The following is a 72,089-nucleotide window of genomic DNA, read 5'->3' on the forward strand; positions in this document are numbered from 1 at the left end:
ATGAAATTGTATTTTTTAACCTGTTCGCTGGATTGGACTGAGATATTTGTGATTGAGTTTGTGACTGAACTGGTAGATAAGAGGAAGGGAGGAAGGAAGGAAGGAAGGGAGGGAGGGAGGGAGGGAGGGAGGGAGGGAGGGAGACTATATTTTGCATGTTGATTCTTCTGCAGCAGTGCTTATTCCTTTGGTCACTTGGTCACTTCATCTCAAAGAACGTTTTCTTCTTTATTTACACAAAAAAAGTCTTAAAATAATTTTTGGACCCCCCCAAAAATCTCTTTCTGAAGTCTAAAGTTACATTAGCCATTTTTTACTCTGCTCATATGGACTATCATAGGGATAGAGTATCTATTTCACATTTTATTTTAATTTATATTATTTAAATTTATATTTGACATTTCCTCAAGAATCTTAGCCCCAGTACAGATTTCAATTAGGAGTAAAAGGGATGATCTATTAAGTCATGGCACAGAGAGATACCAATGAATTGAGTGTGCCAAAATTTCCATTTACCATTCAAAACTTCACATGAAGAAATATAGATTTTAAAATACATCTTTTAAAAGCAATGACATACATTTAAATTGTGTACCCAACCCCTATACTTCAGGGTAGTTGTGTTAACAAAAATATACGCAACTATTCTTCAAATGTGACCTTTGTTGAATTCATGGACATGTCCGTGTCATTTTCTTGCTAACAATATTGGCATGATTTACTATTGCCTTCTTGTGGAAGACTTTTCCAACTTTCCATTCTATTCCATAACCTTGGAATTTCCAGTAGTTCTCCCATCCAAGTACTAACCAGGTTCTGCCTGGCTGAGCTTCCAAGCCCAGAGGAGGTCAGCCAGATATTGCCAGATTTTGAAATGCGTATTAGAGATAGTTAAAAATTTTAAAAACAGTTAAGGTTGGAAAAATTGCGCTCAAAACTATATATCACAGAAAATTGCTTACAAACCTCTATATATCTGGGAAAGTTGAAAGGGATGATACACATAGATTTTTAAGTAATTTTAAATGTCAATCCTATTGACAGAATGGAGTAATATACAAAAGTCTACAACATTGACACTGATTGAGTTTAAACTGACCTGTGCATCTTAATCCCTACCTCTGTTTGTCTTCAGAACAAATCCTTGAAGTTATTCCTGGATTATCCAGACCATCAGGGCTGATGCTTTAGTAATTTTCAACTTGTCAGTATGACCCCAAACTATATCCCTTGTGACCACAATTTGCCTCAGGTCCTCAGGCTGACTTCTTGAAAAAACAGAAAACCATGCCAGACATGGGGAGCTTTCCTTTACCTTCTGCTGTGAAGTCATATGCAAATAATTAACTTTTCTGAACAGTTCCAAATAACATTTAATTCTTAGCCTGCTGTTTCTGAGAAGATGATGTGTCTGTGTGTGGTGGGCAGGGTAGTCTGGTTGTTGGAAGAGAAAGTGCCAGCACTGAGTAACTTTTTGTAGAGTTCTTTTTGAAGACTCCCTTGGCTTCCTAGCAGAGTGATCTGAATAGCATTAGATAGTCAGTCCATGCTTGAGAACAATTCATAGACAGTTGCCCTTGGAACCAAGTAAATCTACCAGGGCTGCTTTGTCTCAATCCTGCTAGATCTGCTTTTTATCCATTTCAGTAAATGGAAGACTGCTTATCAAACAGGAACATGACCATTGTGGTGATGGTCATTGGTTAACTAGCAGTGGTGATTATTCATAGGGCTAGCACTACAGGCAAAACTCATGACATTAAGGTCATCAATGAGTGCAGGGGATAAGGGATTCTGGTGCAGGGGATAAGGGGTTCAACACTAAAGTATTTTTCTTCAAATGGCCAATAAGCAGCATCTTATGTGCTAGATATGTTAAGTGCAAACTGCTGTGGCATTACCTATTTAGCCCACTTGTCAAGTATAGGCCAGAATATATTGAAGTGTGACTGCTTTGGTCTAGAGCAGTGTTTCTCAGCCTTGGCAGCTTTAAGGGATACGGACTTCAACTCCCAGAGCTTCCCAGTCAGCCAAGCTTAAAGTTGCCAAGGTTGAGAAACACTGCTCTAGAGATTCTTGGACCAGCAAGTAGAGGGAAAATATCTAGCAAATGTCAGCAGGCCATTATGCAAAGAGGGTTGTAAGTCAATCTAGGAGGCCAAAACCGGGATTAAAGGGTCAAAAATAAAATAAAATTTAAAAAAAGAACAAAGGAGGTAATGGTATCAGGTCAAGTATGGAAAACCTGGTCCAGGAGATCAGGGATTGCAGTTACAAAGTGGTCAGAATAGCTAGCCTGATACTAGACTTTGTTCCTTCAGTTCCACCCTAATGAAAATTGAGGGTTTGCATGCTGTTTTCTAAAGCCTCATCCAATACCAGTTGCATGCCATCAAACAAGAACTGGCACCAAAAAAAAAAAAAAAAGACTTACAAGAAAGACCTTACTTTGGAGCAGAAGTATTGCTTCTAAAAATGTCTTCCCTGTGGTGACCTTCTCTTCAATGATGGACTTCAACTCATTGATGTCCTTGGCAGCTCAACAATGTCTCAATCTCTTGGTTGAAATCAGACACCAACTCCCCGATGCTGGCATGAACAGACTAGCGCTACTTTTCCAGCCAGACCTAGTTGATCAAGTTCCCTGGGGCTGTGCAGCATTCTTTGAGGAGGATTCCGCTGGGGGCTCATGAAAATGACTGACAGGAAAGAAATTTTTTGCCCATGTGTTGCTCCATCAGATCCAGGAAACTGGATATAGTAGATTATTGTTCAAATCCTGTCACAGCCCTTCTTAGATTTTCAACAGTATCTATTTTCTATGCAAATGGATTTCAGGTGTTATAACAGAAGTTGTCCATCAAAATGCTTTCCGCTATCAAATCCTGCAATCTCGGTATTTGTCTTCCACTTGATGATGGCCACCAAATGCTCACCTCTCCTTCTTTTTCAGTGTCTCACATGTTATTTTCAATAGGATTCTTTTAAAAAAACAAGTGAATGATAAGGATCTTGCTGATCTGTTGCAAATCAACACACCTGTCACATTTGGGAGAGCTGATAGGGGTATAATTGCTTATTTTGACAACTCAGCCATGACAGCTGCAGTGATATTATCAAGAAATTGCTGGCAACATATTGCTGAAGCACAAAAATAGGTATTTTAAGATTAAGCAAGGACTATGACAAAGTCAGTGGTAAAAAGCCAATGGAGTGTATAATGGTTACAAACCTGGAGTAGACTCAGATGGAATATAAATAAATCAAATTACTAAATAAAATATAAGCCTAGGCTGTGGTTAAAGAGAGCTATAAATAAATCAAAGAAATAAATTAAACAAGTGTATCATTGTGAATAAATCTTTATATGAAATAATCACCTCTGGATTACTTGATGGAGAGCAGTTTCTCTCTCTGTCTAACACACACACACACACACACACACACACACCCAATCCACTCTAACTCAAGAACTAATATATTTTCTTCATGCTCCAGAAAACTGTATCTTAAGAACTGAAATGAATATTTATTGAAGCACTAGTTGAATCAGAATCAACCAAGCAATCCAAATCAAAAAGGCATGGGGGTGAGATCTGGGCAGAGATCTTGGATGAGAGGGAAGGAATGCATCCTTTTCCTTCATCTAATGCAAACTTCCTACTTCTCAGGGGGTCCAAGGAGTTGGCAGAACAGAAAAAATGGCCATGGAATGGACCACCTGCTGTTGTTTCATGGGTTTAGCTAGGCTGTGTTGCCTGCTGGGTACCTTTGTTTCTAAGATTGTGATTTGATTCATCTTTCCCCTTTCCTGCATATTGTGTGGGGAACTAAACACTGTCTTCTGTGTTATTATATTTGAATGACATGTTAACATTATATACATAGATACATACATACTACTATATTTGAATGACATGTTAACATTTAACTCAGTTCAGTCTATGGTGTGAACATAACCATTGAGTGGTTACCATTTTAGCTTAGTTTGCTTCTTGTTTTACTGTGAAATACATAATTATACTTGAAATTTGAAATCCACATGAATTTTAAATGCTAATAATTTGCAACACAAATAGGTCTTGATTAGTGTTCAAATTATTATGGCTCTGTAATATTTTTGTACTGGGAATTATGCATTATGATGCATGAATACATTTTATTGCATTAGCTATCACAGGCCATAATCACTTCATAAAAACTATTTGTACTGCGTTTTTCCAAAAATGAATAAAAGGATTTTTAGGTAGCTTTTATTCTTGTGCGAATAATGAAATTTGTTACATTTTAAATAAAGTGAGAACATTTTTTTTAAAATCTTCACAATACAAGTTTTGTATTAACCTATTACTTAAAAGCTAGATAACTAATCAATTAATTATTATTTTGTAAATTCTGTTTTATTGAGTTGCTATTTTATATTAGTATGATTAAGCAAATCGGTCTGAATGGGAACTCCTTTTAATTTCCTTTCATTGTTGGAAGCACATATCCAATGACATTGACTCATCAGAACGTCATTACTTACGGATAAGGGGACAGTAAGGTATAGATAGAGAGTTAAGGATTAACTCTGCGTCCCCTCTTTGTCTGTCACTCTGCCTGCTCTTTATCTGTCAGATTGCTGTCTGAGGTCACTTCCTTCTGCCTTACTTCCCAGGCAGATACACAAAGAGAACATGCTCTTGGGCTCTCCTGTTATGATGTAGTTACCTGACTCCTAGGCTTTGCCTATTGCTATAATGTATTTCCTGAAAATTAATCTTCTTTCTTTTCAGTTATAAAGCCTGCTTCACTAATCAGTGCTGAAGTCAGATTTCTGCTATCTTGAATCCTCATAGGCACACCCGCAATGGTTCAAGCCCCAATACCCTCTTCCTCTTCATGCATTCTAGATGTCTAGATGCCTTCTGGGAAGGTCTCAGTCCTCTAAACAAATTTGGGGAACGCAAGAAAAGTCCATTCTGCCGGTACATGCAATTCCAGCAGCAGAATGGCATAACCTACTGTAACTAAAATAAGTAAAGGTAATAAAATTAATTGTAAGATATCAAGTGTTTTGTAATTTATTCAGCACTGTGAGCAATGTTGAGAATATGTATAGCACATTAGTTAGACTGTATCTAATAAGATACATCTTATTAGACTGTATCTAAAAAGATTATCGGCACTTTGAGGGGCGACTTCATTTTTTGGGGGGGTTTACTGAAGTCCTTTCAAAGGTATGGGCATGGTGGCTCAGTGGTTAAGACGCCAGGTTTGTCGACCAGCAGGTTGCAAGTTTGGCAGTTCAAGACCTGAGCACCGTGTGACGGAGTGAGCTCCCGCACTCGCCCCAGCTCTTGCCAACCTAGCAATTTGAAAGCATGCAAATGCGAGTAGATAAATAGGTACCACTTTGGCAGGAAGGTACAGCATTCTGTGACTGTCACACTGGCCACATGACCACAGAAGTGTCTTCGGACAATGCTGGCTCTTCGACCATGGAATGGAGATTAGCACCGCCCCCTAGTGTTGGACACGACTAAATGGGAACATTTACCTTTACCTTACTTTTCAAAGGTACTTGTGAAGCAATGTGATCCCTTCTTCAGCATGACTGCGTTTGCTTCACTGTGCTCCAAGGCCTCCTCTCTGCAGCTTTGTCTGGCTCTTCCAATATTTGGAAGAAACATATGTTCATGGACAGTGCATGCATAGTATCCCCTTCCAATGATTTTTCCAGTACAGCTATTGAAGTCTTTTCTGTCTATTGCAAGTACCAGTCGATGCTGTGAGAAATTGTCTTGGCGGCTCAGTGAGGTGCATCCTATGATCTTTGTGTGTGAAGTGCCTTACTGAAAGGAATCAAAGATGCCTAGTGATTATTTCATTCAATACTGGCTGCAGTTTTAGCTAGCTTTCCTAATAAGTAACCCTTGCTGGACTGAGATTGGAATTCATTCATCATGGACTGCAGTGGCCATAAATTGAGTGTGTGCATAGTTCAAAGATAAGGTCTGTGTTAATGCACTCAGACTTCTCAATCATTGCATTTAAACTTCCAGGTCCACATCATGATTTAATCCTTGAAAATCATGCAGTAGATTTTAGGGCTATGCAAAACTTCAGTGGGATGATTTGATTCAAAGTTGATCCAAATGTGATTGGATCTGTGGAATGAATGAACAAGGTCTTTTACTTACCATATCAAAGTAGCTGTGTTACATCATTTGGGTTGCTTCTCTGGGCTTACAGTATTCTGCCCAAAAGCCACTTGTCTCAAAACAAAAGGAAAAAAGAAAAAGGCAGCTTGTTGAGACATACTGTACACTTTGCAAAATGGGCCATGTTGCCCCTGATGCTTCACTTCATGTGGCACAGTGAATGCTTCCATTTTGCCTAGGCCTAATAGGTTTGAAAAACATGGGTGGTATCCAAAGAGTAGATGAAAGGCTGTCAGATTCAGTAGAACCTTCTGCCAGTCATTTTTGTGATTACATCCTGATGCACACCATCAGTTCATGGATATTGATTGGGTATTACCTTATGAGAGTCTAAAGCACCATTAAACTGTGGGTCTTTTATAGCACAATATTTAAAAGGTATATTCTGCTGAGCTCAATGGAGATTAATCCCAGATAGGTGAGTATAGGATGACAGCCTTGGAGTCTTAATGTCACCTAATATTTCCTTATGCTTGTAATATTAGATATGTCTTCCACTGAGCAGTCCATAATGAATTCACCAGATTAGATAGTATAAAGCGAGGGAGAGTCTGTGAGTGAGTGGATTAATAAGAAGTTGTTCAGACAGGGGAAATTTTTCTGTATCTATGAAGAGGGAAAACTTGTGAAGACAGAAAGACAGTAGAGTTGGCAGTACAAGCCACACCCTACGGCTAACTGATATTCTTGACAGCAATTCACTTTTTGTGGGAACCCATTTTAAGGTCTGTGACGACAGCAGCTGGATAGCTACAAATAAGATTTGATAAAAGGCAGGAGTAAGCATCCTGAAGCCTTGTTCCCCCCATTATGCAGTAGTCATTACAAAGGAGATGCCTTTTTGCCACCCCCAAAGTGACCTGATTCACATATAGTCCCAGATTTATTTGTTTGTAGGATTGTTTAAAAGAGGATGGCTTCCACAACAGAGGGGATAGAATTGGCTGTTTGCCCCAGAACATCATCCTATTATATTCTCTCAACATTGAAGGAGACAGAAGGGGGAAAAAAAGGGAAAAGAAAGAACTTCCCTACCTGGTTTTTAGAGGTGAAACTCTGTGAGAAAAAGACCTTGATCCATGAATTGTGATAGCAGGCAGAAGGTTAGCCTGATTATATAAAGTTTGGGTTTCTAACCAAGTTTCCAAGTACCATGGGACTGTCGACATCTGCCAGCTAAGCATTCAAGATGTCATAATCACTTGGTCAAACAAACATCAAATGCTTCAGAGTATAAGGAATTGGATAGAGTCTGTAGTTTTCTTGCCAGTTAGCAGAAATTATTCTATATGGATCCAGTGTGGCCCAAAATATTCTGGACACTGGTGAATGCACACAGATATTCATATATGCCCCAAAATTCACACTTTGGGAATGATGTAGGATTATTTGCCTTTTTTCTTAGTATTAGTACTAGAAACAGGATAAGTTATATCTATGTGGTGGCTGCCATTCATTCAGCTGGGCAATTCCTTTCTGGAAAAGAAAGGATCTCAGATTTTTTTTCTCAGACAACACTCAGTTCCATCAAAAAGCAAAAACAGGCTTCCTGCTGTGCCATTCATTACAGAAAGTATTAGGCTTTAGCATATATTTGGCAATGAAAGACAAATGACTTCAGGTCACACGTACTGTAGGCTGATGGCCGTGTCAGGCCTCCTGCTCTTTTTCTTCCTGCTGTGTGCTATGATTGAACCAGGAATGTCTCCACGGACCCTGCTGGAAAATAGCAAAAATCACCAGCCAGAGAGAATGGGAGAGGGGAAGAGGTAGGTAGGTAGGTAGGTAGGTAGGTAGGTTAGATAGATTAGATAGATAGATTAGATAGATTAGATACATAGATAGGTAGGTAGGTAGATTAGGTAGATAGATTAGATAGATAGATAGATAGATAGATAGATAGATAGGTAGATAGGTAGATAGGTAGATAGGTAGATAGGTAGATTAGATAGGTAGGTAGATAGATAGGTTAGGGAGGTAGGTAGATTAGATAGATAGATAGATAGATAGATAGATAGATAGATAGATAGATATGTAGATAGGTAATTAGATAGATTAGGTAGATAGATAGATAGATAGATAGATAGATAGATAGATAGATAGATAGATAGATAGATAGATAGATAGATAGATAGATAGATAGATATTCACACAGACACACACACTCAAAAATTCTTCAGAATTCCCTACTTTTATCAAATCTGATTTGTAGAAATTCAGCTGTGGTGATCACAGTTCTTAAAATGGGCTTCCACGATAGGTAGATAGATAGACAGAAGTATATCTGGGTCCGTGTGTGTTCATTCATTCATTCTTTGTGAGCCATCCAAATTTAATAAGCAAGAACATTTTCACTGTACTATCTGTATACATGTCCACACAGCCTGGCCTCAACCTTAGAGAAAGAGTGAGGCAAATGTGGCAGGCAGCAGATATGGGGCAGGTTGCAAATGCAGCCGTTGTCCTTGAGTTGTTCCTCCAGAGCCCCTGGATGTTCTCCACTGCTAGAAAACTATGCTCAGTCTGTCATATGGCCTTCTCTGACCTTCTAATCTGACTGACACCCTTTCCACTAATATTGAAATAACTGCCAGCCTTGTCAGCTTCTCTGTGAGGGGTGAAGTGGAAGGGACCAGAGTTTCACCTGGGTAACAAACTAGCTTAGTTTCACTGTGTTCTTATGGCTTGAAGTGATAAGCCTTTTCACACCTGTTACAGGTACTTTACAACAGAACCTTATTTACGGTTTAGAGACGGATTAAAATGACAGCTTGGGAAATTGTTCAAGTTGTAGTGTATCCTGAGTAGATTCAGATGTATTCAAGTTACTTGGTTTATTTTTGTCTAGTAATAGTTGCCAGCCTTTCACAGTAGATCAGATCAGGAAACAATTCCACATGAAGATTAGAGCTATACTTTATTGAGATAGGCCATAATAACAGAATCTTGCATGCCTGATTGTTCTTTACCTCCCCTCTCTCTTATATCTCAATGAATTGAATAGAAGCCTGCCTGAGTCTCTTCCAAATACTATCTTGTTTCCCAGGACTTAAGGAGTGTTTCAGCCCTCTTTGCTTATATAATGATTCCTGTCTATTTTGCTCAAGGTCATCTCCCTGATTCTGTAAAAGTAGTAGCTTTTATTGATTAGTCAAAAGACCATATCATACTCAAAACACATCAAAGACAATAAAACAAAACAAGTACAATTCTTTCATCTCCTTAGAATATGTTATTCTTGTGATCAGGCCCCTAGATTGTTGTCAACTAGCATGGCCTGTGCCAGTCCTCAGCCAGGACATCTGTGGGATGTGTGACAAAATGGCAAGATGGCAAATGGAATGTCCTGATGCAAACCACACTCTTTTTGAAAGTGCAATGCATGTACAAAATGACATTCTGCCCTCAGCTGTTATGGTTTATCAGGTTCAGGCCCATACCTAGTGGATAGATGAGGGCAATCACTACTCAGTCACACTATATAATCTTAAAGATTACAACTTTAAGCAATGGTGGCCTCAAGGCACTTGCTACAACTACTTTGCTGAAGTTAAGGCTTGGGGCAGATAAGTCTTTCTCAACTGGGGTTCTGCAAGACCCTTGTGTTCCATAAGAGGTTGCTAGCAGTTCCACAAGCGATTGTGATTTTTTAAAAAAAACAACAACAGTTCTTTGACTTTTGTACAACTTGCAGTGGTGGGAATTTCTACATGCTGTGATCACACTAACATACCATGACTGTAGATATAATTTTTATGCAGGGGTTCCTTGAGAATTGAATTTTTTTTTCAGGGGTTCCTTCAGGGAAAAAAGGTTGTGAAAGGCTGGTCTAGATGAAAGGCTATCTAGGAACCTCCAGTCCTACAATGAATAGAGTGAGAAGCAAAGACTACAAGCTGAGGCATTTTAGAGGTGGCTGGATCATATTTACTCACATTATATACCTTTTTATTCCAAAATTCTGGAGAAGAGAAGATATTATGAGTCTCTGAAGGTTTTACAGAATAGATTAGCCTCCCATGGCCCATTGCTGCTCTGAGTACATTTGGTAGATAAGCAAGATAGAAATGTTTACAGTAAATAACATTAAATAATGTGGAGATAGGCAAGCTAGTGCTTATTTCAAACTCCAACTCTCATCAGTTCTTATTAGCATGCCAATGAGGAATAATAGTTTGAAACATCTGGTTGGGCACCAAGGATGCTGTATCTCTGGCCTATGGGGCTGGGTTAGTGCTGGAATAACAAGGCAAAGCAAACAGCAAAAAAGCCAGATAAAATATATAATAATAATGATAATGATAATAATGGCAAGATGTAGCCTGGTCATAAGTGTAATCCTTATGATTACACTTAATTTAAGGCTTAAATTAAGCCTTAATTTACCAAACAGAAAATAGAAGCAGTGATAAAAAAGTACATTGCAGAAGTTATCCAAAGAACCATATATAAATCTGAAGATTTGTCAAGCTGTCTGAACACCATCAATGTTTGTGGAACCAAAAAGCTGTATTCAGTCCAATGCCAGCAGAAATATAGTAATGTAAGTCTACAGAAACTTGTATGAAACTATAAGCACATATGAGGCTTATTTATAGCAAAGACTGAGGCTGTACCAGGCCACCCACATCAATTCTAAACCTTCACCACGAGAAAATAAGAGCTTATGGGACAAGTCATCTGCACCGCTTGCCATCCACACATTGCATATAGCACAGGACCAAGAGCTTCACCACTTTCTTCGACAGATGTGGCAGACACCAACAGTCAGGCTTCTGACTCACAATGGACATCCACATTCAAGGCTGTTCTGGGCCTTGAATCATTTGCGCTTTGACATTTCTGCTGTCCTAGTACTATCCGAATGGCTGCTAACCTTATTTACTAACCTTGCAGCATGTGATGGAAAGATAAGAGAGGCACATAAATTAGAAAGTAGTCCTTAGAAAGTAGCTACATCAGGGAGCTCAAAGAGCTATTGGTGCAGGCGTTTCTTCTGGAGCATGCATTGGAACATTGATCTGCCTGCCCCCAGGAGATAAATGACTTTTCATCCTACCTTCCCTATATGCAGCTCCAATAATTCTATTGACTGAATACCATAAAACTACAGTGCAAGCATTTTTAAAATAATAAATAAATAAAATAGAATAGAATAGAATAAAAAAGTAAAATAAATAAAATAAAGGGTCACTAAATCATCCAAGCAACTTCTTCATGCCAAGACATTCTGCTGTGCAGATTTAGAGCCAGCCTGCACTTCAGGCCCATATAAACATCCTAGGAAAATCTCTTTGCTGAAGTGATAGTGGTATAGCTTACAGGAAGCTATGGCACTTTTGATTCAGTTCATCTGGGATCTGTTCCTGCCTGACCCACTCAGTCTCACAGATAAAGTTTCCATTTGTTATTATGCCTGCCTTTCTTTCCCCTGAAGGAAATGTTCCTAAGTGCATTTGGAGAGCCTGGTCACTGGTGAGGAATGCAAGTGAAATCTGTTTTTAAAATCATTCATTCATTCATTCATTCATTCATTCACATATGCAAGCATACATATACCCAATTTAGAGCGCCAGGCTATCATTGCTTTGACTTAGATGAATCATAAGATGCTGTGAATCACACACTTTGAATGACAGCATCCCAGTGTGATTACACAACATTTAGATACTATAGCAGCACTTAAAATATATACTAATTAAGCAACTACCTTACCTTAGGATAAAGGTGTGATATGTATTAAACCATTTAATTCTTGTGTTTCGTGATAGTCAAACATTAACTTGTGGCCTCTAGATGTTTCTAAACTACAGCCCCCTACAATCTGAGCCAGGGTGTAGCTGGCTGAGCTCATGCTATAGTTCAGCAGCTTCTGGAGAGCTGCAGGCTGCCTACGGCTGAAAGTGTGTTCGGATGAAACTCAGAGTTGAATTGCCAACTAATACAAGCATGCTGTTAGGTGACACTGAGTCAAGCTTGACGTCTGGTGATTTCATTGATCAGTCCTTGCGGTTTGTCCTAATTAAGTCACGTTCCTATTCAGAACTCTGGATTCTACAAACCTGGAACCTAATTTTGAAGATCGTCTTGGAATTCCTTTGGCTTTGTTAGAAATCCTTCTAATTTCATCTTTTTTCAGGTGACTTTTGGAGATACCTTGACTGAACTGCATTCTCCAAAGCCATAAGCAACCAATTACCTTAATTTGCCCTTTCCGTGGAAGAATATGGATAAGAAAGTTGCAACTAAAACCAGTGGACTTCAGTTGCATTATTGTTTGACATGACCATGGGATGATTTTACTTAGATCATAGCTAGACTTTCATCCAAAGAATACCTACATGGCATTTAGCATCTAGTCTTGAAGGGAAAAGTAATCATTATTAAAAAGTTAGTATTATATTTTATCTTGGTTGTCTCCTAATTTGGTGATGACTGAACAGATCCACTCACATGTTAATATACTTCACAGGAAATTGAGAACATAGCAAGAAATCTTACTATGCCAAAGAAGTAAATTGAAATAGAAATAGAGATTAGTAGCCAAATATGTATGTTTTCTCATTCTCCATATAATCTTACCCAGCTTATTTTTCTAACCTAAATCTCAGTGTATGTAAATCTACTGTTTACAGTTTTGCTATAAAAATCCAGTTCAGAAGCATCTTGATGAGCCCATGGCTTCCTGTCTACCTTGACATGTAGGGGCTATTTAGAGGTAATGAACAAAATAAATCTTGCATGATTGTTAGATGAGGGTCAATGTTTCCTCCCCCACGTTGCTGTATATGCTGCAAAGAGCTAAAGCTGTTTGTTAATTGATTAATTCCAGAGACTTAGCACATGATTCTAAGGGGCTTTTTCAGAGGTTTCCTGACTTTTGGCCTGGTTTACACACACGTGGCTCACATATATGAACTAGCCATCTGTAATATACAGTACCACCACTCAGAGAACTCTCATAGTGTCTTACTTTACCTCAAAACCCATTTCAATAAAGTCACTTCACACATGTCCGTGCAAAGAAGCCTAGCATTTCGACTCCAGGCTGTACAGTCTAATGTGCCATGTCATTTTTTCCTGCTTTGAACACTAATTCCCTTACTCCTAGTTAGATGCCGAATAATGAAACCAAATCATCACCACCATCACCGTCATCATTGTCATTGTTGTCATCATCGTCATCATCAATGTACATGTGCTTTCAAATTAAAAATGAAAAGAGAAGGTTCCCCCTGCCCCCCCAAATCCAGAACAGCTTTGTTTGTTTGCTCATTTGCTTGCTAGTGTGATATCCTGTCTTTCCTCCAGGGAGCTCATTTTGACATGCATTTTCCATTTTAGTTTCCCAAAATCACAGCGAGGTAAATAAAGCTCCAGGATTCTCTCTCGGTCTCTTTCTCCAGAAGTGAAAATATGCAATGTTTCTGCAAATGTGCGTGCAGATCTCCTTAGCTTGAGACAGTGACTTCTGCAGCCTTCCTGGATGGTCCTAGAATGGGGAAGGCTGGTGCAGGGTGAAAACATATAAGCTGTTCAACGTTGTGTTTTATAAAATTGTGTGCCTTCCTCACCCCACAAGATATGAAACTGCCTGAAATGATTAGCAGTGAATTTCTACCCCAAAGGATTTTGATGGAATGCCTGTTGTCTGTTTGGTTAAACAACCCCAACTTCACACAAAGATGTAATTTTAATTTCGTTCAAATGAAGTCCAATGTCCACAAGGAGTACAGGGGTTCAGGGACCCGGCTTCCTCTTACATCACTCCCACCCTGATGTAATAATTGGCTACGCTGGCCTAAGTGAAAACAGGGTCAGCTTGTCTTTTCTTCCTTTTCTCCTTTTTTTTTTTCTCTCCTTAGGGCTTGCATCAAGAAGTAGTTCAAACTAAAAAGTTCATGTCCTGTTTGTAATTTGCTTGTGAGTCAGTGACAATTAACACCAAGATCTGGCAAGTAAATCAACCCATTACACCTTAGGGCAAGAGTTTTCTTTTTGTAGTTTTGCTCAAGTACACTCAGTAAAAATATTTTTTAAAAATAGTGGAATCTTCACTCAGCAGCAATCTTCATTTTAAGGGTGGAAAGGATACGCATAAGCACATCCCAGGTGAATATATCTTAAGGCTGTGAATGCTTCAAAAATGATTTGGAAGAAGTGAGCCAGATCTTGTACAAAAACAGTATCTCTCTACTGTTTTAAGGAATCCACTCATTAAAGCTTTAAAGCAACCCCGCAGAGCAGCAGACCTTCCTTTTCTGAGGGTTGTGTAGTAGCCTGAAAAAAGGCAGGCTTCTATCAAAGAGTAGCAGAAAGGTGCTGGAGTAAAGCCTTTTTTGGACTCATTTTTAAGGCATCTCCCTCCATATATTACCTCTACCATTGATAAAAAAAAGGGGGGGGAACCCTCTGTTCTGAGTTTTAAAAACAGGAGGAATTTGCAAAATATCTTGATATGAGATATTCAGAACATAATTCCAAATTTTAGATTTCTCTACGTTTTGCTTCATCCACACAAAAAGGATGCAAGTTTGTATACAAGCTTCTCAACTTTATTTTTGCAAGTATCTCTCTCCATTTCTCGGTCTATTCCCTGATATGCACATTTTTGGGGGTTTTTTGGGTGGTGGAGGTAAGTGTATTCATTTGTGTTTGGATCCACAGCAATCTGAAGGGGATGCATGTTGAACAGTATCTGCATTCTCTTTCTTGCTTTGTGAAATGCAAATTTTGTATGCCATTTTGAAAATGTGAATTGAATAACTCCCCCCTTTCACCAAACAAATACTTAATCTATTCAACAATTTTGAGCAGCGTATAATATCTACTTTGAACAGAAAGAACTAAGAAATGTATTTGATACACACGATCAGTTTCAGGATATGAGTGAAAAATATCACTGGAATTCAGAGTGGTAGTTTTAACATGTATAAAATGGACATCTGCTCAGTAAGAAAAAGAAATTATGAAATCATGTTTTTTGGGGGGGTTTGTTTTGTTTTGGTATGGATTTACTACAAACACACCTTCCATACCTAGGTGAACCAGAGTGCATGGATACATTGAAATGTATGCACTTTGCATAAGTTTATGATATGGTTCACCAGAAATTACACAGAGATATGTGTATATTGAAGGAAAATGTGCACAAAGCCTAGGAATGAATATACAGTCAGAGCAACAAGAACCTGAGTAAAAGCCAAATGAACTAGGAATAACAGGAACTAGGAAAAAATAAGAAATGTAGCTGCATGATGTTCCTGCTTGGATTTCTATTTTGAAAACTGTTTTGTATGAATTCTATTTTGTATGACAAACTTGGTTTTGAATCAGAAAAGCAATAATCAGTGTTTGTAAACAAAATATAGTCTGTGGAAAGAACTTTGACTTACTCCTACAATTATCCACCCAACCCACAAACTAGATTTGTCTTTCCGGTGCTCATTACTGGGACATCTAGAAAATATATATATATATATATATATATATATATATATATATATATATATATATATATATATATATATCGCTGAGATGGGCAGCTATAGAAATCAATCAATCAATCAAATAAATAAATAAATATCCTTCTGATCACTCCCACATCCCATCTTATCTTAAATTTATTCCTTTCTACAGAGTCCCTAAACAGGGAAGGTGACTGGAGGGAGACGTAGGCCATTTGGATGACCAAGCAACAATTGTGGGCCCATTATTCTCAATGGTCCTATTTCTGCAATGTTCCCATTCAGACAGGAAGTCTCAGGCTGAAGATTGCAGAGCTACTGAGGAACTCATACCTGACAAGTATGATAGCTCATTTGAGGTCCTCCTCAGGAAAAGCATGGTAGTGAAAAGATTAGTCATAGATGGAGAGATGAGAAAAGGTAGTTATGTTAGAGAAGCAGAGAATGAGGTGTACAGCATGAGTGAAACTAAGTCTGGATTACCTCCCTGACTGATAATGTGAAAGTCAGCCAACTTGAACTTCAGTTCTAGTCTACTTCCTCATAGTGGAGACAGTTGGAAGTTCTCTACAAATGGGTGTGAGATCCAAGGCTCCATCTGCCATGTAAAGCCATGGGTACTCCTGCATAGCAGCCTCCTGGAATTGACACATCAGCCAGAATTTTACTGGGATGCCCAGACAATTACCAGATGTGATATTATGCAACATCAATTCATAATTTTTGGCTCTTAAAACAGGAAGTCTCAAAGGAGTTCTCCCTAGAAATACCAGTACAATGATAGTAAAATAAGTAACAATTTGCTACCCTTCCCTGACATTTAAAAAAAATTGCCTAATGGCAGAATTCTTGTCTCAGAATCAGGATTGCATGTGTAGCAAGACTACTGTATGTGGCTTGCCTTCTCCTCCAGGGCCATTTATTGGTTTGGCAAGTCTGGATGCTTCCTGTCTGAGGGAAGATTGCAGAGGATTTTTTGGCCAGAGACTTTGTCATTTCAAGACTAATGCTTTTAACAAGACTTTTCCCATAGTCTTCTTAAGACTGTTCATTGAACGCATTAGAAAAATGATCAGAAATAATGATCGCACCATGAGAAAGCAATAATCTACTTGGGTTATTATTTTATGACCACCCAAAGAAGAACAGAAAATTTAATTTATTTCTTCTGTTTGTAGTTGATTCTTAAATATCGGTCCACTGAATTCTAGAGAACAAAAGAAAAGACTTTGAAGTGTTCAGCAGTGGATTTTATACTGCTATGTGTTAATATGTTTTCTACTACAGATTAAGGTTACTATGGTAACTAATCATTTTGGCCAGGTGAAGAGGTTGAATTTAATTGTCCTCTTTTCGGATGTTAATTTTTGCACCTGGGCAGAAGAACTTGCCTGGACTTGTTTTAGTTTTCAGTTTCCCTTCTGTGTAGGCATGTAGAGAGTTAAGCAGCTCTCACTGAGAGCCTGTAAGAATGCAGATGCTTTTAAATATGTTTGCTTTCTGTAAATAAAATTATTTTTATAGAAATGCCTGGTGTGTGACTTTTCTGATCTCTCCTGGGCCAAATGCTTTCTTAGCAATCTGCTAACAGGTTATGGGCCCAGTAAACAGCCCAGTAAAACCCAAGAGAGAATAGAGAGATCAGCTCCACACCTCATGCACAATTTAAAGGCAGGTAGCAAAGACCTGTGAAGATTTTCTTTGGAGCCACCTGGAGATTTTCCAGCAACTGCAAAGAAGCCAGCTGAGGTGTTGTCATGAGTAAGGATGGCGAGCAGGGGGCTCCCATCCAGACTGTCAAGCGCATGCGTAGCACTGAGGAATTGGTCAGCCATTCAAAGAGACACAGATCGGGACCGCCTTAACCTTTGGGGTTTATATGTCTGGGTTTTCCCACGCTTCTTCAGTTTGTTAGGATTCCTGTTATGTACTAGCAATAAACATTAGAGACCAGTTCCTTGTCTCAGCGTGTTTCTTGGCTGTTAGGACAGGTGACTTGCAAAAGAAGGAAGAAGCCATGGCTACCTCCCAGCCCTCAGCGATGCTTCTGGAGCGCCTATCAGAGACCAACTATTTGAATTGGGCCCTGAAGTTGGAGATGTATCTTTGCAGAGAGAATCTTTGGCTGCCAATTGGTGAGCACCCCACCGAAAATCCCAGTGCTGAATGGCTGAGACAGGATGAGCGGGCTAGAGCCACCTCCCTCATTATCCTGGGAGTTGAGGACAATCAGCTAGTCCACGTGCGAGGTATGCAGTCTGCAAAGCAACTTTGGGACACTTTGAGAGACTTGTATGTAAAGGCAACAGCAGGGAGTAAAGTTACCCTGACAAAAAAGCTGTACAAAGCCTACCTTGCAGAAGGAGATAGCCTTCCTGAGCACCTGCATCATATTCAGCAGCTGTTTGTTGAGTTGCAGGAGAGAGGAATGGAATTTACAGCTCTCACAAAATCATATATCCTCCTGTCCTCACTGAACGAAATGTGGGACACGCTGATTTGTACCCTGGAGGCTATGCCTGAAGCAGACCTCACACCATCGTATGTTACACAGCGCTTACTCACTGAATGGGAGAAGAGAGAGGAAAGATCCCCCCCCCCATCTCTTCTGGAAAGCTGCAATACCAGAAAATGAGGGAAAAGAAGGGAAAGGAACCTGAGGCCACAGCACTAGCCAGCCAGCAATGCTTCACTTGTGGTTCAGCTGGACATTTGCAAAGAGACTGTGCCTTGAGACCCAAGAGTAGAAAGACAGAGAAGAAGAACACAAGGGCAATGCAGAAAAAGGCTCTTCAGACAACCCAAATTGCACAGGTTGCTGAGAAGGGTAATTCTGATGTATGGGTGTTAGATTCTGGGGCCAATTGTCATTTATGTAATTGTAAAAGCTCTTTTGTGTCACTGTCTAAAACTGAAAGACAAAGTGTATCTTTGGCTGATGGGTCTGTGACCAAAATTATGGGACAAGGTGACTTGTATTTATCCTGCTTAGGAGAAACTGTAAAAGGTGTGTTGTATGTGCCAAATTTACAATCAAACCTTTTATCTGTGGCACAATTGGCTGCAACAGGGTATATCATAACATTTAAGAAAAATGGTTGTGAGATACGAAAAAATGGGAAATTGTGTGCTACTGGTATGTTAAAAGACTCCTTGTACATTGTGCAAAATGCAAGGAAGCCAAGCTGCAAGGCTGCAGTTGGCAACACACCATATCATGACCAATGTGTACACCTGATGCACAGGAGATTTGGTCATGCTAATTTCAAGTATATAGCACAAATGCCACAGCTGTGTGCTGACCTAAAGATAAAACCCTGTGACAAATACTTAGATTGTGTAGTTTGCAAAGAATTTTGTTGTTTATTCGTTTAGTCGCTTCCGACTCTTCATGACTTCATGGACCAGCCCACGCCAGAGCCTCCTGTCAGTCGTCAACACCCCCAGCTCCCCCAGGGACGAGTCCGTCACCACTAGAATATCATCCATCCACCTTGCCCTTGGTTGGCCCCTCTTCCTTTTGCCCTCCACTCTCCCTAGCATCAGCATCTTCTCCAGGCTGTCCTGTCTTCTCATTATGTGGCCAAAGTAGTTCAGTTTTGCCTTTAATATCATTCCCTCAAGGGAGCAGTCTGGCTTTATTTCCTGGAGGATGGACTGGTTGGATCTTCTTGCAGTCCAAGGCACTCTCAGAATTTTCCTCCAACACCACAGTTCAAAAGCATCGATCTTTCTTCGCTCAGCCTTCCTTATGGTCCAGCTCTCGCAGCCATATGTTACTACGGGGAACACCATTGCTTTAACTATGCGGACCTTTGTTGTCAGTGTGATGTTTCTGCTCTTAACTATTTGATCGAGATTGGTCATTGCTCTTCTCCCAAGGATTAAGCGTCTTCTGATTTCCTGACTGCAGTCAGCATCTGCAGTAATCTTCGCACCTAGAAATACAAAGTCTTTCACTGCTTCTACATTTTCTCCCTCTATTTGCCAGTTATCAATCAAGCTGGTTGCCATAATCTTGGTTTTTTGAGGTTTAGCTGCAAGCCAGCTTTTGCACTTTCTTCTTTCACCTTCATCATAAGACTCCTCAGTTCCTCTTCGCTTTCAGCCATCAAAATGGTATCATCTGCATATCTGAGATTGTTAATCTTTCTTCCAGCGATTTTAACTCCAGCCTTGGATTCCTCAAGGCCAGCTTGTCGCATGATGTGTTCTGCATACAAGTTGAATAGGTAGGGTGAGAGTATACAGCCCTGCCGTACTCCTTTCCCAATCTTAAACCAGTCCGTTGTTCCATGGTCTGTTCTTACTGTTGCTACTTGGTCATTATACAGATTCTTCAGGAGGCAGACAAGATGACTTGGTATCCCCATACCACTAAGAACTTGCCACAATTTGTTACGGTCCACACAGTCAAAGGCTTTAGAATAGTCAATAAAACAGAAATAGATGTTTTTCTGAAACTCCCTGGCTTTTTCCATTACCCAGCGGATATTGGCAATTTGGTCCCTAGTTCCTCTGCCTTTTCTAAACCCAGCTTGTACATCTGGCAATTCTCGCTCCATGAATTGCTGAAGTCTACCTTGCAGGATCTTGAGCATTACCTTACTGGCATGTGAAATGAATGCCACTGTTCAATAGTTTGAACATTCTTTAGTGTTTCCCTTTTTTGGTATGGGGATATAAATTGATTTTTTCCAATCAGATGGCCATTCTTGTGTTTTCCAAATTTGCTGGCATATAGCATGCGTTACCTTGATAGCATCATCTTGCAAGATTTTGAACAGTTCAGCTGGGATGCCATCATCTCCTGCTGCCTTGTTATTAGCAATGCTTCTTAAGGCCCATTCAACCTCATTCTTCACGATGTCTGGCTCTAGCTCCCTGACCACACCGTCAAAGCTATCCCCGATATTGTTATCCTTCCTATACAGGTCTTCTGTATATTCTTGCCACCTTTTCTTGATCTCTTCTTCTTCTGTTAGGTCCTTGCCATCTTTGTTTTTGATCATACCCATTTTTGCCTGGAATCTACCTCCGATGTTTCTAATTTTCTGGAAGAGGTCTCTTGTCCTTCCTATTCTATTGTCTTCTTCCACTTCTGCTCATTGCTTGTTTAAAAATAATTCCTTATCTCTTCTGGCTAACCTCTGGAATTTTGCATTTAATTGGGCATATCTCCCCCTATCACTGTTGCCTTTTGCTTTCCTTCTTTCTTGGGCTACTTCTAGTGTCTCAGCAGACAGCCGTTTTGCCTTCTTGATTTTCTCTTTCTTTGGGATGTATTTTGTTGCCGCCTCCTGAACAATGTTGCGAACTTCTGTCCAGAGTTCTTCCGGGACCCTATCTACTAAATCTAGTCCCTTAAATCTATTCTTCACCTCCGCTGCATATTCCCTAAGAATATTAGTGAGCTCATATCTAGCTGATCTGTGGGTCTTCCCTAATCTCTTGAGTCTGATCCTAAATTGTGCAATAAGAAGTTCGTGATCTGAACTACAGTCAGCTCCAGGTCTTGTTTTTACCGACTGTATAGATGTCCACCATCTTTGGCTGCAAAGGATGTAGTCAATCTGATTTCGGTGTTGTCCATCTGGTGAAGTCCATGTATAAAGCCGTCTCTTAGGTTGTTGGAAGAGAGTGTTTGTTATGCAGAGTGAATTGTCTTGGCAAAATTCTATCAGCCTATGTCCTGCTTCGTTTTGTTCTCCCAGGCCATGCTTACCTGTAATTCCAGGTGTCATTTGACTGCCCACCTTAGCATTCCAGTCTCCCGTGATGAAAATAACATCTCTTTTAGGCATGTTGTCCAGTAGGTGCTGCAGATCCTCATAGAACTGCTCTACTTCAGCTTCTTCAGCATCTGTGGTTGGGGCGTATATTTGGATCACTGTGATGTTAGATGGCTTGCCCTGAATTCGAATTGAGATCATTCTATCGTTTTTTGGATTGTATCCAAGCACTGCTTTAGCCACTTTACAATTAATTATGAAGGCTACTCCATTTCTTCTGTGGTCCTCTTGTCCACAGTAGTAGATCTGGTGGTCATTTGATGTGAAGTGGCCCATTCCAGTCCATTTCAGTTCACTGACGCCCAAAATGTCTATCTTGAATCTTGACATCTCACCAATAACCACATCCAATTTGCCCTGGCTCATAGATCTTACATTCCAGGTTCCAATGGTGTGTTGAACCTTAGAACATCGGATTCGCCATTCACCACCAGCACCGTCAGCCGCTAGCCGTCCTTTTGGCTTTCAGCTAGCTGCGTCATCACGTCTGGGGCTAGTTGAACTCATCCTCTGTTCCTCCCCAGTAGCATTTTGACCATCTTCCGACCTGGGGGTCTCATCTTCCGATGGTATACCGACATATCTCTGGTTGTACTGATCCATTTAGTTTTCACGGCAAGAATACTGGGGTGGGTTGCCATTACCTTCCCCAGGGATCGCATTTAGTCTGACCTCTCTGTCATGACCTTCCTGTCTTGGGTGGCCCTTCACGGTTTAGCTCATGGCATCATTGAGGTGCTCAAGCTCCAGCACCACGACAAGGTAATGATCCTTTGCTGAAGTTGCAAAGAATGCAAAACACTAAAAGCTCCTGTGAGTAAGCACAGTGACAGAGTTACAACTAGACCTTTGGAAATTGTACACTCTGACATTATTGGTCCTTTTGCTCCAAGTCTTGGACAAGCAAGGTATGCAATGACCATCATTGATGATTTCTCAAGATACACATTTATCTACATGTTAAAACATAAAGATGAGGCATTTGAGAAATTTAAAGGTTTTGTGACATGGGCAAATGGAAAATTCCCTAGGCCTGTATCTGCACTCCAATGTGATAGAGGAGGAGACTACCTTTCTCACAAATTCAAAAGGTTCCTAGTGGAAAAGGGGATAGAACAATTTCTTTCTAACCCTTATACCCCTCAGCAAAATGGTGTTGCTGAAAGAAAGGGCAGAACCTTGGAAAATGCAATGGAATGCATGCCTAAAGATTCCCATTTATCTTTTAAGTATTGGGGAGAGGCAATATCGACTGCCTGTTATGTACAAAACAGATTGTATAACTCTGTGATTCAGGACACTCCATTCCATTTGTTTTATGGTGTGAAACCAAAGGTAAACCATCTGAGAGTGTTTGGTAGCACTGCTTGGGTTCATATTCCAAAACAACAGAGGAGGAAAGGAGGCCCCACAACAAAGAAAGCCATCTTTGTTGGCTATGAACAAAGCCAAAGGAGGTACAGGTTCATAATGGGAGAGAAATTGATAATTAGCAAAAGTGCTTCTTTTGCTGAACAAAACTGGGGGAGATTAAATTCTAGCTCTCCAGTTGAACTGACCACCACAAGAGAACCGCAAGGACTTGCTGATGGTGATCTTTTGCCTGATGGGGACATTAAATCAGAAAAGCAAACTGAAGATCTGTCTGATGAGACAGATGGTTCTCAGGAAAGTGATAGGAGTCAAAATTTAAGCCCTGTATTACCTCGCAGATCTCAGAGAAGTAATAAAGGCGTTCCTCCATCACGTTTTCAGGCTGAAACAGTAAAGGCTTTTCACATATTCACAGAACCTGAGTCTTTAGAACAAGTGAACCACCTGAGATTGCACAAAATTGCCATTCTGCCATGCAACAGGAGTTAGCATCCTTGAAAGAAAATAAAACATGGAAACTGGTAAATCTACCTCTTAATGAACGCTGTCTAGGTTGTAGGTGGGTTTTCAAACTGAAAAGGGATGCTGATGGCAAAATCCAAAAATATAAAGCAAGGTTAGTTGCAAAAGGGTTCACTCAGAGGAAAGATTTAGACTTTGACAAGACTTTTGCACCAGTTACTAAAGGTGAATCAATTAGATTACTGTTAAAAACTGCTGCACTCAAAGGAATGTCAGTTCACCACTATGACATTCAAACTCCATTTCTCTTTGGTGATTTAGACCACAAATTATACATGCAGCAACCCCCTGGCTATGAAAAAGGGGAGAATCTGGTCTGTGAACTGCAGAAGTCAATCTATGGGTTAAAACAAGCTGCTAGATCCTGGAACCAAAAGTTAGATGAAAAACTGCAGAATTTTGATTTTGAAAAAGGAAAAGCAGATCCATGTGTATATATGAAGAAAGACAAACAAGGCTGTATGTATCTGTGCATTTATGTTGATGATTTGCTGCTGTTCACACCAACAGAAAAACAAAGGCTTGATTTTGAAGCCTGCATGAAGAGCCATTTCACATTAAAAAGCCTTGGAACTGTAACAAATAACCTAGGTTTGGAAATACACAGGAAGAAGGATGGTAGCTTTCTATTAAACCAAAGGAGATAATGTTAAAATATTGTGAATGGAAAAACATATAGAGAGTTGTCAAAGAAAATTGGTTTGCATCTTATTCTGTAGTATAAAAAGGGGAGTGTTAATATGTTTTCTACTACAGATTAAAGTTACTATGGTAACTAATCATTTTGGCCGGGTGAAGAGGTTGAATTTAATTGTCCTCTTTTCGGATGTTAATTTTTGCACCTGGGGAGAAGAACTTGCCTGGACTTGTTTTAGTTTCAGTTCCCCTTCTGTGTCGGCATGTAGAGAGTCAATGTCCTGACTCCCAGGAAACACTCTGAGACAGGGAACTGGTCTCTAATGTTTTATTGCTAATACATAACAGTAATCCTAACACACTGAACAAACGTGGGAAAACCCAGCCATATAAACCCCGCAGGTTAAGGCGGTCCCAATCTGTGCCTCTTGGAATGGCTGACCAATTCCTCAGTGCTACGCATGCGCTTGACAGTCTGGAAGGGAGCCCCCTGCTCGCCATCCTTACTCATGACAGTCAAGCTGCTCTCACTGAGAGCCTGTATGAATGCAGAAGCTTTTAAATATGTTTTGCTTTCTGTAAATAAAATTATTTTTATAGAAATGCCTGGTGTGTGACTTTTCTGATCTCTCCTGGGCCAAAGGCTTTCTTAGCAATCTGCTAACACTATGGGCCAGTTCATTCTTTTCTTTTACACTTCATTTCAAAAATGCTTTGGCACATTTTCAGTGTCATATGGAACACAGATGAGAATACCATTTTCTTACTGTTCTTTGTGTGACCAACTTGGTTTTTCAATACAACCATCAAGATGTGTTACCTACCCTTGCACTGATTCTTCCAGACACACTTTGGAAGTGAATGCTTATGGCTTTCAAGAAGCACAGATGGGCTTTCATAAAGGTTATATTTGGATTATATATGGTTTGAAATCGGTCTAAGACCTATTCTGAATCTGGTAACAATAGTTTCCTGGTTTGGATAAAATGAAACATTGGATATTCCATTTATTAAATTTACAGTTCATCCAGAATTGCGCTTTAGTTGGTTAACTTGGAATTTATTGTGATTATTGTTCCATGCCACAAAGAAAAAAAGCAAGGGAGCTGTAAATGTAAGCTTTTCAAATTCTTTATTATCGTACGTTCTTAGCAAGAACAAGTGTAGGACAGGCTTGCCCCCTCCCTTAAGGTCCATAGTCTGAGGACCTCCTGAATTTACAGTTCCTGCTGGAACAGCTGGTAGATCTTGGGGCTAGGGAGAATCTTTGCCCAGACCTGGCTGGTGTATCATTTGTGAGCTAACCTGGATTGGGAAGCCCTGATTACAGTGACTTATGTCTTTGCCATCTTGTGGTTACAGTGCTGTTACATAGGACCGTTCTTGAAGCTGATCTGGTTCAGAGCCCAGTGGTTTGTCTACTAACTGGAGGTAGCAGATTCAGCTGTGTCACAACTTTGCTGCAGTTGCTGCCCTGGTTCTTAACTAGCTTCTGGGTCTAATTCAAAGTGCCAATTATTACGTTTAAAGCCCACCATGGATTGGCTCCTGGATACCTAGAGGGCCATATCTCCCAATAAGATTCAGTCTGGCCTTCACATTCCTGCAAGAGGGCTTACGAAAGGTTCCCACCCTACCAGGAGTTAAGAAGTGGATCCAATGACAGTCCTTCTCTGTAGCTGCTCCTATACTATAGAACAAGTTACTCCCCAAAACAAAGAACTTCTAAAACTCTTTGCCTTTCATAAATCACTTAAAACCTGGCTATTCAACTAAGCATTTGGGCCCTGAATGTGTGCGGGCTGCCTGTTAGATAATTTGATATAGTGTGCTCCTGCTTTTATAGCTTATATTTTCCCTTGGGTTCTATTGAAATGGGTATGTAAGTAGGTAGGAATGTGTATGTTTGTGGGATATGTGTGTGTATTCATAATATATAAATTATAATAAATAGATCATTTAATAACCACCATTCCTGTCATGCAACCTCTTCCCATTAGATAAATGGACAGATATCTGCAAACATGTAAAGCTTCCAGTTTAGTCTACACTTTAATGGGATACTTTTGGTCGCTTTTTTTTTTTGTCCAAAATGGGAGTGGGGGTGGGGAGGGAACATTTTCAAATTTATTTTTAAAAAGTTGTCTGAGTTTTTGATGCTGAAAAAAAATCAACAGAGAAAATAGATCTTTTAATATATATTGAAGACAACACAATAATCATTGTATGATGTGCCCTTGACTTTCTCTGATGAGAAATTATAAGGGGCAGGACTAGGGGGCCTAGATAAGATGAGAGAGCAGTCAAGGTTTAGGATACTTTTGCAGTATTTATTTTATTTACACATAGCATAGACAAAGCGCACCGAAAGGAAACAGTTGCTCTTATCAAATGTGCCTTTTTCCCTCAGAATCCAGCGAGCCTTGTTTTAGATTATTCTCAATCTTCCCTTTCCTCTTTCTGACTGTATGCGCTTTTAAAAAGATTTTCCTGCAAAATACCACCTTTTTATCCATCTCACATACCACATCACAAATCTAGAGAGACATCCCCTGCCCATCATTAACTCTCAATTATGAAATACGAAACTTCCTGTCAGCAATAAGCATTTGCAGGGCAAACCAACTTCAGCAATTTTAAGCTATGTGGCTGGCTGGGGAATTCCCATGGCTGGCTAGGGAATTCTGGGAGTTGAAGTCCACACAGCTTAAAGTTGCTGAGGTTGAGAAACACTGCCCTGGGCTGTAGGCTAGCTTGAAAATCCTTTCTGGAAGATGGCAATAGCAAACCACTTCTGTGCATTCCCCCCCCCCAAAAGCATGCGGGGATATTTCCATGAGATCACCAGGAGCCAGCCTTTGCACTAAAGAGGCTTTTTACATATATAGTATGTTTCTAAATATGCAGGTTAGCATGGACAAATGCTATGTAAATGTGTACTTCTTTTTGCCCCTCTCCTCTTTGTTCTTTTCTTTTTCTTCCTGATCACGCCCAACATTGAGACAGCAGACCCTTCCCCTGTTGGAATTATCAAGGGTCAACTCAGCATTGTCTCATAAGCTTAAGGGGGTCTTTCTAGTAAACACATCTCTGTTGTGCTTGTGGGATGTCACATGGGTCACCTTGATTTCCACTCCCTCCTCCTCCTTGGGTTTGGGGATTAACACTCTCCATTAACTCTTCGGCACACCTGCAAGCAGGAGGTGCTACAGAATGCAGCTCTCGTCCTTTCATCTTGCTTGCACGCAGACATTTCTATTTCCATAGAAAAATGTCTACAAAGAACCAGTGATGAATAAATGCTTTCTACTATGAAGCTACTTGTATCCAGATCTACTGAATAAATGTAAGCTACCTTTTTTTTTCTTCTCTTCATCTAACTACTGTGTGAAGACTGAATTCTTTTCTGAATTAAGCTTAATGTGCAAGTTCCTTTTTTGGTTCATGCTTCTACTTGGCAAGATTGTTGTTAGCTGCTTGGAGTTCTTTTATTAACCTTTAAAAACTCCATCATCCCCTACCTCCTACCCTCTCCCAGCTCCGCCTTAGAAGAGATTCATGTTTTGAACTGGATTAACTCCATGCACCTCTAAAAATGATCCCTTCCATGCCTCTGCTTCCCCCAAATTTTATCTCAAATGCTGCACTGTTGGTTAATTATTTTTTTCCCCAGACCCTGATTTAGTTGAAAGCTTTTCTGGACAGTTGAAAGAGGGAAAAGGGCTAAATAACCCAGTGACTTATCTCTTGGCCAGATAATTTAAGATGGCTGTCATGACTGCAACCAGAGTCGCCAAGAAAAAGCTTTCTGCCATTGCAGCAGGGACGTAGCCCCACTGCACGAAGTATGGCACAGAATTGAGGCTTCTTCTGGGTGTTCAGTTTGCTTCACGGGAGGCGATTAAAGACATGAAAAGCCTTTCAGAGAGCTGGGACAGTAGTTGGGCCTAGACATCATCTATCGTCCTTCCCTTAGAAAGCGTTTTCTTTGGGCAAAGCTGTATTTCCTCCTGCTTCCTGCTTACAATAAATAATTAGGAGTATGACCTATAGTAAATCCAAAAGATAGTATGTAAAGACTAGCTGTCAGTTGTAGGTTGGGAAAAAAGGCTCATTGAAGAGATATATATGCTGAGAGCAACCTCAATAGCCTTGACCCGAAATCTATGGCACTTTGCCCAGAGAGTGAAATACAGGCTGATGATAAATCAGCACAATTTGGACCATTTGACTTGGTTAAAGAAATAGTCTCTTAAAAGAAAAGACCACCAGCTACTTTCTGCTGCTGCCTGCATCTCCTATAACCAAACCCTTGCAGCTCTTGAACATAAAGTTATTGCTGATGTTATAGAGTATATTATTCCACAAGAATAGAATCCAGGGTGTTCATTACGCCACAGTCTGTACTTGACTTTCAGTACTACCTTATCTAGTTTCTTTGACAAATATTTTACCAACCCCTATTGGAAACGTATTGACTTAATCTCAAGCTTGTTTGCCAAGTTGGTATAAATTTGACAAATGTTTCCAGGGGAAAACAACCCCCCCCCCCCCCCCAGAGCAGAGCTAGAAGAAAGTTTTATGTAACTCTGCTGAGGGGAGAGAGAGTATTGCTTTTGTTTAAATATGGTGTAGCAAGACTTGGCAGAATTTCTTGGAAAAGATGTCAATAGTAATTAAGCTAATACTTTGAGTTATAAAGGCGGTAAAGAACTTGTGGGGATCTAGGAGAAATGGTGGAATTAAAATCCCCCTTTCAGAGAGATTGCCACTGAATATTTTGGTGGGATGATTATAAAGCTGTGTTTCTGTCGTATGGCTAAGAGTGGGATCTGAAAAGATTGTAAACAGAAGCATTTGTAGTTGGCTTAATCCTGGTTGACTGACCCAAATTATAACCAGGTCCAGCCACATAACACCTGAGCCCATTAACTGTTAGCTGTGGTTTTCCTGCTGTGAATTCACAGTTTTTAGGAATTGATAGCATTCTCCATGTAGATTGTTTCCCACTGGTCATTCACCTCTTGGATCTGTAAACAAATGAGAAATTGAAGTGAGTTTAATAATGCTATTATCTTGAGAAAGACATTGTGAAATTCCGCTGAACAAAGGAGTGAACACAAAGATTAACTTTTGGTGTTTGCTGCTAAAATGTCATAGCTTATGAATCAGAAGCCAGTCTTGGCCTCTTGCTTCACAACTGCTCTCAATTCACCCACAATATTCGAAGTGTGATGCTCAGGACTAACCCTAGAACTTAAGAAGCCGATGATCTGAATGGTGAGGAATAAAGTGGAATGATTGCTTCCAGCAAATTGGAAAGGGTACTTCTGTTGATGCAATTTAAACTCTGCCCGTTTTGCAGCCACATCACACTGCTGACTAATGTTCAGTTGGCAGGCAATTACTATTCCAAGATCTTTTTTCACAAGTGCCACTACTAAGTCATAAAGACCATTAGCAAGTCATGACCTCATCCTGCACCTGCACATTTGATTTTGTTTCCTCAGTCAAGATCTTTGTAATTGTGCCTGTGAAATTTCATTCTATTTCTCTGACCTATCAATGTTGTTGACAACTCAACATTATATCATTTGCAAATGTGCTATGCATTTTCTCCATCTTTTCATCCAAATCATCAATAAAAATGTACCACCTCCATGGACTGTACCTTATGGTATCATACCTCAATCTAACTTGATGGAGGACCATTGATGAGAACTCTGTGGCTGCAGTTTTCTATCCAGTTACATAACCACTTAGTTGCCATGCCACCCAGCCTTTACTTAAGTAAGAGTGTCATGGGGCATTTTGTGAAATGTTTTGTTAAATCAAGTTATATTGCATATACAGGATTCCCACTATCAAATAAAGGAGTTACCAATCTAAAATTGAGATAAATTTAGTTTGGAAAGATTTTTCTTGACAAATCCATAGTGGCATCTGGTAATTACTGCAGTATTTCAAGATTTTTACAGATGTCATGTTCTGATCTGCTATAGATAACAAAGTAAAGGAAAAGTGGCATCATATCCTATTTTTTCTCAGTCTTCTCCAAAAATTGTGAAGAGCAGAATGAAGGGGCTAGATTGAAGCTTGAGATGGGTAGAAATCCTCTTGTCCTTAACTCAGAATATTTATTTGTTCTGGAAGAGTTTAAATCCCCAGGACCATATACAGAATGAAAAACCTAGGATGCAACTAGCCCAAGAAAACCAGAGAAGTTCCTGCCTGCCGATCCAGCCCGTCACCCAGCCCTGCCCCATTTTGCCATCCCAATGTCCCGTTTTTAACCCTGTCCCATTTTGCCATCCCAATGTCCTGTTTTTGTCTCAAGGAAATATAGTCAGCCTAATCCTAGGTTACTGGGGAAAGTTGCTGATGGCCTGGCTGAATTTTTATGTATTTCTTTTTGAGAATCTAGAAGGAAAGGTGATGTGCCCTACATCCAAGCTGTCAAGAAGGGCTTCAGGTTGTGTACCTCTGCCATTGAAAAATACAAGATGGCGTCAGCTCACCGAGAAGGTATTTAGTTTGATTGACAAGATATATTGCTTATAAAGGGTGCATCCTGTAGTTTGGCAGTTGTGAATGCCATAGTTCTCTTTTCTTTCTTCAGATTGCATGGGAATTCTCTCAAGAAGAACATTGATTTACTTCGTTACTAATATTCCTTGAAATGGCACCAGTAACCTTATACAGCTGAATAATACTGATGGGGGACAGTTGGGAGACTGAAGACTTGAAGGCTGTTCTACTTTCTCTCACACTGTGTTGTGTACTTCTTTACTATTGTGGGAGTCCTTTAATTCTTTTTCTTTTCAAAATCAAAGCATTATCCCGTTTCCCAAGGGAGATCTCTGAGGGATCTGTTGGTTTTGCCCCCCCACCAAAATTGGATTTTTTTTTTCTTCATTTCATCAGGGAATTGAATTAACTCTGACAGCAGTGCTGCAGTTTTATTCATTTCATTAAATGTCACCCAGCATTAGAGAAATATGTGTGCTTGACAATTCTGCTTGTCTCATTTTTGTCTTTTGAAACATACTGTAAATATACTCTGAAACATTTTTCAAAGGTGTGTGCAAAATAATGTGCTAGAGTTTGCATGCCAAAATCTTATGTGTAAATGCCCTCATTTCTGCTTCTAAAAAGTATCTACTAGTATAAAAGCTGGGTATGCAAAGAACATGTGGCACATCAGCAGTGCTTTGTTAGCACAAGTGGCTGTTGTATAAATAGGACTCTGTTCCTGTAACACGCTCCCCTCTTTGCCTCCTCTTGCGCTTTCAGCTTGCAACTAAACCTTGTGGACTTTTCTTTTTCTTCATCATAAATGAATTTACAAATAGTCCTTGATTCAGTTTGGAGAAAATATGTCAACAAGATTCCTTGAGTGACATGACAGGTTAATTATGCTAATTAAATAAGGATTTGTTGGTGCCACATAGAGTGTGATGCAATGTACTGTAGCTGCTGCTTCTAAAGATCTGGTCCCATGATGATGTTTGTTTATTATAAGGGGTTGCCCCTGGATAAATTGACTAGTCCTTCTGTGCCTGAAGCAAAACATATCCAAGAAGAAAAATATTTGCAAGAAGTAACTGTATCAAAAGGAACTGTTCCGTTTTTGGTTTCCCTTTGGTATATTTCATTTTTCCTCTCCTCCTTATTTTTTGCAATTACACATGATTTAGTTGCACACCTCACTGTGCAGAATTGAGACTTACCCATCCATAGCTTTAGATTGGAATCCAAGAATGCTTTTATTTGAGATTTACATCCAAGTACATTAAGACTAGGGACGCGGTGGTGCTGCAGGTTAAACCGCTGAGCTGCTGAGCTTGCCGATCGGAAGGTCAGCTGTTCGAATCCGCATGGCGGGGCGAGCTCCCGTTGCTAGTCCCAGCTCCTGCCAACCTAGCAATTCGAAAGCATGCAAATGTGAGTAGATTAATAGGTACCGCTTTGGCGGGCAGGTAATGGCGTTCCGTGTAGTCATGCCAGCCACATGACCACAGAACTGTCTACGGACAAACGCCGGCTCTTTGGCTTTGAAACAGAGATGAGCACCGCCCCCTAGAGTCGGACACAACTGGACTTAATGTCAAGGGAAACCTTTACCTTTACCTTACATTAAGACTGGCAAGGTCTGATTCACTTCTGGCAGTATATTTTGCATTAATGAATATTTTCTCAACATTTCTTATGGATATACCAATATGAAAAGCTTTCATCAGATTTACACTGGGGAGGCTGAAAAACTCAATGTGTAAGCCATAAATATTCTTTTTTTGAGAGAGAGAGAGAGAGAGAGAGAGAGGGAAAAAAAAGACTCAACATCTATCATCTATTTATTTATAAAACAAAGGGTCCTTGAGGCATTTCACATCGTTAAACAAATTATCAGAATAAAATGAGCAACCAATCCAAGCAAAGGTTTTAAAACAATTGAATAACTGTTTGAATAACAGGCTGGTAGCAATGAAATACATTAACATTAGGTTTACAGTATTTGGGTTGCAAAACTCTAGAAGTTTTTTTCTCTCTCTCTTTGCTCCCATTCAGAAATCATCCAGATTTTTGCAATCCAGATATGGTAACCCTATTGAAACAAAATTATGGGTCTTAACTACCCACCCAAAATTAATTAATATTCAGGTGCACTGTTTGAAGCAGTGAGAGAAATTTCAGAGTAGATTCTTTTCTACACTTCCTATTCCAGTGGCTCCATTTGATAGTTCCCAGTTCTGAGATAGTTCTCAAAGGATGCTCCCACAGAGTGTCACAAGGACTTAATTTAGAAGTATGCAAGATACGTAGCAGTGGCAAAAACTTCTTCTCTCAGAAATGGTACAGCTGCAGCAGAGCCAAAATTCTATTACATATGGAGCTCAAGTTTCACATTCCAGATCATGTGAGAATACTATGGGGTGACTCTGATTTTTTTTTCCAACTGAAAATTTGGAAGCAGTCTAAATGAGCATTTTTAAAGAGCATCTCTCTCACTGTATCCTAAATGTAATTTTTGGTGCCTCTGACAGCCACTCTGATCAACTTTTCTTTATGCTCACTATTTCCTGGCCCCCTTACTGCAGCTAGGCAGAAGCTACATATAATGATCATGATGGCATCATAATGGTACATAGGGCATAGCTGGAATCACCCGCAGTACTAAACATGGTTTGAAACTATGGTTTGTTTAGCACATTATAGTGGTCCGGTTTGCACTTCAGCCCTAAGATATAATGGGTGCATTTGCCTATTCTGATAAATTAAAAAAAAATCCAGATTATGGCTTACCATTTTGTGAGGACTAAGGCCAATCAACGATTCTGCCACTAAGTTGATATGAAGCTGTGTAGTCCTTCCTCTGCAGGGGTAGAACTGCAAGATGACGGAGCTGGTGACTGATAATGATGAAACTGCTGCAGTATCACAAAGGAACTGCACAGCTTCAGACACCAGGAAATTGTACAAGCTGAGGTGCATGAAGCGTATGTAGGATTTGAATAGTGAGCCCTAACTTTCAAGTTAAATATTGCTTCCACAAAGTACAACAAAAGGCAAATGAGAAGATGGGAGCTGCCTTTGGGCACAGTGGAGTCCTCTTGAGATGCCAGATTTATGGTATTGGGATAAAGGATCACATTCTTGTTCAGTGGCACTACTGGCACTCATGCCAATGGTGGTGTTGTTTATTCGTTTAGTCGCTTCCGACTTTTCGTGACTTCATGGACCAGCCCACGCCAGAGCTTCCTGTCAGTCGTCAACACCCCCAGCTCCCCCAGGGACGAGTCCGTCACCTCTAGAATATCATCCATCCATCTTGCCCTTGGTCGGCCCCTCTTCCTTTTGCCTTCCACTCTCCCTAGCATCAGCATCTTCTCCAGGGTGTCCTGTCTTCTCATTATGTGATGCCAATGGTAGCATCCTGGTATATCTCTAATGGCCCAGCATTCAGGTTCACTGCTTGCCGCTTTCCAGAGAATCATTTTACTTGCTATCAGAATGCCCCGTTGAACATTTTACAATTAATGTTAAACCCAGGATCACATACATCTTTGTACGATGTTTCCCTAGCAAAGTGTTTTCTCTTACCCCTCTAATTTTCTCCAACTTCTGTAGGTCCCCACCATTTTCAATCTACCCCCTACAGAGTTTATTAGCTCAGGTACTCAATTGATCAAACTATTTCCCTTGCCATCCCTACCTCTGCTCAAAGATAAACTTTGAAAACATTGCTGAATTTCAGTGGTTTCTGTTTACGAAGTATGCACTCAACCAATCACTCTAAAGCAAGCTTTTTCAGGCCATAGAACCTGCTAGGTTTTTTATTTCTTTTAATCTCAGAACTTCTGATCAAAAGGCAAAGCTCTAATGATAAACTGGCTGCGTTCAAATGATTTGGGGGGAAGTCTCTCACAAAACACCATCAAATTCTTGTGGAAACTTGAGGTTCCATGGAACACAGTTTGAAAACCCCTGCTCTAAAGGATGTGTACTGTGTTTGCAGTTTACCAATAAATGTATCCTAGGAGGCAAGGTCTTTGTTTCTTTGATCAGTCTAAGGATTATCTTATCTAAGCAACTTATCTAAGCAACAGCGAGCAAGCAGAACACAGAAAAATCTAATGATATCTCAATTCCCCTACATCTAAGCACTGTTTCAATGGCTCCCAGAGTCAACAAATATGTAACCAGCCAGTTGACTGTTTGGATGCCTTTCTTTTAACACAAAGAGAGGTGTTAGAAGGCAAGTGTGCATGACTGGAATTGCTGAAGTATAATTTGTTTCACAACAGATTTATAGGTGTGACTTCCATGTTCATTTGTATTGCCAATTAAGTTGAAAAACGTTTTATTCCTTTTCTCAGCTACATGCATCATTGTTGAGCAACATCTAGAAAACAGGAGTAGAGTAAGCTCTCATGAAAGTAAACATATTTCACAAGTTTCTTTGAATGAATGAGAGAAATAATCAGAAATAGTAAATATTTATATGAGGGAAAATTAAAAGGATGCATTATTCGGAGTCTCTGAGACCCTTACAACCCATTTCAAAATACGTATGAATAACTCAATACAAGGCTGAAAGTAACAAAACTAGAAACTGTGATGTTAAAGTATCCTTCTATATCTCTTACCTTCTTAGATACTTTTTTAAAATGATCCACGCAGATGGATTCTTCATCTACTGGCATTGCTATTCTTAGATTTAGGAAGGCAAATACAACATAATTTCCCCACATTCTTCATTTAAGGAGGAAGAACTCATTGTACAAAGGTAGGTGGACGTTACCTTGTGGGACAGCTCCAGAAATGATCCCTGGTTTTTATAATGCAAAATAATGCAAACAAGAGCCTGCAATGAGATTCAGCAGCTAACAGGGCTGTTATTCTAGGTAGCATTAACAGGTGTATATCAAGTAGCAGTGATTCTATTCTCTTCAGCTTTGGCAAGATATGACTTGGCATACTGCAACCAGTTCTCGATTTTCCAGTTTGCAGCCAACATCGAAAAACCCGAGCAAGCCAAAGAAAGGTATAGTCCTGTGATAAAACATTAAAGGAATGCCTATATAGCCTAGAAAAGAGATTATTAATTAAAATAATCAAAGGTATGAGCCAATTTGTTTTCTGTTGTTCTACAGCTTAGATGCTTTTTGTAGTCTCAGCCCGCTCTGAACATGAGTACTGAAAAACAGTGGCAGAGTTTCCCACCATTCTGAGATAGGAAATGAATGAAGATTGCAGTGTTAGGCTTCACACACGAAAAATAATAAAAAAAATCTCTCAAGCCTGTCTCTCCAAAATGAAGAAACAAAACAGAAATTTCTGACCTTTCTACTTGTGGGACCTAGCTCTACTCACTTTGCATCACTACCCTGCCAACTGTGGCTCTCACTCCCCAAATGTTAAGTGAGCCCCTGGCTATCAGAAGGTTAGTGGTTTGGACTTCCTCTCTTTGTCACTGTCACAAAAGACAGTAGACTCTGCCTGATGAAGCAGAGGCAGGATATAATGGTATGTAGGAATGACCTTGGGAGAGAGGAAGGGGAGCCGCAGACTGACAACCAGCACGTAGAAGATATCTCAGTCCACAGAAGGAGAGGGGACATGGGAAGTGTCTCAGAAGGGGCCCTCCCTAGTTTTCCAGAGAATAAAAGGGAAGGAGGGGAGAGATACTTTCAGTCTTGCAAGGTTCTGTTAATATAACCTTACAATGAAGATAGAGCTTGTATTCATTGATATGCTTCTTGTCTGGACTACCTCGAAGGGCTAACACTGGGTGACCACTTAATCTGGAGTGGCCATAGATTTCCTGAATCAAGGGGGTGGGTGGGTGTGCAGGTGGAGGCTAGAATTCATTACCTTTAAGGTGTCTTCTAATTCTATGGACTCTGTACACATTCAAACTTGAATCAGCTATTACTTCCACATTCTTATATCCTACTGATTTTTACTCTGCAAAAATATTTAAGTTATACAGTAGGTAACTTAGACATTTAGTGGTCAACAGAAAGACAAATGGTCCTGGGGAGAGCATGTTGCTTTCCAGCTGAAATGAATGATAGCCAGTCTTCTCAATGGTCTTCAGCCTTGGGCCCAGAGCCAGATTCTGCATATAATATTTGGGTTGGACAGAGGATCACCTTTCAAAGGAATGGCTTAAGGAAAGATACAAAGTTCTGGCAATATAGGGAAATTTAATCAACAGGGAATGAAATGTTCATTTCCATATTTTATTTGGCAGAGATATTGATATTGTGTAATATCATTTTCAGGGCTTTGTAGGCTGGTGTGATATTTACCATGAAAAGCTGTAATTGTTGGGATTTTAAAAGACGGGGCGGGGCTCAGTTTGAACAAGAATTTTCCCTAGAAATAAAATGGTTCGTGTTTGTTGTATAACTTGTTTTGGAAGAATGCCTGACAGTTTAATCCTGGGGCTAACATTAGATGGCAGGAAAGAGACAATATTCTGCCATCTGGTGGTAATTCAGATTTTGACAGCTCAGATATGGTAGCCTAGTTGTGGGTACCACTGGAGGCTACTGCACTCAACTTTTCCTTCTGCTTTTTGATCTTCTCACAACATAACTGGAAATCAATAGCTTTCTGTGGTAAAGGGCAAGAGAAAACATTCCCTTTCTCACATTGTCCATAGTTTTCCTTCCTCAAGTTCTCCATGAATCCACTCACATTTCTCTTATCTTTTAATACATCCCTGGGAGAAAAAAACACCTGTAGCCTTCATATAAGTATCTAAAGCTTCCATCCATCCACCAGATCACTGTATCCACAATGTCTGAAGAAAATGGCTGGATCCAAAGAGAATTAAGATCTTCAGAAACTTCATTGATTTAGATGTAAAACAAATTCAATAGAAGTGCAAAAATGGAAGGTTTCTGAACAGTGACCTCTGGAAGTTTTAGCAGAACCAATCAGACAGGATTCAGAGCAACACTGAGAAGCTGGGCCATATATCACACACAAAGAGATCCACCTAATTGTTCTAATTAGACCTGCACCCAGAAGAAGCCCTGATTTAGTACTTTTTAAAGCATGAAAAATAATCTTATCCTTAGTTTTTACCTTCAGGAAACTGCCATTGCTATTAGAAACATGGGGAATATAGAATTGGAAGGGGCAACTTAGGTCGTCAGGTCCACCTCCTGATCTGTGCAGGAAGACAAATTAAAACATCTCAGAGATGTGGTTGTCTAGCTTGTGCCTGAACATCTGCAATGAGGGGGAACCCACTATTTTTGGGTAATTAATTCCACTGCCAAATTGTTCTTGCTGTTAGGAAGCTTTTTCTAACAGTTGATTGGAATTGGCCTTCCTGTATCTGAAATCCATTATTTTATGCCCTGCACTCTGGAAAGACAGGCCTTGACCTTCTTCTGTGCGACATCCTTTCAAATGTTGGAAGTGGGATATCCTATCCCCCACCCTCACCCCCGTCTTTCTTCTCAAGGTGAAGCAGGCTCAGCAGCTCCTTATTATTCCAACACTGTTCATTCTGAGCTTATGAGGAGTCACTGTTTAAGCTGATTCTCAGAAAGCTGGCCGTATGAGTTGGAGGCAGTTTGAACTGCAGCAAAACTTAGGGCCCCTGGATTCTAGAATGGCTCAGATGTGGCCTCTTTTCCTTCACCAGTAGCTTTCAAAAGTTATGTACTATGGTCTGGGGGTGCATATAAAGGTGAAGAAACAGTATTTAGACTTGAGTGTGACTGACATTGCCTGTTGCTTGGAAAGGAGTAACCCAAGCAGGAGGGACACATCCAATGGCTTGAGGGAGATGTAGAGATGTTCGGCAACGATCCACTCCTGTTTTCAGCTGACCTCAGATGATGGTTAAATTTAAACTGGGAACTGTGTTTGGTTCAGCCTAATGACCCAGGATCAGCAACAACAGTTTGATTTTGGACAAACCCATGTTAAACTGATTAGAGTTTGTCCCCAGATGGCTTGGAAGTTCATAGCAGTGATCTTTCTTATAACTATGCTCCAAGAGGAGGAGGAAGGAAGAGCCAGGCCTGTCTTCATCTGTAATATTAAGCAGAATTTGTTAAAATATGACTTGTTGAATAACTCTGGTTCACTCGATGGATCTATTTGCCAGTCAGGCTAAGCCAAAAAACCAACCAACCAAGCCCATTAAGTTTCAGTTTAGGATGAACTAGGGAGCCCATTAGGTGATGGGTTTAGTGTTTATTTTTTCTCGGCCAGTGAACGTGCGGTAGGTTGCCTATAACAATAAGTTTAATTCCCCACGCAGATAACTCTGAACATTCAATGACAATGAGAAATGGTTCATCAGTCCAGCTTTTTGTTTCCCACTTTTGGTGGATTCAACCTCAGATATAATCTAATATACAGTACAAAGATGGCAACCTTCAAGTGATCTGTTTTTCTTCCTGCTTCCCTCTTCCCCCTCTGAACGGAGATGTCACTTTACCTCCCCCCACTTTTTGGGGGGGTCTGGAACTAGTGACCCAATAACATTCGGTGTCAAAATACCAAATGCGAAGCTGCTCCTGAGAAATGTGTAAGGCTATTCTGCTCTCTGCTCTCTGCAGATGAATAGAGAGATTATGACTTCATTTTAGAGACTACAAAAAAGAAGTGTTCTAAGGTTCCATAGATGCTCCTTACTCTAAAGCCATGGTTTTAAATGGGCATTTAGCACAACATTGGACCAAAAATAGGTTAAATACTTGTATTCATGCCTCAGCTCCGGTCATGATGCCAAAACCAACGATGATCCCCAGAATAACTGTATTGCATTTGCTGCTGGTAATGTTATCCTATTGCAGGGTCACTGATTTCTGGAAAGTAGGGAGAAGAAACCTCAAAAACATTAGTCTTAAATTAAAAGGCTGGTGTAAGACAGCTCTGCTGTACAGCTTGTAAATGCTAGTTCAGGCATGGAATTAAATGATATTGAAAAGCACCCCCAACATATAATTCCAATTTAACCACTGCTTAACCTTTATATTAATCAACCCTGTTTTAATGATTCTGTGCATATCATGAAAACAGCATTTGGAATAACAAGAGTTTAGTCAATTAAGGGTTAGGGCTTTGTTTTATTTTGGACACATGTTTTCCAAGCAAATGCACAGATTTTTATCCAAGGTTTTGTGTAGATTTATGCTTGAGATAAATGGTTATTGCCACTATCCATGCTATGGCAGAATCTGCTGTTAAGTTATCACAAATCTAGCCCCTGGAAATCAACCCCAGGGCTCTTTTTGTATCTCTGACCCTGGGTGTCAGAGCTGACATGGCTTCATGCATCTTCCCCTTCCCCCAAAAAAACTCTAGTCTAAGCAAGAGCTCTGCAGTAATGGGTGGGTTCACCTTCTACTCCCTGAGTTATTGTCCTTCCTCCTCATAGATTAGCTTGGAACCCAGACCTGCACTTCTGCTCCAGTTATAGGTCCTGCAGCTATATCCCTGGTTTTCAAGAGTGGGGGTGGGTATGAATAAGTTAGGATTAGGAGGTCCATCTTGACCAAATCATGTTTCTTCTTTCCTGGTGGGAGAGTCTCCCATTAGTGTTCTTCTATTTTTTCTCTGAATAACGTTGATATACCATAATCACAAACTCCCATTCCCTTTTCTAGTCTTACCACTGAAATGATAGTTTAACTACAGCCGATTTTGCTTGGCTCTAGGCAAGCAGCATTTTCACTCATGGAGTCTTAACCAAGTGTTGGTCCTAGACAAGTGAATTATGTATGTTGGAGTCTCTGTTGGCTCCAGTGTCTCTCTAGGCCAATACCCAAAGTCCACCTACTAGCATATCTGCTCACTTGATGAGTAAAATAGCATGCATGCTGAATGGGAAGTCTTTACTGGGAGGTTTTTCTGGCCCATGACTATTAGACACAACCTTGTTTACTTGGATTTTCACTTGGGGACAAGCTGTCTGGTATAAAGACCCATACGGATGACCTGGGAGAAACTATGCAGAGACAGTTACAAAAACAGGTACAAAAGCATGATTTAAAGCCAGAAAGCAGGGGAGGGGAATAGGAAGAAACTCAGACTGGTTAAACACAGTCGGGCTTTCAAAATTCGGTTAGTGTAGCTTTTATCAAGCACAGTTCCATTCAGACTTGTGGAGACAGTTTCCTGGTCTGGACTACCTCAAAAGACTGGCTTCTTGAGATTCACACTTTTCCATATTTTAAACATCTGAAGCTGATCTTTGAGGAAGTTTCCCCCAGTGGCATATTGGGTAATGCTTGAAGGGATGTAATTGGTATTGAACATAGTGCAGCTGGTGTTGGATGTGGTATAGCCCCTGGTTATAGGTGGTATAGATTAATCCCAACTGGTTAATCATCTCTGCACCTCAGTAATACCTTGGATGATCATGTTGGTAAGTTTCCAGGGCCCCCTGAGGTCTGTAATTTGCCAGCTTCAGGGCCATCTCTCTTCAGTCCCATTAGGAAAACCTTTTTTAAAGTATTTTATTGAGTTTAAAGCAAAGATAAAAACTACAAAAAAACAAAAAAGTACAAAAAGAAAAACTAAAAAATTGAGAAACACAAGAAAAAAGAATTTTTGAAGATTACATAGAAAGGTGACTTCAGACTTTCAACAGGAAGAATATACAGCAATTTCCATAATCAATCCCTTACTCTATATCAAACCAAGATCTCATTATTTCTATAAATCCTTCCATTAACACATATACAAATCACCAATGCAATTGTTTCTTCCCCTTATATAAAGTGTGTGTGTGTGTGTGTATGTCAACTTCCCTCCCCCATAAAACAACATTAATTTAATTGTTTCCTTCCCACCACTATTCTATATATTTCTGTCCACTATAATAAAAATCAAATTATAAAACATATAAATTGTCTACTTTTATAATTAATAATACTACAGCAATCTTAATCCTATTAAACCTAAAAACCAAGCAGTTATTATTTTACGTACCTTATGAATACCTTATAAATCTTACAAATCAAACAAATCTTAAGAAAAATTGAATAAATCTTAATCCAAATCATTAAAGAGAAGTGAAATCATAATAGCTTCATTATCAATCCAATTACACATTCTTAATTTTACCCCACCTCAAAGTATACAAAAGCATTTACATATCTCCCTATTACAACCAAGGCATTTTTCTTGCAAAAATCAAAAAGCCCAACTGCCCCCTCTTAAAAACTCAAACTTCTCAACAAAATCCTCCCACAAAGCAGATTCTCTTCTCTCCCATAACAATCCCCCAGAAAACCATAACAATCCCACAGAAAAACAGTTCTCCATGTAACCTGCAGCTCACACTGCCACTTTAACTCCTTCAGTACCAAAATGTAGTCTTTGCCTGGCATTACTTCAGTCTTGCTGTCAGTAAAAAAAATTCCCTACTTGTCAAAATCTTCATCTTCCTGCATAACATCTTCAGCCAGATGACACAGCTTGGAAATAATTTCTTCCCCAAAGTCCCAAATAGTCTGCAGAATAGGTTGACAAGACTCTAAAAAATCTCGTTGAAGTTCTGCTCACAACATAAGTCTGAAAAAGCCTCCTTCAAATCTTCCATGTTTCAGGCAGTAAATTATGGTGCCCCTTAGATAACTAACTCAGGCAGATAGGAGTTCACGGGTTAACAGAAAAGTTCCAAGTGAAATTGGCACAAAGGAAAGTACATTAACAAGCAATCCCAGAGAAAGTGAACAGAAGACTGGAGATTCAAAACAGCAAATGCAACATGTAGGGAAATATTCAATCCTATAAATAGCCAGAAGGCAATTCTTTATTCTCAGTCCTCCTTAATCTTTAGATGGGAAAACAGGCCAAAACTTAAAAATTTAAAAATTAAATCCAGAAATAACAATAAGCACCAAGGGAATCTGCTTCTTCTTTCTGTAGAAAGCCTCTCTTAGGGTATAAAAACTTTTTAAAAAAGCAATAAACTGAGTTTTTAAGAAATGGGGTGGCTGGACTTACTGTCCCTTTAAGGGCAGCACAGCTCAGAAATGGTAAAATCCCAGCCTTCCCGCGAAGTCTTACCGGTTGATAGTGCATGCTGTCCATGATCTCCTGGCTGCAACTCGCCGTCTGGAGGATGAATGGATTGATTAAAAGCATTTTCCTTGGTCCAGAAAAATGCTCTGGGCTACATGAGAAACCAGACTGTGCCCAGAAAAACTGCCATGATGCCAGTTCTGCCTGCGGAGCTTGCAGGCAAAGCTGCTCAGTCTGCCATATCCCCACTGGAAGCCAGTCCCATTAGGAAAACTTGATCATAGATCTGGCCAGATAGTTCAAGTTATACCAGTCTGTTGACTTAATCAACTGTATTGGTACCCTCATGTTGGTACCAGATAGCATATGCTACTTTCACTTAGTGCTGAAGGCCTGATAGGAGTCAGTTGCCTTCCACTGTAAAGTCCTGAAATTCCTTCTGGAACTTTCTAATGTCAGTTTTAGCCTGGACTTCACTATAGCTTTGAATAGTTGTCCATCACAACCTAAGACATTTTGCAGGCCATTTACAAGAGGGAATCAGTTAAATATGGTCTCAAAAATTGCATATAATGTTCTTTCCCCATCTTAAAGCTGTGACAAATCCTTCCAAACTTGTACAAGAAGCTGGCATGATCCTCACCCTGCTTGTACTCTGGAAACTGGCGCCTTTCCACTGAAACTGCTGGGTGTGGTATCATGGTTGCAGTAGAAGGTCCTACAACTTTTTCAGCTGTAACTGATGAATATCCACCCTTGCTCTTCTTCTCCACTCTATAAACTTCCAGCTTCATTTTTAAAAAGGTTTTCCTCTTTCTCCTTTTTTAATGTGTGCGTCCCACTGGAATTCCAGCTCCATTTTTTAAAAATCTCACTATCTTCCAAGGGGTGTCTTACCTTTCTCCAGTGTGTGAGATATAGGACTGCCACCATTTGTGCTTCCTTCCTGGTGATTAAAAAGTAAGAATGAAAAAAAAAAGTAATTTCATCATACAACCTTATTTGCAGGGCCACCTCTCCCTGAGGGTATCTGTCTGCTTTACCAGGGCAGATTGAATGGACACACTCCAGGTCCTTTCCCTTAAATGTTGCCATCTAGTGGGACCTGTGAAGCATATCTTTTCTGAGTAGCCCCTGCTGTAATTTTCTGTAGTAGCCCCTATAATAGTCCCTGCAATTTCAAGTTTTAATAATCAGTTTTCTTGTAATCTTATTCATATCTATTATCGATCAGAACAGGCAAAAGCTCTCAGAATCCCTCTGCAGATTCAGTCCCCAGTAAATCCTGTGCGCTGTTCTCTCCACACATCTGCTTACACCATACATCTCTCATATCCCCCTGCAACTCATTGCCCATGTAATGAGGTGCCATCTGTTTACACCAGCAGGTCATAGCAGGATCAATTCCTTTTATTTTCTGCCATTTTTTTTTTTTTATATTTCTTTTCCACTCTAAAGTAAGTTATCTGATTGGCAGTGGGAAAAGGCTTGCGGTTGGAAAAATGGACTACAGTGCTTAACATCGAAAAAATAAAAATAAAGACAAATTGGTTTTGGTAAAGAAATGGCAGGTTCAGTCTCTCTTTTCTGCCCTAGGTAGATGTTCTTATTTTGTATATGTAATGGGGTGTGCATAAACAGGGATGGGATGGGATGTGCATAAACAGGGATGGGATGGGATGGGATGGGATGTGCATAAACAGGCATGGGATGGGATGGGATGTGCATAAACAGGCATGGGATGGGATGGGATGTGCATAAACAGGCATTGGATGGGATGGGATGTGCATAAACAGCGATGGGATGGGATGGGATGGGATAGGATGGGATGTGCATACAGGGATGGGATGGGATGTGCATAAACAGGCATGGGATGGGATAGGATGGGATGTGAACAAACAGGGATGGGATGGGATGTGCATAAACAGGCATGGGATGGGATAGGATGGGATGTGCATAAACAGGGATAGAATGGGATTTGCATAAACAGGGATGGGATGAGATGGGATGTGCATAAACAGGCATGGGATGGGATAGGATGGGATGTGCATAAACAGGGATAGATGGGATTTGCATAAACAGGGATGGGATGTGCATAAACAGGGATGGGATGAGATGGGATGTGCATAAACAGGCATGGGATGGGATAGGATGGTGTCCATAAACAGGGATGGGATGGGATGGGATAGGATAGGATGGTTTGTCCATAAACAGGGATGGGATGGGATGGGATCTGCATAAACAGGGATGGGATGGGATGGGATGTGCATAAACAGGCATGGGATGGGATGGGATAGGATGGGATGTGCATACAGGGATGGGATGGGATGTGCATAAACAGGGATGGGATGGGATGGGCATAACAGGGATGGGTTAGGGTGGGGTGGGATGGGGTGGGATGGCTTGGTCCTGCTTGTTCTCATGAGGGGTTTCCCTGCCCTTACAACCTTGTTCCACCCTCCCGTCAGTTAGGTCAGCTGCCATCAGCCACTTCATTCCAGAAAAATCTTCTGTGGCCCTGATTTTTCAGGGAGGAAGCCAATGGTCCACCTCGAGCTTCAGTAGCCTGACCTGGCAGGGAGGCACATGCTACAGGCTCAATTTCTTTCCCCAAAACAGATGGTGACAGTCTCCTTTTTGTTCATTAAGAAGTCAGTCTTAATCTTTATTGTATGCAGCAAGGTTGGAGACTTAGAAGGAAGCTGAAAGGTAAAAGGAAAGGGAGACAGAATGAACAGTTGGATGGTGGTGGTGATGATGATGATTTTAAAGAATTGATAATATTCTGAGATCACGGGCTGACTGATCCCTCAGCTTCCAGATCTCTTGTGAACATGCACAAACATGCCAGGAAAAATTCACACAGCCCAGATCTCAGTCTAAACAAATCAGGATCATTACCACAACAAGCATCACTGATCTTAGCCCCCTGCCCAGATTACTAGATCCAGCCCCATTGCTGCCAGCTTTGGAGTGGGAGTGTGTGGAGGAAGAAAGGAGACTGTCTCCACCTGTTATACAAGCCCACCTGAATGGCTTCTCAGTGTTTGATTTTCCTGGCTTCTGTTGTCTCCGTTCATGACCTGGATGGACAAGTTAGCTAATTTTCTTTTAACACTTTCAGTGCCTGGACATCTGGAAGTGGGATTTTTCACATTCACTATTTGTCACATTTGCTGTCGAATGTGACTTTGGATCTGACAAAGTGTGGTTCATTTTCCAGATTAGATATTACAAAATGGTGGAATGCTGGATCCACTGACCTCAGCTATGCAAACAGTGGAAGATGGTTTCCCACTTTGCTGTCTTGTTCTCTCTATCATTCCGTTAATGTACAGAAGCATTCCCCATCTGTTAGAAAGAGGAAATTATAATAATTTATTTCAAATAAATTTTGGCAGAAATGTTTCCTTCTATTTTTTTAAATTACAAAGTATAATTATGTTGTCTCATCAGTCTTAGGCAGTTAACCATGTTAACATTTTTTTTTACTATTTTAAAGAAACGCTAAGATTTTAAGTTCAAACTTATTCCTCCCAGTTTTGCAATCCTGAATTTGTTTTCACTAATTCAGTGAAATATTAAACATTGGGAAAGGTAAAAGAATAATATACCAAATATATGGTTTATTTTTTCTAGAACTTGTGTTTGTTTGCTGACTATTTGATTTGAGGTGTTAGCTAGTAAAAGGTGACACTATCTGTTTAAATAAATAAAAAGTGACTTTTTAAAAAGGGATGGATCTGTTTTTTCCTAAATGCAATATATAAAATATCTACAGCTCTAGTACAATCTTCAACATGATGTACAAAATTAACCCAAACACTTTCTGATGCTTATAAAACCACCTTATTGAAAAATGAAGTGAACTGATTGCATACATTATCCTATATATTATTAACATATGCTTCCAGGCAGAAGTGAGTTCTGAATAGCTAGAGCCAAAGGGAATAAACAGACATATGGAAAACAGCTGGAAAGAGTACCAGAACAAAAGCTTACATCACCAATGTCATATAAATTAAAACACGCCCTTAGCTCTGGGATGGAGTGGGATAGAAATCTTCAGTGAGAAACTAAGCCATAAGCAAAAATTTGCCCCCAAACTTTTCCTGACCTATAAATGCACATACAAATGACAGCATATGTCACCTCTAGCTGGTAGTCAAATGTAAAATTAAGAAAAGCTCAAGCAGAGAATGAGCCTTCTGTGTATAGAGGGTTCTTGTATCAGACATAAGCCAACACATAAGCAAGCTGTGCCAGTTGGACACCAATATGGGTCTTGACTCATGGGATCACAAGTTTGTACATCTTGCCGGGCATGTGGTGGTACAGGAAGACTTCCCTGCAAATTGTTCTGTCCTGGTTAAACAAGAGATGTGCATTTTCATCTTCTTCCAGTCACCCACCATCTCAAGGATTGGACATACATTCTCTTACATTGCAGGAATGGTATTAGTACATAAATAAATGATAAGGAAAGAATAGAATTATAATCAGGACTCCATATTTGCAGGATCTGTATTTGTGGATTTGTGTTTTCATGGTGCCAGTCATGAAATCTATCATATTAAAAATGTGACTGCTGCTAACTGCATGATGGTGAGACATGTGTATCTTCAGTCATCTAGGTAAGAAGGTTTGTGACCTTTGTGTGTTGTCTCTGTGTGTGTTAGGCTGCTTGTGCTTAATATTGTAAATTATTGTGTTAGTATTTAGATATACTTACACAGAAAATATTTGGGACTATTTGGGTGAGAATTGAGCCTACTTTTGGGACTGTTACATATGAATACTATTGTACATATGGATACTATTGTGTATAAATTATCAAACACAGTCATGAAATACTAAGATCAAAACATATTGGGCGTCAGATATTAAATATTTAGAATGCAATAGGGAGTTTTAGGGCTAGTCAGATACAATTTTTCAGGTAGATATTGTGGTAGTCTGTTATGGTGAAAAACAAAAACACGCTAAGCCTGAATAGTATACATTTTAAGGTATGTCTGTTAATTTCATAAAAACATAGACTTTTAGGGACCAGATCCACTTTGTCCAGTTTAGCCGCTAGAATGTTCAAGTGATTGCTTGAGATCTTTTTTCGATATGTTTACTTTTTTATTATTCTTGGGATTCCTTTCATTCAACCATGGCACAAATTAGCTTTAAACCTGATATTATTTCTATTAGAATGCCAGTTGTATGTTGCTATGGATGACCAACCACTGGTGTGCGCAATACCAGTCAGATTCTCTATGCATATGACAATTGCATAGAGCAGAATTCCCCAATCTTGATAACTCCCAGAATTTCCAGCGAGTAGGGTTGGTTTTAGGGAATTGAACTCCCGACCAATTTGGAGGACACTATATTATGAAAGATTGGCACAGAGCCTGACCTTTTCTTTCACCTCCCTGCTGCTGATTTCCTCATGCGATAGATTAGGAGCAATAAGACTCCAAAACATGAGTGCCTGCAAAAGTTTTCTTCATGCACAATGGAATGTCTTCTCTAGGGAAGCCTGTCTGCTGTTAACAGTGAGGTTGTTCAATCTTTATTTTTTTTTTAATTTACCCATGCAATATGAAGCTGTTTTATTTTCTTCAATATTTCATAGCAGAGTCTAGTGGCACCTCAAGACTGACAAATGGTTTATAATCCATAAAACAACTTGACCTTGCCAAAAAGCAGCCCTCAAACTTCCTATGGCTATTGGAAAGAAGAAACAATGTAGGCTGCGATGTACAAAGGCATGTTTACAAATGCACCTAAGTCCCATAGAATACAATGTGGCTTACCAGGAGTGTACTGTTAGGGCACTAGCAGCAAAATCCCTTGCACGTTATCCAGAATTAAAGGCCACTAAGGAAAATGGGACATAATTCTGATTAAAGCTACATAAGCTCGTACTGCTATCAGCAACACAGTCATATGCAGTAAATAAATTGCTCAATGATGTGAGTCATAAGGAAGAAAATTGGCAGAGATTTTCTTGTTTCTCTTTTGCTGTATGTTTGATCATCTTCTTTACAGAGCCGCATATTTCTTTCACCTCTTGACAAAGTACAATACTAGTTAGTGTTTTATGGATTTATTTTTGGCTGGATGCTCCCAACCATTTTCAAGTGTCAGAATTATTCCATCATATTTTGCCAACGACTTAAAATCATTTTAAAATGGTGACAGTGGGTTAAAATCCAGGATCACCTATGAGACTTACTAAGAGAGTTGGTGTTATTACACTGCACCAAATACTTATTTCTAAGTAGGTATGCAGATAAATTAAGCTGTCTGATTTTTAATTGCATATTTTTATTCTAGTTGTGTAGACTGTTTTGTTGTTTTAACTATCCCAGACATAAGAAGCTCTACTCCAGTTGGATGCAGAGCAGAAAATGAACCAAGAGCATTATAGAAGGAAGATGGGTCACACCTTACCTACTCGAGAGGGCATTATGGCAAGAGAAAGGTCGTTTTCTCCCATCTGTTGGCCAGCTGCAATAAAGGAGCAGCTCGCTACCAACTCCCATTTGACCCCAATATCAGTTGCCCTGTAGTTGCAGAGTAGAAGGGGATCAAGAACCACTGGAAGCTGTAATCTCTGCTTCCCAGGAAGGACACCATGATATGATGAAGACTGTTACTTAGAAACAAAACAGCCACATGAAATTTTGCTTTGCCCTATTCACTAAGAAGAACATTCTGTTCCTGTTCCTGCATTTCTGTATACAGTATATTGCATTATTGAGAGTCGTTTTATTGAAATGTGGGGTAAAATATATCTTCAAAAGAAGCAAGGAAATAAACTGGCTCAAAATCTGACCAATGTTTATCTTTGTATTATTAGTATCCAGAAGGTCCCCACTGCTATGATATAATACAGTTATGGATTCTTCACTAGAAACTCTAAGGTCTAATGGAGGCATCCCTTATATGGATAATATCCAAGGTCTCGTTTTGAATACTTAAACCTTGTGCTAAATGGCCTATTTTTATATATCAGCCTGCCCAATCTGTGGTACAACCACTACAACTTGAGCAACTTGGACTCAAATGATGGATGTCTTGTAAGATGTACTTTTTCAACTTCTGAAGTTATTCAGATGTAGAGGACCTCAAGATTTTCACACAGTGCCAATCACTGCATTAATTCACATAGGGGGATAAAAGGAGATCAAGAACTGGATCAGTGAACAGTTAAACAGGAAATAGTTTCTTTGCCAATCTGGAAACTAATTTTGTTATTTGTTCACAAGGTCTAGACAACTTTTACTCTTTCCACACACAAAAGTTTATTGTTTGAAAACTGTACAAAACAAGCTTCAAATAAACACATGGCTAAACCAGCCTCAACTGTTATGAGTGTCAGTGGATGATATTTATTAGTGATAACAATCTCTTACTTCCATACACTTTGGAGTGATTTTTCTTTTTTAAATCTGAACCATGTTTTGTTTTGTTTTGTTTTGTTTTGTTTTGTTTTTGTTTTGTTTTGTTTTTAAGGATTCCATTCCAGCTCTTTTGTTATTTATACCTGACTGTAAAATGCTACAGAGCAGATCTTGCAGGCAGGACAGATTTTCCCAGATGAACACTGAATGTCCCCTATATTAGTGACTGAGTTATTTGGGGGGGGGGGGCACCTGGTGCAGAGAGGTGAAGAAAAGGAAGTTGCATTGTTCAAGAGGAAATCTGTTCATATAATGGACAGAGCCCCTTAGTGGGTAAGCATTTTTTCCCCAAAGTAGTCTTTCTGAGTTTAATCAGCCTAGGAACAGGGTTCTCTTTAGAAAATTAATAATCTCATTTTAAATGCATGGAGCATTAGCTCTACATCATTTTTTTTAGGTCTAGTGTCTATAATTTGCACTATTTTGACTTAATGATTCAAACCTAGTTAACAAGTATATAAGTTATAGCAAAGAAATTTCAGAGAACATCTTATCTGGGATGAGCAGTCTGTAGTCCCTGGGCCACATGCAGTCCCTAACTCTCTGTTTAGCAGCCCCAAAGACTTGTCCAAAGAGTTTTGTGGGATTGCTATTTGTGATCCCATTGCATCACACATACACACTTTATCTCTTTCTCTCCCCCATGTACACAGACAGCCTTCAAGCCATTACAATAAAACAATATATGTCCTCCAGAAGAAATGGTTATAGGAACCCAGTTGGGAAAGAGAATCATAATCCTAGACTTTACTTCAAAATTAAACTTTACTTAGGAAGTAGCAGGCTACTGCAAAAGGCATGGGATGCGGCTCATCAGATGACATTCTAATCCTGTTGAATTCGTAGAACATGTCATTGAGATTTGCACAAAATGGCTGCCATGGAAATAGCACATTTCATGAAACCAATTTGTCAGAAAGAAAAGTGAAAATAATTTGTCAAGAGCCTAAATGCATGCATACTGAAAAGACCAAGAGAAGAAAAAAAAAGGAGACATGAAGTCAGATAGGACAGAGAATCCTGCAGGTGTGAGGTTTCAGCCTGCTTGTGACTCCGAAAACGAAACTTATCTGGAGTCAGAAGGGGAAAACGAAACTCATCAGGAGAGACTCAGAGAAGCAGAACCAGGAAGTGACTCAGCAGAGCAGAATTTGCAGATGTGGATTGGTCAAACTCTGGAGGGGGATTTGAATTCTCCAATCAGCACTCGAGACAGGAGAACAGAGATGCGTGTGAATCAGAAAGCAGGCAAATTGGCTGCAGGAGAGAAAAGGTGCAGAAAGTATCACCTTAAAAGGCAGACATGCAAAGAGCAAGCTGCCGGAGACAACCGATCCTTCGAGCTCACAGCACTTGCAGAAGAGTCCTTACCTGTGTCAGAAGCCTTGCCTGTAGCCAGCATGGAACCAGTGCCAGTGTCTTCTACCTCCATGGATCTGCCTTCTGCACAAGCTGCCCCAGTCGAGTCTCTCCTTGCTGTCCCTGCTGAGCACAGTCTCAAGTTTAGCTCTGAACCTTGTCACTGCGCTTCAGCACAATCCAGGTGTGTTTCTAGTCTTGCTTCCAGTCCTCAGCCTCGCTTGGATTCTCCAGTCCAGTCCAGCCTTGCTTCCAGCTCGCAGCCTTGCCTAGACTCTCCAGTCAAGTCCAACCTTGTTTCCAGAGATCTGCATTGCCTTGACTCTCCAGAGATTGTTTCCAGAGATTTGCATTGCCTTGACTCTCCAGTCCAGTCCAGCCTAGCCTCCAGAGCCAAGCCTTGTCTAAGGGTTCCAGTCCAGTCTTGCCTAGCCTCCATGTTTCAGACTGATCCTGTCTGCATGCCAGTCTACGGGACCTCACCTTCGGCTTCTGCCTTGCCACGCAATCTAGCATCACCAAGTCTGACAGCTTCGATCAGAGAGCTGAATTCTGCCTTGCTGTTCTGCCTAAGTCTGACCCTGCAGCCTTGTCTGTTCATCCGCCCTTGCCTGGGTGGTCCTGACTGAGATTGCTTGCTTATTCATAGGCTTTTATTGTTGTAAATAGTTGTTTTAAATAAAGAGTTTGATAATACTTCTGTCTGGCCACCTCATAGTCTGAACAGGACAGCAGGTACCAAATTATGTGTCCACATATACATAGGTACTACCTGGGATGCCTCCATTTTATATGGCTGTTAATCCATCTCCATCCTTTCTAGTTCTCACTAGCTGTACAGTGGAGTAATCTGATGGAGCAAAATGAATCAAATAGACCCTCCTGTCTTCATTCAGTCAGGTTTCTCCGTTTTACACTAAACTGGAAGTTGTATTCAGAAACACTTCCTGGGTGTATCCCAGTGATTGACCTGGAAGTAAAATTCACGATCTTTAGGCTGGAAGGATCACTTTCACTTTTACCATAGTTTCCTTCATTAAACTGCAGTATGAAAAAAAGGACAGGTACTTTTCTTGAAACAGCCAGATTGGAAACACTACATTTTGGTTAATGTCTAGTGACTTTTAAAAAAAAAAATTGCTTCCTTGCAATAGTGATTCTCTTCATCAGAAAAATCTGGCCTGAGTGCTTCTGAATATACTATGATTATGTGCCATTTATTTATTTACTTACTTATTTACCATGCCTTATATGCCACTCAAATCATGTGCAACTGTGATGTTTAACATTCCCCTATCGGGCAACAAGATTAAAAGCAATAAACATTTAATGCAGCAAATTACAAATTACATGAAAGCACCATGGAACAACAATCAGTAACCACCACCACTGACATTCCTATTTCAGAAGAGACTGGACTCAATAATTTCTCACAAGTCCTCCTGAAATTAACAAAAGTTGTGTCGGGCTAATTTTTTGAAGTGTGTGTTGGAGCAACTTGACAATTAGTATGCTTTGTTTGTTTGTTTGTTTGTTGAAAACAATTGTATAGCCACCCATCTTAAAACCAACACTGGGCAGCTTACAACCAATAAAAACAATATATACACTCATGAAACAAAAGGACAATAGATTTATAATAGATACCTCTATATCCAGAGCAGAAATCAGACACGATAAGGTCTGTCAGTGGACATTACTCAAGGTATATTTTGATCACATCTATCAAGCCAGAACAACTTGTGAGCTATCAAACTGAATGCAATCCAGCAACCATGCCATGTAAGTGAGTGGCAGCCTCATTTCCTGTTCTTGCAGTCCTGAGATAAGGCTGAATGCAGAAGACTTGCTGGGTGCCTGGAAGGATACTGGCTGATTTACTTATGCTACTCTAATCTACCATGGAAGGTCTTTTGAAAAGCGTTTTGATCAACAAAGACTGTCTTGCATGACCAGATAAAATCCCCACCTATCACCTGACATAACAGTGCAAGAAAGGAAATAAACATTTTTATGGCATTCTTTCAAAGGTTTCCTTGTGGCCTCCTGGGATAAATATGGCAAGCATATGACAAAATGAATTGGTTGTCTCTGTGCACCTAGCCCCAGACTGAATAAGTATGACAGATGTTGTATTGGTGGATACTTAGGATGGGATATTTTACAATGCAGTCATCTGTGAAACAGTCCTATGTGATTTGTGCCAGGCTAATTCTGTTTGAAAAGCACAATATAAGGCTTGATTTAGAAAGAAAGCAGAAGCCACAGGAGTGTTTCTTTCTGGGAACGGGCAGGACTGCTAGCCAGCAGATGCACCAGGCTCAGTGATTCCATGAAGGTAGCAATTGACATCTTCTTTTAGCCCTGCATACCAGCACTCTGATTCACCCAGTGACAGCAGCTCAGATAACCCCAGCAGAACTGCTAAGACTGTGAGTCTGTCAGCAAGCCCAGTGGCCATTTGGTGTTTGTCTGAACAAAAGCCTGATCAAAGGTTCCTCTGCAAAGCACACTAGAAAGAGGGCTATCCCTTCCTTCAGGCTGAGGCTGCCCTTGCATACCAGGGGGCCACACCCCAACAAATGGGTGGGGCCAGGAAAATTAACATTGGAAAATAATAGATAGATAGATAGATAGATAGATAGATAGATAGATAGATAGATAGATAGATAAATGGACTCCCTGTGCATTTAGTTGTTTCCCTGTTCTACCATCAGGTTTGGTGGAGCTCTGGGGCTTCATCCAAGCTTAAGCCTTCAACACTGGTGCCAACTGACCATTGCCTGAATCACTGGCTTTGGAAGCAAATTCCCCCTCTCTGCCAGCTGCATCCTTCTCGTTGCTAGTCCATACAGATGGCAAAACTCTGGCTGCTCTGTGAGCAATATGCAGGGCTATTTGACTTGGGTGGAAAGGAATACTGGAAGACCCAAGCTTGGAAAAAGAAATCTATTAGGATGGATTTCTTCAACAATCCTAGTTCCAGGTACCAGGAAAGAAAAGTGTTTCCTTTTCCTTTCTTAAATAACAGTGACTTGAAATGCCCATTTTCCTCTTCCACTTGAACAGCATTTGCATTGTGATGCTCTTCTGACAATTGCTGTTAGCCACTCTTGTTTATTTTCTCAGCTGAGAAAAATGAGCGTATGGAACAAAGCATCCCCTAGAAGGGGAAAAGGAAAACAACAACAAGAAGACACAAAAAGCAAACATAAGCCCAGAGGAAGTTATGCATTCTGACCTTCCTCTGAACTGGCTGTATGCTTTGGTTCCACTTTCAGATTTCACCAAATCCACTGACAAAGAGCAAGGAGCATCACCGGTGGACCGAGATTATGATGGCAGATCTTCTCTCATTTGCAATATAATCTAATTCTAGGCCCATCGATCAAAAATGTCCCAATGTCGTTTCAGAAACACACTAAGGTTAGCATCTTATGTGCAGTAAGAGTCACATTTCATGCGATGGGCAGTTATATAAACCAAATAAATAAATAAATAAATAAATAAGATTTCAACTCCAGAGCTATATTATAGGAAGCATAAGAGATCACAAAATGAAAGGGATGGAAGGAGCCTGGGAGATAATCTAGCCCAGGGCAGGAATTCACTCCTACAGCAGCCCCCCAAAATGGCTACCAAACTCTGTTCCAGCAAAGGAGAGTCCACTATTTCCTGAGGCAATCTGTGGAACTGAGGGAACCAGGAGGAGGAGGAGGAGGAGGAGGAAGAGGGTGTGAGAAGAGGCAGCCCAGCCCAGAGATCCCAGGGGGCTGGGGGAAGGAAATGTTTCAGAGACTCTGTCTTAGTTGACTTCCTATAAGTCTGCCTAGGAACATGCCTTTACTGTTTCTAAGAATATGTTTCTACCCTGCCTAGCATTAAGGATGCCTCCCTGACATGTGTGTGGTTCTTGCCAGTTGAGGTTGCCAGCTCCAACTAGCTATTACTATCAACTGTGTTGAATTTTGGGATACTCACCCCAACCCAAAGGCTGATCCTGAGTCTATTTTGCGGCCCTCCTCTTCTGGCTTTTGAAAGCAGGGCTGGGATTATGCTTTGGGGCCCAGACTGCACTCTTGTAAGAACCTTCCAAGAAATCAGCCTAGCAAAAGGAAATAAAATAAACCCAAAATGTTTTTCAAAGCATTGAGAGGTGAGACCTGTACTGTAGGATTTCAACATTTCTGTTTGAGTGTATGACGAAGAGTTACTACATGTCATGTGCAAAGATTCTTGGCTTTATTATTTGGATTAAAAACAGCCAGAGACGTTTTGAATTAGACTGCAGTGACAGGGCAGAGAGAGACAGACAGTGTCAGACATCCCTCCTTGCAGTCTAGACTGGAATCTGTTAATCAAGAAAGAAGAATCCAAGAGCCCAGACTAACAGTATTTATTGAAGGAAGGTTATGGTTACAGTCCAAAAATTCCAGCAAGTACATTATTTTCAAATGAGACACCTTTATATATGCAATTTATGGCGGAAATGCTTGTCATTTTCTTGACGCAAAGAGCTAACAGAGTTTTTGGGAAGGTGAGGCGCTCTGTTCATTATTTTGTTAACAGATAGTCTCCTTATCAGGGAGAGAAATAACTCTGGCAGAGGGAGGGAGGGTGCTGAACTTCCCTTGGATACCACTTCCTGACCTAACTCTATGCTTTCTTTCTTGAAAAACAGCTAGCCATATGAAGCAGAGAAGGGTCATTTAGACTGAGAAAATGTTGTAGAGATTATTTTTGCATGTTTGTGTTATTGGAAGCAGAATGAGAAGAAGGAGGAATGTTACAATGTTATGATGTTGCATTATTATCAGAATATACTGTACTTTTTGGAATTCTCCTTTAAGATTAACCCCAACCTCTTTTTATTGTTGCATAATGATATTTTTATACATTTGCATTTACAATCAATGTTTGTAAAGCAATTACAAATTGATGGTGCTTCATCTTCCGGGAAATTGTCATCCTTAGTTCTGGATGGGGTTGCACTGCCCCAGACAGACTCAGTGCATAATCTGGGGGTTCTCCTGGACTCACGACTCCTGCTCGAAGAGCAGGTGGCAGTCGTGGCCAGGAGGGCCTTTGCGCAACTTCGGGTTTTGCGCCACTTAGGCCCGTTCCTGGATCAAGAAGCCCTCCGAACAGTCACTCACCTCCTGGTCATCTCCCATATAGACTACTGTGATGCGCTCTACATGGGGCTACCCTTGAAGAGTATCCGGAAGAGTATCCATTCAGCTGGTCCAGAATGCAGCTGCATGGGCTATTTTTGGTGCCTCTAGGTCAGCACATATAACACCGTTGCTGCGTGAGCTGCACTGGGTGCCAGTTTGCTTCTGGGTCCAATTCAAGGTGTTGGTTATTACCTTTAAAGCCCTACATGGCATAGGGCCAGGTTACCTGAGGGACTGTCTCATCCCCATTATATCGGCCCACCCCATCTGATCATCCAGAGAGGGCATGTTGCGGACCCCGTCCATAAGAAAATTTCATCTGGCGGGGTCCAGGAAGCGGGCCTTCTCTGTAGTGGCCCCCGCCCTCTGGAATATCTTGCCCCCGGAGGTGAGGCAGGCCCCCTCACTCCTGACCTTCCGGAAGGCCCTGAAGACCTGGTTCTGCCGTCTTGCCTGGGGCGGGAAAGTGAATAACCATTCTTGGGGGTGGCTCGCACCCTACAGTCCCTCCCACCAGCCTGGATTTTATATCTTTCTTGGATTCTATTTATTTACTGTATTTTATCATAACTGTTTTATGAGATTGTAATGTTTATATTTCGCGCTTGATTTTATTGTAAACCGCCCAGAGTCCCTCTTTTGGGGGAGATGGGCAGTGGCTAAATTTGATCAATAAATAAATAAATTAAGAATACTATACAAATCCATAAGGAAGGGAATGAAAACTCATTCCAAAGTTTTAAACATTTTAAATTATCAGTTATCTTCATTCTTTCTGTAACATAAGTAGTTAAGAAGAGCCTTACTAGATCAGTCTAAATCCATACCTTGGAGTACAGTATGTTTCTCTGCAGCCATTTATCTGATTGATGCTTTTTCTCAAATGCACATGGTCAGTATCAGGCTGTGCTATTTTATGCTATGGTGTTGGGTTTGGTCCTATTGCAGTAGTGAATAGCACAGCCATATTTAGGCAAACATGGTAAAAAGGGGATTAAGTAACATAAAGAGAACTGGCAGAGGACATAGTGTTAATGGTATTTATTTTTCATCAATTTACAGACAATGCAGACCAGCTCCAAGTGCTCCTGAATGAAATTAATCCTTTAAATCTTTTTTGGCCAGGTCATATTACAGAGTTAGCTTTGGTCACTGTGATGGACCAAGGAGAGGGGGTGATTTGCCCTAGCCACTGCTGCTTAATATCTCAGCAGCCATGGTGTCCATCTGGTGTCTTAGGGAGTTGGAGGCATTGGCTATGCCATGGATCCACTCCTGCCTTAAGTTCTAGAAGGTAGTACTGGAAAAGTACTGTTCCACCTCACTGTCTCTAAGATGTAGACTGCTTCTGGGTTCTACTCTATCTTCCAGGCTATTCAACAACTATGTGAAGCTGATGGGAATGATCATCAGAGACTGTGGGCCTGGACACCACCTTTATGCAGATAACATCCACTGCTACTGCTCCTTTCCATCAGTATCAAGCTTCTTCACCAACTCCTGTTCCAACCTGATTGCAGACTGCATGAGGTACAAGTTGAAACTGAATCTCTTGTCTGAAAGATTGGTGTTGGGGGGCAGCTGCAACCAGTTTGAAGGGGACTTTCCTGACCCAGATGAAGGCATTTTCCCCCTGAAGGGCCAGTTACATGGTCTGAGAGTGCTCTTCAACCTGTGCTCCCTCAGTGCTCAAGTTAGGGTAGTGGGAAGAGGCATCCTTTCCCAACTGTGCAGGTTTTACTAGCTATGTCCTTTCCAGGAGTGGTCAGATCTGGCTACTGTTATCCATGTACTGGTTACCTCTCATTTAGATTATTATAATGTATTCTGTGTGGAGATGCCCTTGAAAGAGGTCCAGAAATTACAATGGGCCCAAACTGCATCCCGGCAGGAGCATGTGTCACAAATTCTGGCTAAGCTCCATTGGGTTCCAATAGATTTCTAGGTCTAAGTCAAGGTGCTTTATACTACATATAAATCCCTAACCAGCTTGGGCTCAATCTCCTTGGAGGAACAGCTTCCTCCATATGTAGTAGCCCAGGAACTAATTTCTTTAATGAAGATTTTTTTTTTCTGTGTACTGCCCTGGAAAGAGGCCTGCCTTGAGTCTACTAGGACCAAGGCTTTTTTAGTGGTGATGCCAACCCTGTAGAATTCCATCCCGCCCCCATCTGTCCAGTCCACCTGCTCTGCTTCTTTTAAGAACAAATTTAAAAACTTATTTTTATATGTTAGCATTTGACCAACCTCGGAAGGATGGAAGGCTGAGTCGACCTGAGCAGTCTACCTGAGAGAGGATCCAGCTTCCGCTGGGATCGAACTCGGGTCGCGGGGAGAGTTTTCGGTTGCAATACTGCCACCTACCACTCTGCGCCACATGAGGCTGTACTAATTTTATTTTTACTACCTTCTAATTAATTAGAAAAATATGCATTAAAGGCTCCTGTACTTTCCTAATCTTCTGCGACTCTTCCACATTTTGATTTAAAACTAGTGTGTGGTGAACTATCATTACATTAATCTGTTTGGAAAGAGTAGTCAGACATTGGCTACTAAGTACAAGCATGGCCTCACTGGGGCTTAGGCTGCTATAGGAATTATTATCTTGAAATTTCCCAGCCTGAAACTTCAATACATTGGGAATTTGTGTTTATTTTGCTCTTGCCTAAGAAAACTTGCCAGTACACAGCAACTATATTGCTTTGCCATCCAACATCACAGAAGCAGCAGTCAGTTTGTAAGATGAGACAGTAAGAGGGGGGGAAATGTAACAAATGAACTAATGTTGATTGGCCCACTAACTCTTCATTGCACTTCAAGTTTATTTATCTGGCTGGGATGGGATGTCATTTGAGGATTAGGAAAATACACAGGATCTTAGTGAGGCCATCACACTCTTGACAGCTTATAAATTCAACTGGCTCAGTAGGAATTAAATGCAGCAACACACACACACACAGGCCTCTGCCAGATCTGGGTCCCAAGGTGAGAAGGCTTTAACTCTCTGACAGTTGTAATCTGAGGTAGAAGACACACAAGTACTATCTGTAGTCTGTGGAATAAACTATAGGCATAAATGGAGGCTTTGGAATAATTGGAATAATGGTGGGAAACATTGATTTTGAAAGAGGTTCTGATGATTATCAAGGGTAAAAGCTCTCTACCTGCATATCAAAATTCCTCTCTTGTAATATCTTTATTTTTAAGCCAAACAGTGTGAATAACACTATGCTTACTAAAAAGAGGCAAATACTATTAGTATTTGTACCATGAAGATTTTGTCCTTCTCACTGTTGCTAGAGGCAGGGTTCTGCTTGTGGCAAACAAGATGCCTGGCTCATTCACCATGAGAACAATTCACCTGTAATTAAAAATGGGGGTCCTTCTTTCAATTGTTCGCCAACATCCTTGTGAGGGAGTCTGTCAGGTACAAAGTTAACTACTAAGGCAGGACTGCCTGTCTCCTTTCTTCTAATCTGGAAGTCAAGAAGTCTCCCAAACTAGGAAATGCTAAACTGCCTGAAGTGAGAAGCATTCATGCCTAATTCCACTTACCTCCCCTTTGACACCATAGTTAAGCAGGAAGCATTTCCAAGTCATCTAGGTATTTGAGGGGGAGGGGGTAAGAGGGGGCGGGAACAGTCCTTAGCAATGCAAACACATCCACAAAGAAATTGGTCCCTCAGTCCAATCCTAAGTAAAGAAAAGATGTATCTTTGGGGAAGTGGGGAGGAAATCAGTGAAGTGCACAGAATACAAGCATACATATATGGATACATACATTTTTATACCAGAAGGCTTGTCTCATTCAATCTCATTTCATTCAAGGTCCAATTGTGCAGCCCTTTGTGCACTGATCTTAGAGGTTCAATCAGGACTCCAGGAACAAGCAGTCACACTATGGATGACGTCAGGTCATCAGCAGGGTCTTGAGAAAGAAAAACAAAGGTCCTATTACAATGTTTTATGCTAGTTCAGTGGCCTGAACATGATTGGCAGCTGTCCTCTTCTGGCTGATAGGAAGCAATGCAGATAGGCAAAGTGAAGCAAATTAATGTCTGAGTTCCCCAAGTATGTGTGAAGGAGTCAGGAAGTCACAGCTGTACTGCCAAGTATTTGTTTATTTGCAAAGGGATACTGGCTCAGATATGGCTTGAGGGATGATGGTGTTAGGTAATGGAGCAGCAATCCCAGCCAAATGAGATGAGCTTAGGGAAAAAAAAGTAGGCCAGCTTCATTACACCATCTCTTTTGTGAAGACCACTGTTCAGTCTACCCTGAGCATGTGGGTATGCCAGCTGTTGCTAATGGCAGACCACATAGGCAGCGCCTTCATTTCCAGATTAAAAGACTACCATAAATAGACAAGGAAGTTTGTTTCTGGGCTCATACATATACCAATGGCCACTGCACCCACAAGTCTATCGTTTTCTGCACCTCAGCAACAAGGCCAGTAGTGTTGCTGCCCACACCCAGGGCACTAGGTGACTGGTGGGTTCCTTTCCCAGCCTTTCTCTCCCACCCTGTGTCACCACCAATCATTCCCTGCATGCCCTGAACATGCCCTAGAAGACTAGACAGTGGGGACTACAGTAGATTGAGGCTGTCTGCTACATACCCTGGAGGAATGGCAAAAGCCATAAACCCATGCAGCTTCCACCATACCTGCCATGGCAAGTGGGGAAGGGGGGAGATAGGTTCAAGACAAGATGAGCTGCTTGTTCCTGAATGGACTGCCAAATTGATCTGCTTGCTGAGAGGAGTGGAAGCGACGGAGCTCCCTCCCACCCATTCTGTCACCACACCACAGAAGGCTGGAGGTACAGCGCATGAGGGGAGATTCTCCCTTCACTCAGCGGAGAGTGAGATTCCCTCCAAGTTCTAGACTAAGCAAACCTATTCAATTCTACCCTCTGCCCCTACCAAGTGTATTTTTCTCCTTTGCAGTGGGGGAATGATTGGTTCCCCTCTTCAAACCTAAGGTGGGAAAAAGCAACTCTTTGTGTGACAAGGCTACCTTCTACCAGCCGACCCTGGTAGGAGGCCCTGCTGCCATGTATTCTACCTGAAATTGGAAGTCTTGACAAGTGCCATCTCATGCTTCTTGAAGTAATGCAGCCCCTGCTTAATTTTAGTTGGACTTCTGTCCCAGTGAGAATGCCCGTAGGATGAAAGTCCCTCTCTTCTTGCCTTGTTTCTACCACTGTCTTCCCTTCCTGTTACTAGAAAGCTGAAATCTCCAAGGAACATTCCTGGCAGAGGTGGGAATCTACTGTATGGGAGTCCTGAGGAACCTTCAATTTTGTGTGTCAGTGTTGAGACTGATTTTCTAGTTGACCTGCAGTCAATATTCCTACACCTGAGGCTCAGAGCTCTCCAACCAGATGGAAGTGGGTAGTCCTGCATTGGAGGCCAATGGCCAGTTGGAGCCCAACAGATCACTCAGAAGAGCTCAGCAGATTCCACCTCCATGTGCCCTAGGACATTTGCAAGGAAGCTGTTCTGCCAAAATAGCAGGGAACACAGTGCTTCAAGGCTAGAACACCTTGGTCCAGCTACTGCCTGCCTCAGCAGCAGGCTGCCTATGAGATGGGGGTTTATACTGAGGATTTGTCCTTGGAAAAAGGTAAGTAGGATTACTTAATGCCATAGCAAGGAGGCTGTGTGGATGAGGCCTCTGCAACAACATATTGCATTTCTACAGGATAATGGCATGACATTCTTATGCTCTAATTGTGAAACACATGTACAATATGAACAGGAAATAAACAGATAAATGGGACTGCTGTGCTTCAAGTAGCACTTTATGGAGTTACCACAAATGAGAACGCCTGCTGGTGTATGTGTGATTCCTGTGGCTTTCCTTCCATGGAACTGTATGCACACAAGCCTGATGTAGGCCAAAGTGAGGTTGATATTGTCAAATGGAAACTTATACTGATATTGGATTGCTGGGAATGAGAATCTGAGACCCAGAGACTCGGTATTTTAATGGGTTTAGATGGGGTGTGTGTGTGTGTGACTCTGCATGCCTTTTATTTTCCTGCAATTCAGCAGACTAATTGTGTCAAAAGAAATTTGTAGTTAGCTTTTTAATTGTTCAGATTTGTAGCTGGATTCTGAAGTTAGAACATGATGGCATCTGGGCTTTGAAACTTAAATTACTTGATTGTTCCTCCCCCCACACCCCCAATGGAAAAAAAAACAAAGAAAAGGTTTGCATGTTGTTGATGCGTTTTCTTTGTGTAAGGAGATGAAGGTGCCATTCTTTATCTCTGTCTTGCTAAACCCTGTGGCAATCAGCCCATTGACTTAAATAAGAAATGGCACCAGATTTAAAGCTAAAGGAAGCATAAGACTCTATCTGTAGAATAAAGGTACTGCTGAGCCTGGGAGAAGCAAAGATTGGAAGCAGCTGCAGTGAAAGTGAATTATTAGCATCTGTGTTTATGTTGTTTTAAACTCATACAAACGAAAGCATATGTCTTGTACTTTTGTACGCTGCCAGTTGCTTTGCCCTGACTTGACCTAGCTACATTCATTGCTTTAAACAGTTTCCATAGGAGACAACTTTGATTAACAGAATGTTAACACTAGTGATTTTGTCCAACCAGTACAAAAATACTTAAAATCCCCTTGAAAGATTAATAGATTGATGATTAACTGAAGGATACAACTGGTCCTTTTTAAAGAAACAGCCATGGAAGGATTATGCCTCCTTTTGCAGGAAAAGGGTAGGCTCAAAACACAGAAAAAGAAATAAAATATATTAATATAGTTTCCATATCCACCTAATCCGAATCCTTTGAAAAGGTGATACTTTTCAAGAAAAATCCATAGTACTGAAAAGATTGAGGACTTTTAATCAACACTGCTTTGAATGGAAGAAAAATTGCATATGTTTTTAACTGTCCTTCACTGAATTCAAAAGGCTGCAGTCTTCTCTGTTTTTATGTGGGCATTTTATAAACTCATTGGGCTTTGGTTCTGAGTAGTCAGGCATAGGATCATACTATCAAAGTGCTTAATTTTGACTAAAGCATGCCTGAAATAAATAAGTAGGCCAGTGACAACCAATTACCGAATTATAATAGCATAATACAATAATTTAGGGTTTTTTTTAGCAGTTTAATTTTTTAGGACTTACCTCTCATGGAGTCCTACACATGTCCACTGAGAAGTCAGTCCTGTTCCACTGGACTTACTCCCACTTAAAAGTGAATTGGTTTAGATCCCTAATCAATAAAGGGATTGTTATATACAGTATCTGCATCAAATATACGTTCCATATCTGAATGTTACTAGAAAGGGATTTTTCAGCCATATTGCTCTTCCTCTAGGAGTTTTTCCCCAGAGAGATTTGTCTGGCATAGTCTTTATTCATTTTCCTGCCCCAGGTGAAAACTTAAATGGCTTTGTTTTTATTGGGTTTTCCACTCCATCATATGATTTCAGGAAAAAACATAAGCTTCTCTGAGAACTTCAGCTGAAAAGTAGTTAACACATCTCAGGAGCAAATAAACATACATCTATAAGCATCTTGGCTTCTATGCAAAAGCACTGTCAGGATCTTGAAAGAAAGCTGAATGTCCACTTGCAAGAAAAAATCATCAACTAATTGACGGTGGGGTGGGGTGGGGGAATCTGGAGCACTCTCAAAACATCTTGACTTGTGAGACTAGAAGATTAAAAACTTTCAGATAAGATAGAAATGAAGTTCAGTACTTGGGGCCAGTCTGTGAAGTCCAGAAAAAAGATGATGGCTGTGCCAAATCTGTCAAACAAACAAACAAACAAACAGGTAGTACAATCCTACAGATGCTTACTTAGAAGAATTCCCCAGTGCTTCCTGCTCCATACGTGCATTGTTGTTGTTTATTCGTTTAGTCGCTTCCGACTCTTCGTGACTTCATGGACCAGCCCACGCCAGAGCTTCCTGTCGGTCGTCAACACCCCCAGCTCCCCCAGGGACGAGTCCGTCACCTCTAGAATATCATCCATCCATCTTGCCCTTGGTCGGCCCCTCTTCCTTTTGCCTTCCACTCTCCCTAGCATCAGCATCTTCTCCAGGCTGTCCTGTCTTCTCATTATGTGGCCGAAGTATTTCAGTTTTGCCTTTAATATCATTCCCTCAAGTGAGCAGTCTGGCTTGATTTCCTGGAGGATGGACTGGTTGGATCTTCTTGCAGTCCAAGGCACTCTCAGAATTTTCCTCCAACACCACAGTTCAAAAGCATCGATCTTCCTTCGCTCAGCCTTCCTTATGGTCCAGCTCTCGCAGCCATATGTTACTACAGGGAACACCATTGCTTTAACTATGCGGGCCTTTGTTGTCAGTGTGATGTCTCTGCTCTTAACTATTTTATCGAGATTTGTCATTGCTCTTCTTCCAAGGATTAAGCGTCTTCTGATTTCCTGACTGCAGTCAGCATCTGCAGTAATCTTTGCGCCTAGGAATACAAAGTCTTTCACTGCTTCTACATTTTCTCCCTCTATTTGCCAGTTATCAATCAAGCTGGTTGCCATAATCTTGGTTTTTTTGAGGTTTAGCTGCAAACCAGCTTTTGCACTTTCTTCTTTCACCTTCATCATAAGGCTCCTCAGTTCCTCTTCACTTTCAGCCATCAAAGTGGTATCATCTGCATATCTGAGATTGTTAATGTTTCTTCCAGAGATTTTAACTCCAGCCTTGGATTCCTCAAGGCCAGCTTGTCGCATGATGTGTTCTGCATACAAGTTGAATAGGTAGGGTGAGAGTATACAGCCCTGCCGTACTCCTTTCCCAATCTTAAACCAGTCTGTTGTTCCGTGGTCTGTTCTTACTGTTGCTTCTAGCCATTTTGGGGTCCTCACGATATAGCCTTCCACACTATCAGCCTTGTTGCTCAGGTGTAGTCCAAGACAGGCTCTAAGGATGATGCTTTTTATATTGATACACTTTCCTCCTGTTACCATTGCTGTGTGGATGAATCCTGTGTACTGTATAGCATGCATACTGGTGCAAGGCTTCATGCAGTACTTGGGCTGTTGCAATTCAGCAGGCCATGGATATTTTTCTGCTCTCTGTAACTCACCATGACTATAGTTGCTCTAGCAGTGTCTACCAGATACTTTCCCTTGCACACTCAGATGGCAAACCATACACTCTGAATTGCCCATCGTTGGTCTGATTGCCAACCTTCCTTTTGTTGTTTATTCGTTCAGTCGCTTCTGACTCTTCGTGACTTCATGGACCAGCCCACGCCAGAGCTTCCTGTCGGTCGTCACTGCCCCCAACTCCCCCAAGGATGAGTCCGTCACCTCTAGAATATCATCCATCCACCTTGCCCTTGGTCGGCCCCTCTTCCTTTTGCCTTCCACTCTCCCTAGCATCAGCATCTTCTCCAGGGTGTCCTGTCTTCTCATTATGTGGCCGAAGTATTTCAGTTTTGCCTTTAATATCATTCCCTCAAGTGAGCAGTCTGGCTTTATTTCCTGGAGGAAATAAAGCTTCCTAGCTTTATAACTGCTTCCTAGCAGTTGGTAATCCTAGGAGGCAGTTCATGGGAGAGGGAGAGACAACGAAGACATGCCTCCATTCACAGAACCTTATGAATACCATTCCATCCTTCCCATATGGAATATCCCATTTATCTAAACTGACTTTATTAATTCAGTTTCCTAACTTTCTTAGCCCAGAGGAACATTTTTATGCACATCTAGGAGAGAGTAGGGAGATTTGTTTGTGTACAAAAATAGAATGTGTATGTGAGAAAAAGAGTGGGGGACTGTATAAGGGAGACAATATGTGTCTGAGTGATGGAGTGTGTGAAAAAGAGAGATGGGGATGATGATCGGATAGGAATATACTAAAATTTATACAGTATAGGTATAAGAAGGCCTATAGCTGGAAGCAGGAAGTATGTGAGAATGAAATGTTTATTGTGTATGAATGTGTTTGCATGAAGGGTATCTCCCTCTGTGTGAAGGTGATCTTAAAAATCTTTTCAACTATTTATATTCTTTCCTGCTTCACTTTGGAGGTTTGGGAGAGTGTGAACGAAGTTCAGGCAAGACTCCAGGTGTTGTGAGGGTTATTTGAACACAACCCAAGCACAAGATTTAATGATTTGCCCATGCATATCCATAAAGAAACCAGAAAAACTTTAGATCAATTTATTGAGGTGTTTTGAAGAGAGAAAAGAAATGTATTTGATGTTCTCACTTTTCTTTCTCTTCCTTTGTGTAGAAGTTAGGCATGCAACTAAATTTCAGCCATTATATTTTCTATTAAAAAAACATACAGTTTCAAGATGATTAAATTAGAAGTCGCTGAGACTGAGATAAGAAATGATATTGTATGTTTATACTCTAATATTCATGGGATCATAGAATCATAGGGTTGGGAGGTCTCCTAGTCATTGCTTGTGAAGATTAAAATGGATAATATTGAGCCTCCTGTAAAATCCAGCAGTACCTTTAATTAATAAACATCAGTTTAAAAATGTAACTGCAGCTGTTAAGCAGACCTGATTATTTAATCCAGAGTAGTTTTGCTAAAACCATTACTGGTTTTAGTAGGACTGTTCCAGAGCAAGTGATTTTTGTAGTTGCAGTTTATTGCTATGCCAGGTAATTCAAAATTCCCAAGTTTCAGTAGCTTGAAGGGTTAAATGTCACTTTTAGGTTCAGTGAATGGTAAAACATTTAAAAATAATTGATACTGATCCCATGTGATCCTATATGGAATAAAGAGAAAAAGTGGCATTGCTTCCAAGCAGGGATACTTTTCTTGCTCTTATCTTTAAAAACTCAGTGTTGTATTTGAGAAACAAGATAATAAAGCCTTTCTTACAGGAAGGTGAATTAAAAGAAGTTTAAATAATTATTTTTAGGCTAGGCAATAGTTTTATTGTGATTTATAAAAGCTTGGGAGCCTATGATAAAATGATATAGTATGGTAGAAGACACGCTGCCTTGAAAACAGTATATAAAATGCCAAAGAGGGTTTGATGATAAGGCACTGACAAAAGTGTTGAATGACCATGCCCACCGCCAGCCAATATGATATACTAACTGGGAACAGTGGAAGTTGGGAATGGGAACAACCAGTTAGAAAGATGTTAAGAGGCTGCCTCGGGCATCATCTCAAGGTAGCCTTACATCCATATTTCTCTGAGCAAGTGAGTTGCAATAAATAAGATATCTGGAAGAAATATTATTTCTTTGGGATAAAGAGAAATCCTTGCTTTGGATGGAATTTTCTTTGGAATTAGCAGGATCTATTTCCAAATACTTTTCTTTAAGGCCTGGAATTTTAATGATATGATATTAAGAAGGATGAACATTCACAAATCCTTCCTTTATCTTGTGACAGTATTTTGTTTATACGGTTTGATCATGTTTTCCCACAAACAGTTTGTTTTCATTTCCTTGCTGTAGGGAGACAGATTATTTTTCTCCCACAAATATTTTCAGATTCCTCAACATTACCATTTGTCTTTATACATAGCCAAAAGGTTGGAACAGCTTATGAGCTGTTTTCAAAGAAGCGAACTGGGGCTTGCAGAAACCAGCCTGGCTGCAGAATTTGCTTGGATCATATATTCCATGGCACTAAAGCTAGTGATCCTGGTACCTAAGAAATCATGCATATTATAGCACAAATGTATTGCATTTTAAAGGAAAAATCCATTCTGATTTTTCCATTTTCTTCGCAACTATTATTTCCCAGCAGTCTGTGCAAAAGTCGATAGATTGAGAATTAGTACTTGGCATTTTTTATTCATATGAGATAGACTGTTCTAAGCCTCACTTACCCTTTGGTAGATTAAAACCACAGCTCTAGACATACCACGCAAATCTTCTCTTTGTGCTCCATTATGTGTATCTGGACCTTAACTGAACTTTCTGGCTGGGCAATCCTAATCCCTTTGGACAGCTGCCCAAGATGGCTTACAGTTACATGGAGAGCTGTTCACAAGAGAAGAACAAAACAGGTATCTGGATTAATTTTAAATTAATTCTAATAACATAAAATTAGATCAAAGCTTCTTTTTGTCCTGGACCTATTTATGTCTTTCTCCCGTCTCCACTCCTGCTGAAGTTCATTGTTTGCCAATGTTATTAGCAATCTTGCTGAAGTTGACTTGATTTCCCTTTGCTGTGGTCATGGGCAAAGGGAACCATGGCCGTGGATCTGCATAAGATCATTGTTGTTTGTCTGCCCATCTCAGTGGGCAAGCAGTGATCCTAAGCAGGATTGTTAGGAAGAGAGACATCCGCTTCTTCCCTCCTCCTAGCAATTTTGCTAAAGCGGATAGCTTCTTCTCTGCTGCAGTTGATCAAGTTGGGCGCTGAGGAAAAAAGCATGCCCTGGAATATCTGCAGGCCACAGGAAGAATAGCTTGAGGCTGCATGCTCATCCAAGCTCTAATTGCCACAAGGCTAATAATGATCTTAGACATTTGTATAGCGGCATTGTCTTACATTTCTACTGGAATGTATGTCCCACATCAGATTTAATTCCATGTTTCATTCCAGTTTGAAACCAGTTTTGTTATGAATCTATTTTCTAATAGTTCAACGTGGCCTTGCCAGAAGACACAAATGCTGCAACTACTGCCTTATTTCTTGGCTGTCACTATTATGAAGTGAAAATGCCTCATATTAGATATATCTTTTTCAAAATATTCATAGCTCTTATCTGCATATTTTATTTCTTTGGTCCTTCAAGTATGCTTATAGGCTTTATTTGCGAGCAGGCATTTGCAACATTTTTTCCTTCCCTGAAATAGGCATAGTGCCATTAATTAAACTGGATGGTCATTAACTGTAAGATACAAAATGAATCGATACAAAATGTCATTTGATTCCCTATTTTGTTCCACTTCATCGATGTTTATACTAACATTACTGTCTATATACACCCCACATTCAGTTAGAGAGTATATATTTATACCAAATATTTCTGGAACAAATGCCTAGTTGGATGCAGCTATGATTCTTCAGCTCCATCCAGCAGTTCGTGTATGCTTCTGCCATAGTGCCAATCTACTTCTTGGGATGGCTAAATAGGAAATATTTAGTCACATGTCATAATATATCAAGTTCTGAACAGGCAACTGCTTTGTTGATCTTGAAGCAGAGAACTTGTAACTTTATTGAATTAATTGTGAATTAATTTCTACATACACCATTGCGCCAGAGCTATTCTACTTGACAGATTAGAAGTAGAAGGATCTGTTTTCAGAAAATAGATTCAAGATGGAAGAAAAATGCCAAACTGGAACATCACTACAGACTTTTTTTTTTGCATCCAGTTTTCTTACGTTCAAAAAAATGTGTTACCCATCTCATTCAAAAGTTAAATCAAGACATTTTAACTAAAGCCATTATATTTCTGTCACATATGTTGCTGATCTACACCACAGATAAATTCACTTCGCTAAAAATACGCTGTGCCCCAAATCATCTCAAGAGGTACTTGCTCAATGATACAGCACCAACTAAATGGCATCTCCAGCAAATCATGATTACTTTGTGATCGGTACCTGATTACAATGTCACATGCATTGTCATTTAGCCCCCTTCCCTCCTGACTGTCAATGCCCATACAACATGCAGAAAGTCACAAGTTCAGCTCAGACAAAGTTAATAAAACTCCAGCCTGAAAACTTGGAGAGTTTTTGGCAGCCAGTGTTGACTGGAGCTGGGCCCAAATGGCCTTTGGAAATGCTCTACCAAATCTGTAGGCAGAAAAATTGGTCATGATTTCTCCAGGTTTCTTAAGGGAAGGCTGAATTACTGAACAATTTCTCAAGGACAAGGGGCTATTGCCTCTTATCAGTGGCAGTAGCATTACTTCAGTGGTAGATGTTCCTGTGTGATTTTCCCTGGCTCAGGATTTCTTTGAAGTGCAAGCAAATGTGAAGGTTGCAGACAGATGAATATATGATTGCACACTGAACAAAAGACATTGCAACATGCAAGTAAAGAAGTGCAAGAATATCAAACTACACCTATGACCTTTGTTCTGGAATCGTCTTCTTTGAAAGAACTTCTAATGTAAATATTCTCATCCAACTGAATAATCGCTGGTAGAAAAAGAATGCAGAATTTTTCTACCTGGCAATATTTCCGTGGTCTGACAGTAAAAAATCAGCTTCCATTGAGATAGTCATCATCTCACAAATACTGCAGTCGTATTGCTAGGCCCCTAATAATTTTGCAGTACCTATTTGACAAATGGAAAAGACACTGCAGTCTTTTGCTTTCTGCTGATGGGTATAAATGATGCAAGAGACCTCTGTAAGTCAGCATTTAGCTGCCCTAACAAATGCATGCATATATACACATCTCATATAGAATGGGGTTGTTGCTCAGAAGTAGAACAAATATTTTGATAATATGGATTTTACCCTCTCGTATAGTTATTTAAAGCACCAACATCTACTGGAGTGGGGAAAAAATGTTCACTGTAGATCTGCCAGACAGAGAAGATAATATGTGATTAGGTGGCCAAGTAGTCTATCATAGAGATATTTATGAAACACAAAGATATAATTGGACAGAATCCATTATATCCTCATTATTCTCATTATTCAAATGTTCCTTGACGTAACATTAAGTAGCAACCTCATTTCTACAAGTTATTATTAATAGAAGACCACATGAAATTGAGGGAAAGTCCCAGTCCTCTGGAAATTTGAATCATTATTGCCAGATAATAGTTATTATCTTGGCAAGGGATACTCTAAATCAGTAATACTCATGGATCAAATACTTACTGTACAAAGATAGTGTAGAGCTGGGGCACTGCTTAGAACATATGGCCTTAGAAAACATAAGGGGGAAACTCCTGAAAAGCATATTGGTGACAGATCTCTGGCAAGCCTGCACAGGGATATTTTGTCGATATTCATGGATTTGCTTTCATGAATAAATCATGTTCCTATCTAGGCTTCGCTGTCTAAACCTTTTTCCTCACATTCTTCAGTGAGGAGATGCATGGGAGTCATTGTTCATGGGAAACTTAACTGGGAGCAGAGCAAAAGAAGAAACCATTTGCATTTAGAAAAGCAGAGCAGAATATTTTCTGTTAATAGTGTAAGGTACTATTTTTTGAAGATTTTTTGTGGCTATGTGTGCCTTCAAATCAGTTTTTGACTCCTGGTGACTGCATGGACTAGTCCCTGCAGTTTTCTTGGCAAAGTTTTTGGAAGTGGTTTGCCCTTGCCTGCTTCCAAGGGTTGAGAGAGAGTGACTGGCCCAAGGTCACCCAGCAGGCTTCATGCCTAAGGCAGGATTAGAACTCATAATCTCTCAATTTCTAGCCTGGTGCCTTAACCACAACACCAAACTGGCTCTCTGCTGAAGATATACACAATATCATTTTGATAGCTCCTAGCCCTAGATGATCTCAGGAAAATGGCCAAGGCATTAACACAATTGCTTCTAAGTGACCTCTCTTGAGTAGTCAAATGAGTTTCAAGGGAGCAGGCAATGACAAAATAAACAGAAGGACAGCTTGACCAATATAGGTTCATAATTCAGAAGGAGTGTCAGAATATAGGTAGAGCTCAATTAGTGGCCTAAATTATTAGGGTGA

This window comes from Candoia aspera, chromosome 1, assembly GCF_035149785.1.
Source record: "Candoia aspera isolate rCanAsp1 chromosome 1, rCanAsp1.hap2, whole genome shotgun sequence".
Classification (NCBI taxonomy): domain Eukaryota; kingdom Metazoa; phylum Chordata; class Lepidosauria; order Squamata; family Boidae; genus Candoia; species Candoia aspera.